We start from the raw sequence: 52,455 nt of genomic DNA, 5'->3' as shown, positions 1-52,455 counted from the left end.
GTTAGTGTTAGTGATCAAAGTATCAATTTTGATCCATGGCAAAGGTGGCAGCAAACAGTTTCAAAATGGTCTCTCGCAGGTACCACTGCTCTTGTCAGAGGTGGTACTCGCGGAATAGGCCAAGCAATCGTGGAAGAACTTGCTCCTTTGGTGCTACACCATCACAACTGTTCCAGGAATGAAACATCTCAATCAACTATTGCAAGAATGGTCTTCAAGAGGGTTCAAAGCCACGGGTTCTATCTGTGACGTATCTTCAGGAGAGGAAAGAATTCGGCTGATCAAAAAGCTATCTTTGATCTTCAATGGCAAGCTAAACATTCTGTAAACAATGTTGCACCATGCATAGGGAAGCCAGCAGTTGATTATACAGCACAAGAATCTTTTTGGCACATTTCCACCAATCCAGAACCTAGTTTCCATTTCTCCCAACTTGCTTATCCCCTTCTGAAAGCATCTGGAGCTGGAATTATGTTCATTTCATCTGTTGCAGGTATAGTAAGTCTGCAATGATGGTCAGTTTATGGAGAAACTAAAGCTGCAACAAATCACCTCACGAAGAATTTGGCTTGGGAATGGGCTAAAGATAATATTCCTTTCAATTCTGTTGCACCTTGGTTTGTCAGAACCTTAATGGTTGAATATTTGATCAATGAACCAGAGCTCTTGAAGAAGATAGAGTCGAAATCTCCGTTCAGGCGAGTTGGAGAACCAGAAGAAGTTTCATATATCCCTGGTTGCTTTCCTTTGTCTCCCTGCTGTTTCTTGCATCACTGGACAGGTTACAGCTGTTGATGGAGGATTAACTGTGATTGGTTGCAAATGGGACTAATTAACTGAAATTCACCCTTATAATCTGTGAATTTAATGTTTCGGCTGACCAATGTATTCTCTATTTTTTTCCCCCAACACGGAAAGGATGGGAATTAAGAAACGGAGAAGGGTAGAGGGATTGGAATCTGAAACCTTTAATTCCTGGCTAATGTATTCTTTCATGTGAGCTAGGGTTCTTACTATGGTCATGAAATTTCTGATTTATTTTGAGCTATGGTCTTTAATCTATAAGATTAATTTCGATCAATCGTCTGTTGCTGTTATTGCTAGTTGTGAATTTGGATTTCCTTATGAGCACAAGCAATTGGTTTCAGACTTCCAAGTGAAAATTATGTTCTAACTTGTGGTGGGCAATAGATTTCATGGAAAATAGAGTCATAAGTCTTGCCCGTTGTAATTTCTTGTTCACGAAAAGAAATAACTTTTTGTCAATAAAAAAATGGAAGAATTTTTCTTAAAGTTTATAACATTTTTTCCCTTAAAAAAAAGAGTTTTTAAAACTTTGCTGGTCAACATTTTCTTGTAGCATCCCAATTTAGGCTCGTCTTATGTTGAATTTTGTAGAAAAGATTTGAAGGAGAAATAAAAGAAACTGACGCACTAGCTTTGGATACGTTTCCTAGGGAGCATTTAGGCATTTGAAGTTACTCCCTGGGAAACCAAAACACCAAGAAAAAAACCAAAAAAGAATGCAAATTGGTTGATTCCTCCATTTAGGATTTCATGGGCTGCAAATCAAACAAGAATAAATTGGCCATTTTCACAACACAAGGGGATAAGTTGGCTAAACTAGTATATTAGGGTTACCAGACTTTATGCTAAATCATATACCTGTACTAAAAATAAAAATAGAAAATGAAACAAATGTACCACTGAAAAAAATAAATTCTAATATTAAAAATCATGTCTGTCTTAGTATGTTTTACAAATATACCTATGATAAACATTTCGTGGTAGTAAAATAGTAAAATATATATATTTTAAAAAAATGAAATGCATCTTATGAAATGGAACGGAAGAGTAATTTAGATCAATTTTTAAACAAGCTACTTCTCAAATCATGAAATATGAGTTTTAAGGTTCATAACTTTTCAAAAATTAAGGGATTCGTAAAGAATGCTCAATTTAGAATTTTTTTCATAGAGTAAATTCCACTTTGACCATGAAACGATACATGTACTTTCACTTTAGTTTTTAAATTTTAATTTTGAACACTTACCTATTTAAGTAACAAATCCATCACACTTGACTATAGCCACTAACAAAATCATCAAAACAGACTAAATATTCTATACCACTTCGAGCATCACTTTTTTTTTTTTAACCTGGAACATGTCCCGGCATGAGCCCTTTGGACCCGAGCCGGCACACCAACCCAGAGGGAATGCCGCGGCTCCATGCAATGTTTTCTCGAGCAAGTCGCAGGGTTCTTCAGGGAGCAAATTCGATCCCGGGACCTCTGTGTCCGAAGGGACCGCTGCTGCCACTGGAATTCAAGCACCAGTTGCCTATCATTCAATTAATTTTGATAATTCCACCAATGATTGTACTCAAGTAGTATAATTTAACACTTTATGGAGTAAAATGTTCAAAACTAGAGTTTAAGAACTAAAGTGAAATACATCTATAGTTTAAGGGTTCAAAGTGGAATTTATCATTTTTTCCTATAAAAAAATTAAAAATTTTAAAAATTGAAAAAAATGCGGGTTATTATCACTTTTTCCTATTAAATTATATTATTACTATCAGTTTACCCCCTAACGTTATCTTTTAGTCACTTCATCCCCATAAGTAATTCAACTCAATATGTTAAGAAATTTTGGATAAAAATACCCTTTTACTCTATAGCATTACTACATTGTTATTATCACTTTATCTCTTTAAATTATAGTGATACAATCGCTTAAATTACTAACATTATTTTCTAGACATTTTAGCTCATCGTTAATCTAACTAGTATGGTAAAATTTTTTAAATATATTTACCCTTTTATATATAATTAAATATAAAACAGTTGAAATTGTAATTCTTCCTTTTTTTTCACTTTAAGAGATCCAAAAACATAAAAATAAATAGGTTTTCTCAAATTTCTTTTTTCACACTTATTAATACTAGGAAAAGAAAAAGAGATAAGAAAGAAGAAGACAAAAAATTAGATTTTGCAAAGAAAAAAATAAAAAAAGTCTAACATTATCGTATTACTTTAAAGTTGTCGAGATTAGAATTGAAATTTGATAATAAACAGAAAAGTGAAATAATTTTAAAATAATAAAAGTATTTAATTCTTTTTTATTTATATTTGTTTAAAAAATGAATTGAGCTCTCTCTCTCTCTCTTTCTCTCTCTCCTCCTCCCCTTCCCCTTCCCCATCTTCCTATTTTTTTTGCAATATTAATAAGATTGCCAAGAAGAAAGAGATTACTTTGACCTTTTTCTTAATATTAAAAAGGAAAAGAGTCACTCTAAATTTTTTATTATTTTTATTATACAAAGAGTAGGGTACTTTCTTCTAAAGTTTTTTTAACTTACTAAGTTGGTTTAATAGTAGGATAAATTGCTTAAAAAATAACACTAGTGGGTAAATTGATAATGAAACTATAGTTTATGAGAGGGTAAAGTGATAATAATTTTAAGGGCTAAACATGTCTTTTCACTTTAATTAACAAACTCCATTAAGTTTGACCATTAGTTTTGGGGGTAAAGTGATTTAAAGGTAACGTTAAGGGAGAAATTAATCATAACACTGAACGTTAAGGAGGTAAAATGATAATAATCAAAAAAATGCTGAATACCCCAGCCTTTTATGCTGAGTGTGAAACCTACAGAGTACTGACAATCATTGGTGTGCAAGTATCTCATCGCGGGCAAAGGTCCAGCCTATAGTATAAGGGGATAATTGCAGAAACCTTCCCTAAGGTTTTTGACAATTGCATTAATCTCCTATGAGATTTTGAAAATAGCACTTACCTCCCTAGCATGAATTTGGGGTTTATAGCTAATGCAATATAGGGTGAATTTACTTACATACCCTTGGAGTTTAAGGTTGTTTGTAAACAAATTTGGGGCAAAAAAAATTAGGGCAATTAACAAGTTTAGGGTAACTAATTAAACAAGATTAAATATTATTTCTTATTTGATTAAACATTGTAAGTGTATTTACAAAATGACGCAAATTGATGCTCCGATATGGCATTATTTTGTGATTGACAGCACTTGAGAGGACAGTCCAAGTTATATATTATTTGTGTAGAAGAGAAGCAGAAACAAGAAAAATGTAGGGGAAAACAACCTCCAAACAAGGAAGAAGAAGTTCCAGTGGTTTTGGTTTATCTTACTTTATCTTAAGTATTCATAAAATGATAGGAGAAAGAAGGCAGAAATCAAGGCAAAATCTAAGGATTTTTTTGTTAAAAATTTACAGCAATCAGGAGATAATTGGTAAGTAATCCATTGTCATCTCAATTTAATTTAAAAAGTTTCTTTAGTAAAGGAGAGTTTTTGGAGTTGTTTGTACATTTTATATGCTTTAGAATCTCAAATTTCTGAACGTATGCTCATTGTTTCTTCTAGTTGTTGCTATTGCACCCTAAGTGTTTCACTAATTGTTTTCATTTTTTAATATTTTTCATTCTTTTACTAATACAGCCTTACAAGAGACAAAAAGATAACAAATGGAACAAAATTATTATCTTATTTCTGAAAAGATTTTTTTAATGGCATTTTCTCTGATATAGGCTGAATTTGCTATCAAAAAACTTAAGTTCAGGGGATGTTAGTGCTATTTTTAAAATCTCGAGGGAGGTGAATGCAACTATTACAAACCTGAAGGGAGGTTTCTGCAATTATCCCTAGTTTAAGTCTATGGGGTCGAAGGCTAGATATTTGTTATGTACAGTTCTTCTCTCTCTCTCTCTCTCTCTCTCTCTTCCAGTGCTTGGTGGTACATGTCTTATTTCAACCACAGTTTCTTACTGTCTTTGGCCCCAAAGAAAGAAAAATGGTTTCTTGCCGAGTTATTGGACTTGCCCCTTCCTTCTAGCAAAAGAATGTATATGATTGGTCTTCTGTCATCTTAGAAAAGGACTAGTCGCCCTTTGTCGGATGATTAAGAATAGGTTGGAATCATGAGCTATTGCATATTTTTGCTGCGTATTAACTAGTCAAAGTAGGTTAATTGCTCCAATTTGACTAGAATATTGTCTTATACAACCTTGCTTTGATACATATAACTTTGATTGACAATTAAATAAAATAAAGTGTTAATTAGCTGTCTTTGACTGAATTTATCTATTTGATATAATAAGGTATCGATATCTACTAATTCCTAACACAATTGTTATTATTTCTGAAAAAAAAAATTACCAAAATATTGGTCATGTTTTACATTTGAAATGTTTTAAAATGTTTGTCGTGTTACATAAGTCAGAATCATTTTTAGCCTATTGTCATTGTTGCCCATTCCTCTATTCATACACATTTCATATTCAAATTTAAAATTTTGAAATTTGGGAGGTAAAATTAAAAAAAAATTTACAAACATTATAATCAAAACACTATTTTTAAAATGTTGGATTCATGAAAAGCGACAAACATATTAATACAGAGAGGGAGTAGTTGATTGGAGATCTTAGTTAGAATGGGTTGACTTGATCTTAGTATTGATTTTTAAATGCATGGTTGAGATTGAGTAGGATCACTCCGCCCTAATCTCCAACTTTTATGCGCTTACTCTGCGGTTGGCTATGAAATGTTTCAATGAAGGATGAAAAAATTCATTTTATGAAATGTGAGGGACTATGAATCGGATTATGTAAAATTTGATTTGACAATTTTACTCTTAAAAAATTATCACATGTAAGACACGTGATGGATTCCGATTAAAAACTAGTCAGAAACCTAGATAAGGAGCAAATTTGATCAATGTGAATTTATAAAGGATATAAAATTATACTTTTAAATGTGAGGGACGAAAAAAGTTAATTTACAAAAAGAAATGAACGTTCTGAATGATTTTTCCTTTTTTTTAAGTGGAAAGTCTTGAACCCATGAGTCGATAACTTTCTATTACAGTTCATCACATCTTATCACCTAACCTAACCCTTCTCGATAAAATGGGATGTTGCATTATCTTAACAAGTTATTTGCCAAAAATCTCTATATCAAGATCAGGCTTTTGACATCTTGAGGCTCATCCCACCATCAATCATGGAAAGTACCGTAGGAAAAATTAGTTCAAGATGGTCTCTATCTGGAATGACAGCTCTGGTCACCGGTGGAACTCGAGGAATAGGGTGTGCAATCGTGGAGGAACTAGCCGGACTGGGAGCAAAAGTGCACACTTTTTCAAGAAAAGAATCAGAACTGAATGAACGGTTGCAAGGGTGGTCCTCCAAGGGATTCAAAGTCACCGGTTCGGTCTGTGATGCATCTTCAAGAGAGCAAAGAACTCAGCTCATCGGAGAGGTCTCTTCCATCTTCAATGGGAAGCTCAATATCCTCGTCAACAACGTTGGAACAGCTGTATTCAGGCAAGCTGAAGCGTTCACTGCTGAAGAGTATAATTTGATTATGTCTACAAATCTTGATTCTGGTTATCATTTCTCTCAACTCGCTTATCCGCTTCTGAAAGCATCTGGGATTGGGAACATCGTGTTCATGTCCTCAGTCGCAGGCCTGGTACATGTGCACCATTTATCTGTTTATTCAATGACAAAAGGTGCAATGAATCAACTCACCAAAAATCTGGCTTGTGAGTGGGCTAAAGATAATATTCGGGTTAATTCTGTTGCGCCATGGTTTATTAGAACCTCATTAGTTGAAGAGAAATTGAGTGACAAAGAATACGAGGAGAGGGTAGAATCAAGAACTCCGATGAGGCGAACCGGAGAACCAGAAGAAGTCTCCTCCCTGGTTGCTTTCCTTTGTCTGCCGGCTGCTTCCTATATCACCGGCCAAGTTATAGCTGTAGATGGAGGAATGACTGTCTATGGATTTGAATAGGAGAATAGCTGAGTGGACCATATACCTTATCAAGGCAAATGTTTACTTTCCAGAAAAAATTTGAAGTTCTTTGTTTTCTGTGTTTTGCCTATATGTGTACCATTTAATTCTATTTTCTGTCGGGCATGTTCTGCATCTTGTGAGCTTGGTAATTTGATAGATAAAAGCTTTGGCTGACAATACTAAGAATAGCTTTTGGTCTGATACGTCCATGGTCTTAACATCAAAAAATTCTATCCATTCTTAGGCTCTTAAGAATTGGAATCTATGGTTTCAAACTTGGATTTTATTTTTTTTAATTAAATTTTCCTATATTATTTTAGGAGAAGAAGAGGAATTTGTTCCCATTGTTGGGGAGAAGTAGCTCTAACTCCTCCATTGTCCTGGCAGACAAGACTCCAATACTTTGTTGGGACTTGGGATCACCTGTGCCCAAATTAAAGCTTTTCACTTGGGAAGCTGTTAAGAAAATTGATTTATTTCTTTTTTGATAATCATTTTGAGGATGGTTTATGAGTTGCTTCACACTACGACCTGGTGAAATTCATGTAACGTAAAAAGCACAAAATTCCAGTTTTCAATGGAAAAAACAATCATGGAAAAAGAAAGGTAGACATCATATGTGCTTTAATTAGTAATGTTGGTTGAACTAAAGACTTTCAACATATTTTTAGTGGATGAATGTTACTTTTCTTGAATTTTATGTCGTTATTTGAAAATACTTCACACTGCAGCAATTTTAGACTCCCAACTTAAGCTGGTATTCTTTATTTGAGCTCAATGTTTCGGCCCGAAGACGTGCCCATTGAAGTTCACGTATATAAAATTCGCAACACTTGTAGGAAATTGGGCCCCGGCTAGCCCAATCAACAGTCTAACTGGACCAATCAACAGTCCAAATGGATCTTCTCCGAGATGATAACTTACCTAAACAAAAAAAATGTGGAAAATAGTCATCCAGTGTCATCCAATACAATGAAACAAATCATATCTTCAAAATAATGTCTAATTTCAGAAACCTCCGTGGAGGTTTCTAACAATTGTGGTCACCTCCCATGAGGTCTTGTAAAATTACACTTATCTCCCTTGATGCAATGAAAAGATTATGATAGTTTTCATAAACTTTACAAATTATAGGTGAAAGATGAGTTTAAAAGAAGAAAAAAAGAAATCCTTTTTTTAGTAATTTTCTTTATCATAAAATTCTAATGTCATCTAAATTAATACATTATGCTTCATTCCCAATTTTTCTGACTAGATTCCTTAATCAATCTACAAAATGTTGACCAACCAATTAGGGAAGCATTTATTAAAACTAGGAGAGATCACAGTACTCGTACTCGTACTCGTACTCGCGTACGGTGGTAAATTACAAATATGCCCAGGATCAAATGATAGATATTGGCGCTGCATGGGGAAAAGGACTGAATAACATAAATGCAACTCCATGATCGGCACTTGTAGAGCGGAAAAACATTTCTCACCGGCCATGTACCAAAACCTTTCAAAGATATGCGCTCAAAAGAGAACGAGACTTTTACCCATACGGCCTGCAAAATATTTAGTTAAATGAATAAACCAACCTTGGAAATTTAACAGTTTGGCAAAAAAGCTTTGACAGGAAGAAGGGAAAGCTTCTCGTTGATAGCCGTCAAAACAAACACATGTATCAATTAATAACCTGCAGGAACGGTCCCAAAAGAATGTTTCAGCTACCGTTGTAATTCTGGACCATACAACCTTCTTCCAATAATAGCAGGATGGTTTTGAAGATCTGCCATGATCTTTGCACCTTCATTTGCAATGAAGGCATCCCACATAGAGAGCACAGTTGTTTGAAAGCAGGTTCAAATAGACAAGTTTGTCCACTTGCACGAGTAAATGTAATTACAGAGCTCCTGTATAGTTAAAATTAATGATGGTGTAAAATGGTATAAATTGATAATTTAGTTTACAAAATGAATTTATATGAGCTTCTAAAAAATTAGAATAATTGGATTATCCAACTCATTTTTTGACTTACCCATTTATACCCATCTAATTAAATGGATATAAATGGGTTGACTCACTTATACCCATTACTCATTTTACCCAACCCAAACTCGCTCAAATCACCCATTTTGCCGCCTCTAATAACAATGCAGCTGCCATGATCTCTGTAGGTGGAAGTCAGACTGGGAGATCAGCAATTGCCCTTCCAAGTGTATGCTTTTCATGATAAGCACTCCGCCGTTTAGATGCTACCTTTTGATAAAAGTGTGAAGAGTAATCAACATAGTACTAGAATTAACCCATAAATCAATAGGCAAATTAGCTAGAGATACTATTAGAATAGTCACAATTACATACTTGTGCAATATAGCAGTGGTGCAGAGTAGACCAATTGAGAATTCATACGAGTCAATTCTCAATTTCTTACTATAAAAACCGAGCACATACCTTCCTTTTACAACAAAATACGTATAGATTAAACACTAGATCTTGGTGAACTATTGCATCAGTAGCAAGATAGAGCCTTTAATGATTAATTCCACTGGATTCCATTTGCAGTCAGTCCTCCATCGACAGCTATAACCTGTCCGGTTATGTAGGAAGCGGCTGGCAGACAAAGGAAAGCAACGAGGGATGAAACCTCTTCTGGTTCTCCAGCTCGATTCATTGGGGTTCTTGCATCCATTTTCTTCAATTTTTCATCATAATCCTGCACAGATTCCGTTAATGGGGTTTTAATAGCCCCAGGTGCAAGGCAATTTACGCGAATGTTATCTTTAGCCCATTCACAAGCCAAATTCCTGGTGAGTTGATTCATTGCACCTTTTGTTGCTGCATAAACAGATGCACCTTCTACACTGACCAAGCCAGCAATAGAAGAAATGAAGACGATGTTTCCAATCCCAGTGGCTTTTAGGAGAGGATAAGCGAGTTGGGAAAAGTGGAAAGAAGATTCAAGATTTGTAGACATGATCATGTCATATTCTTCCAAGGTAAACTCTTCAGCTGGCTTCATTTTGGTTGTTCCAACGTTGTTTACAACGATGTTGAGCTTCCCATTGAAGATGGAAGAGACCTTTTCGATGAGCTGATTTCTTTGCTCTCTTGAAGATGCATCGCAGACTGAACCAGTCACTTTGAATCCCTTGGAGGACCATTCTTGCAAGCATTCATTCAGATCTGCTTCTTTTCTCGAAAAGGTGTGGACTGTGGCACCAAGTTGAGCTAGCTCCACCACAATTGCACGGCCAATTCCTCGACTTCCACCGGTAACTAGAGCTGTTTTTCCCGACAAAGACCATGCAGAATTATTTTCTCCTACCTTTGACATGGGTGGTAGTACAGTGGTAGTGATGATGCTAAAAGGTTTTTTTTTTTGTTTTGTTTTGTGGGGGGGTGTTTTGGTGCAAAGTTGATACGTGGTTGGAAAGGATCGATGACCTGAATAAACTTTTTAAGTGGACAACCTTAGCAGCAACAAAGAGCCTGTGTTTTGGGAACCAGAAAAGTTCTAAGATTCGATTGAAATGTTCTGAATTGGTTGATTGAAGACAGAAAAGTATTTCATGATTATTTGGAATGAAATTTTCTTTTCTGGTGTACAATATTGTAGGCCTAAAGTCCAAAAACAACAACTAGATAGATGGTTGAATAACATCGACTGTACAAATTCATATCATTTTCAGACAAAGAAGTGTTCAAACGGAAGTGTTAAACAACATATAATTCCCCCATCGACTTGCAAATCCCTTTAAGACCAATCAATAATTCTCTTAGATCTCTCCACTCATCGAAGATAAGTCCAGGTCCAATTCAATCGAAAAAACTTGAGAATAAGCAAAATTGGTTTCCATGCTGCCCCAGTTTCCGGACAATATTACAGAATCATCTTTTCTTTTTCTTCATCTATAACTGCATTATTCCTCTAGCGATTTGTTGATTTGTCTGTGGTATTGCAGTGGCCGTCATGATTCATGACTGTTACGTCTAATGCAGCAACGCTTCTTTATTCTTTTAGCTTTCTTTCATCTTAGTCAGTATTGCAGGCAATTTAATATCTGAAATTTCATAAATATATATATATATATTTATATATATATCATTATCATTATCATTACTATATGGGTAAAATACCCAAAAACTCCTTGTGGTTTGCTAAATGTTCAATTTAACTCCCTTTAGTTTGAAAACCTATACTATAACTCTCTGTAATTTCAACTAAATTGAAATTGGATGGAAAGCATCTAATCTAACAGTTATACATGAAATGTCAATATTGCCCTTATATAAATGAATTCCCTATGATTTGTTGAATATTCAATTTAACTCCCTCAGATTTGAAAAATTATACTAAGACTCCCTATGATTTCGACTAAATTGAAAATTGAATGGAAAGCATCTCACGTATACTAGGACAATATTGACATTTCACACACAACCGTTAGATTTGATGTTTTATGTCCAATTTTCAATTTAATCAAAATCATAGGGAGTTATAGTGTAGGTTTTCAAGTCAGAGGGAGTTAAATTGAATATTTGTCAAACCACAGGGAGTTTTTGGTATTTTACCTGTACTATATAAAAAGTATGAATCTTGGTACGAGGAAGTATAAGTGTAAGCACTTTTTTATCTTAGTTTTTGTTATCCCCAATTACCTTTTTATGTCTTTTTATTAGAATTATTTCATTTTAATGTGGCACTAATGAAAAGAAATAAAACCTCCAATTGATTACATCTTAATAGTATTGGTAATTATAATTAAAACTATTTACCTACCCTTAGACTCTATCTCCAATTATTATACATATCAAAATTTCTTAATTGAAGTATGAAAAATTTCTTATTAGTCATTAGTTGAGATTGTAAAAGAAAAATCAATGTCAAAAAATAGATATTCTCTAGAAAATGGAGAAACGTATAAGGAGAAGAGAATCCTTATTCATCTGTATATCTTTATACAAACATCACAAGCAAATTTTACAATTGTGCACTTTTTACCAAGATTCATAGTTTTTCTATAGTAATGATGAAGAATTTTTCATATTGCACCAAAAAATGATGACACCTTTATAACTGAAATAGTAGTATTAAACTAGAAATAAGAAATATAACATAGCACCATACAAACCACTATTATCATTAATAGCAACCGATCAAAACAAGAAGAACTGAAAAAAATTGAAAACTATTTATAAAATGACATAAAGTAAATAGCAAATGAATTAAAAAACTAGAATACAATTCAAATAATACCAAAGATAACTTCCAAATTATTGATATCCAAGGAAAGACAAACATTGTTATTGACAATAATATAGTAATGCTTCATTTGTATTGGTTTGAGCAAACCAAGTCCATCCACCAAATCAAAAGCCATCTCTAATGATAAAATAAGAATTATAATAAGAGTAAACTTAAAATGAGGATTGATAAAATGAAAATGATATCCAAATTGTTATTGGTTATGCTCAAAATACCCTTATTTTTCTAATGATCACATATATTTATTGCATTGAAATATTAGTGAATAATGGAAGAGGTTATGAAATGCAAAACTTTAAAATTAAGTAAATTTTATTTATGGTGACAATTGTAATTAGATAGATTTAGTGCATTCCAATAATTGATAATAATGATACCGGTTATGGATTAAAAGTCAGCAATTAAAAAATATAACATTGCAATATACAAAAAATTAATATTAAAATTGTTAATTACCCATAATTCTCATTCCAATTGCATGATTATCAGAAAAAACATTATAAAACAAAAAATATTGTACTCATATGAAAAAAGTAGACTTGTTGTTTTTGCTCCGCATTGGATTGTGCTAAAAATATGCATAAAAGAAAAGAAAAATAGAAAAACTTCAACTATCTCTATCTATCAAATTTTAATTGTCAGAATGTATAAGCCAAAAAAACTTTATGTGATGGATCATTTATACTCCATTATTGATAAAAATATAATTAATATAATACAAAGAATTCAAATTACGTATATGTTTATTTTTCTAACTTAATTATATTCTTCATTTATAAAAAATTGTAATGATTGTGGTTTTTGTGCAATAGAATCATGAATATACAATAATTTTGGTAAAACATGATATTATCAATATTTGATATGTTAGAGTTCAAATTATAAATCAAAAAGTGTTCGGTTCATAATTCCAAATTCAATCCTAAGGGAGTCAACTACATTGGGATTTTTTTTATCTCTTTTCATTTAATAAAGTTTTTAAAAGTAACTAGTTTAAAAAAATAAATAACATAAAAATGCTATGTTATGATGTTGATTATCAAAATTTCATAAAAAAAAATTTAGTATCTAAAGAATAATATATTTTAAAATATTACAATCACGTGCTTTGCACGTGAACTATTACTAATATATATATATATGGATACAAGTGTGAGAGAGGAATGAAGATTAACTTGCAGTTTCTTGGTTGTCTACGCATCCGACATCGCATGCATCTGTCGGATTCTTTGTAAGATTCTAACATTAATTCTCATCTCAAAATAAGTGTGGGGCTTTTGTTCATGTTAGTCTTACTCCAGCAGTTGACCATATGTGTTATTTCATATAATTGTGAAATTGTGCTATGAGATCAAGTTAAAGATCAATGGAAATGTAGGGTATGTCAAGTTTTTATTAGATATGAGATGATTTTTTGTTTACTCACCATATCATTAACGAGTGGCTATTTGTCTTTATTGGGTTATTCAAATTTTAGGTTATCATTCTTAAAACACAACTAGTTGGAATATTAGTAAGGTGACAATAAGATTTCATGATTAGACTTTTAACTTTGTGGCTCGACTCGAACTCAACCCACTTTTGATTTACCAGGAAAAATAACCTCACCATTCCAAATGCACAGCACAATAAATGTTGGTGATACTAAGTTAAAGCTCACCAAGGTGATTCAAATTGATTTGAGCTCAAGATTTGTGCATACTTTCATCAACAATAGAAGATTATTTCAACTTAACATGAGAATAACATCAAATACATGACATTTTTTTCAAAGGAAGATTGGATAAAGTGGACGGGTTTAACTTGAAAATGGATCCAAGATCTCATGCTAAAATGTATTGGCTTTGCTGGAATTGAGTGTTTTTCTTACAAATTGTTTTGTTTTTTTGTGGGGTGTATAATAACAAACTCCAAAAATAATTCAAAAAGCACACAATATCAAATATAACTTATAAAAATAAGAAAAATAACAAGTAACAAATTCTACCAATTTTTCTTTTTTCACCCACTATGCACCACCATCCACCACCTCTTTTCTCCTTCCTTCTTCACCGCCACCTCTCCCCTCCTCTCACCCTTTTCTTCCTCTTCCTCCCATCCATCTTCCTCCTCCCTCTACCTCTTACTAGCCTCCCTTCCTTCCTCCCTCCCCATTCACCCGTCCCTTCTCTCACCATTCCCCTCCACTCCTTTTCTCCACCCTCCACCAACCGCCTTTCCTAGCTTCACGGTGGGGGGCAGGGGAAGGGAGCAGAAGAGAGGAGAGGGGAAGAGGGTGGAGGGAGGATGGAAGGGAGGGGAGGAAAAGAGAGATGAAGAGGGAGGGGGAGGGAGAGGAGGGGGACAGAGGAGAGAGGAGAAGGGGGGGAGATAGTGGTTGCAGCGCAAAGGAGGGAAGAGGGGAGGATGATGGGTTATTTTTAACAAATTTACTGTTGCAACAAAGATATTGACATCTCATCTATTTTCACAGACCTTTCCTTACCTTTTTTCTAATTATTGTATAAATTTTAAATCATGGTTCTTTATCTTAATTATTGCTAGAAACTTAATTTGACCAGCTTTGTTGCGTCTAACTTGCATGGAAGAACGCTCATGTGATACATCAAACCTTTCTGTCCCAAGTTTAGGGCAGTTAAAGAAGTTGCCTTCACTATAATGAATTCTCACCTTTGGTTGAAATTTTTGGCATTGACAATGCGAACTTCAACAGCCTCAATATTCAGAACTGATAATAATAAAGAACGCAGGGTATGCAATCAATATAGAGACGTCCAAGGAGCTTTACAGACATTTGAAATCATTCCTTGTTAATCCTCTCCCACCGTTTAACAAGGAAATAAATGGCAGCAGCGGCAAGAATGATTGAGAGAATGCTGCAAATAGGATTGGCAGATATCGATACAGCTTAGCCTATTCTTCTTTGAGTAGTTATTGGAGCCTTGAAAGCTGATTTTGTTCCAATCTTGACACTTTAAGTTCTTTCGTTCCTTTTATATTTTTAGCAAATTGGATCATGTACTTGGGAATGTGATTTATGTTCTATAATGCGTTTCCTAATTCATGGTGTTTAATAAACATTTGGGAAGACCATTTTAACTGCTGTATTAATTATTATGCCCACCTAAAACCAAGTTCTTGACATAGATGATATGCAATCACAGTTTACTTAGTATTGTACAATTTATCATTTACACCTGATTACTGTTGCCGATTGACCTTAAGCTCATTATCAAATAGTTGCAGCCAAGACAGATGCTGCATTGTTTGTGCAAAAGGTTTCAGCAGCTAATTGATAATGGCAGTTCTCGGATGGATGTCCACCTAGCAAACGCTGTGATAGGTCAAGGCTGAAGGAAGAAGAGACTCGAGATGCAGAAAATGTCTACTATGTTCATCAAAATGAGCTTGTCATACTAAAGACAGGAAAAGAGAAAATGCCAAATTGAGCAAGAATTAAGAAAGAAATAAAACAAGCTATTTTGCAAAGAGCCACATTGAAGTTGCCACCCGTCCAGGAAGTGAAGGCATATATGTAAAAAGCCATGAATTGCAAGTTCATCCCCCTATTGAATCATGCAGTCTTGGATTTTTTTTAATCAATGATTAATCTTTTCTATACAGGTGTAAAAAGATGATTTTATACTTGAGTAAAAAAAATAATGTTTTTTTGATCAATTGGCAATTTTTACATTACTCCTACTCCTACTCTAACCTATCTAAGGAAGGCTCCAACTGGATCAAGGGGAACTAATGAGGGCTTGAGTAAAATTTAGAGTAAGTTTTTTATATACTGTCAATGGTATTTTTTTTTTATATACTAGCAGATTTAGATCATTGCTACATAATATAAATTCAAATTTAAAATTCATATCATGGATATGTGGAATATATCTAGTGTAAAAAAAAAATCAGTACACTATCAATCATAAGAAGTTAATCTTAAAAGTTATATGTCACACACCTTGACCCTCAATCATAGTGTTTCCAACATAGAATTTTAATTAAGTAGCAACTAGGGAGAAAATTAAAGACGTTTATGGAACTTGCCCTGTATGTTTCAGGGATGTTCGAAAGGCCTTTCAAACCCGGAATAACACAGGAAGAGCGTTACGATATGATCTAGTATCCTAAAGTCATGTGTTAAGGAATAACAAATGTGTTAGGGATTTTATTCATAAATTAACATTAATTTTATTCTAAGATGCTGAAGCCCATTCAGCTAATTTTTTTTGGGGGTAATTTTCTATATGTTATTCTTATCTTAGATCCCATTAAGTTTTTTGAGATTTAAGAAAATATCATTCAGATATCTTGCATTCTAAATATTTTCATTAGAATTCCTTTTGTTCCGTACAAAAAAAAAAAAAAAAAAAACTTCGAGGACAAAATTGAAAGTATATTCCGAATTGGGGGATAAATATAGATTTCGGAGCAGTTTGGAGGACCACAATGGAATTAACGCTCTAAGGGGAATGTTAGTGTTTTGGACCCGAAAAAATCAAATAAAATCACCTACTCTCAGTTTCTTTTTCTTCTTTTTTTTTTTCCTTTTCTTTTCCTGAGATGATAAAGATGCACCTATTAAACCATTTAATCTAAGCCTCTCTAGAAGAGAAAACAAAGAATTTTAGGTTTAGGCTCCCTTAAAATAATAAAACCCAACTGAGGCTTCTTTTCTACTATTACAACTTAGCCCACTAATGATCCACCACCCTCAACTGCAGGATACATCACCATTATCAAGTATAACTAACCAGTTTGCAGCTTCTTGCAATTGAATGAAATCTTTATTCCAATTGCCTTTAGTGATTTGTCAATACCATACCTTCTTCTTTCCCTTTTTTTCTCTTTTTTTTTTTAATCTTACATACATCAAATCGTTACAGTTCGTTTTTCTACAAAAGCTCTAAAATATAACAATGCAAATGTGAACGAGCCTCACTGGCTGCTCTCCCACTAGAGTGGTCATAAATTTGTCCATTACAAACTTGTTAGGCCTGCTTTTCTAGGTTAATCATCTAGGATTATGTCATTTGACAGAATTTATTTGCAAAATTCCATGCTGCTCCTGTTTTTTAGCTTCCTGTCTCTTTTTATTTATCTGTTACTTATTAACTTACTACTTCTACCCATGTTAATAAGCTGAAATGTACTGTCCCTATCCCACTTGAAGAAGCACTAAAAGAACACTAAGGTTTCAGCAGACAAAAAGCAAAAGAACTATAAGGTTTTAGCAGACAAAAAGCAAAAAATAAAAGCCAGAAGCAAAATGTACAGATACAAGACATGCAGTATAAGATCAACATTTTGACCCAAAAAGGAAAAAGAAAAGGTACAAGATCAACAACCAATAAACGGTGAAACTTTAGCTGTTGAGATTTTGAACTGTATTTTTCATTGATAATCATAGCCCCAGAAGCTTCAATTGCATCATTGACTGTAATTGCAAACTAATTGTTACTAAATGAAAATGCATCCATTCATGGTTCCTGAGCTTCAGATTAAATGACACACACGTCCAATTTGCCTTCCTTGTTGCCACACTTTTTTTAAGAAAAAAAAATAAACACTAAAAATATATTGCAACTAAATAATTTGTCACCCAATTCAATTCAATTGAAAGCAAGATATGAAAGAAGAAGGCTAAAAATGACCTAAAAATTTGAGCCATCATCCAGGCTTATCAAGAGACTGATTTCCTTCTTCTTGGGGTGCAAGTGGTTCATTAAATCTCCTAGAGGATATCCTATTAAGTAAATTCCTGAGGCTATTCTTACTCTCTTTCCTCTGCTTGAAAACATGCCCTGCATCATCCTTTTCAGGGAATGTATGATCCAAAACTAAACCTCTTTCCAACTTTCTTGAAATTGTAACAATCTCATAAGAATCCCAAAGGGATTGGCCAAAATCCCAATTACTACTTGTACTACTACTGCCATATTCATCACCTGATGATGCTTTTCTTGCAGCTTCAAGCTTGAATCTGCTAGGCTTGCCCTTGAAATTTCGCGGGTGGGCATCAAATTCAGTTGGTGATGACTTAGAGCTGCTGGAATTGGCATACCATGCTTGTGCTACTGCCTTGATGATCTCCAGATCATGTTCATTTTCACCATCATCAACACGCTGCTCTTGCTGTTGCTGCTTTTTCTTCATAGGATAGCAATTTAATTGATTTTGGAGTCAAGAAATTGGTTAGTGCTGCATGGGCCATGTTATTATCCTGGAACTATTTGAGCCTCTCATTTTGGAGCGGCAGAAATGTGGGGATGACAAACTGATCAACTGAATTTTGTCATCTTTAGGACACCCAAAGGACCAAAGATGAGTTTCTGTCAATGTGTTGTCATGAATGGACCAAAGGAATAGCATAATTGCATGTAAGACATGGATACCTTGCTTTGTCTTTTAGATTGTAGGACTATACTTTTGATGTATGAGAACATGAAAGGTCATACAAAGTACAGACAAAAGAGGGGTGGCGGAGACCCACAATGGTAGCCTAGGGTCATTAATGATGTTACAAGTTAACCTACAAATAGTAGGATGAACATTAATGCATGGTTAGATTTCCTAACCTCCAATACCTAGCTTACCAAAAAATAAAATAAAATGAATCTCTAATTCTTAGAACTCAACCTCAGTTGTTTTATCAATAGACTAAGGCCCCATTGCCTTTATAAAGGGTAGTACATAGTAGTACATCATTATTTTGTCAAATTGCAAAGAAAAAAAAATCATCAATCTTTTTTTTAAAATAATCATCAATCTTATACAATCAAAAGTTATATAGTTACAATTTTGATCTCTATAGCCACACTTAAGAAAAAACAAAATGAGTTGTCTGCACATAGTTTATTGTAGTAAATGAGCAAAATCTGTCAAAGGTTTTATTTAAGTGAGTAACATCTTAGGCTGGAATGAACACTTTCTACAATTAATTTATTCTTCAATCCTTTTTTTTTTGTCGTAAGTGAGAGGTCTTGAATCCAAAATTTCTTATTTACAACACTCTCAGCTTTTCACTCAATCCAACCCTTTTCCAATCCTATTGTGTATGATAGCTAGGACAAATTTTTGTTTTAAATCCCCCAAAATTTTCAAATCCACATTTTTATTTATTCCAACTTCGGACATAGCTCCAAAAGAAACTCTAAATAGAGAAGGACAACAGCCTCAAATGAAGACATTTCTCTATGGACATTGTTTTCATTAGTCATACCACGTAAAATTACTTTTTCTGAATTGGATTTTATAAATATTAAGCTACAAAATCTATATGCTAAAGAACTACACATAAGTAAGATTGTGTTAAAAACAGCGAGCAATGACAACATACTTTCTTTTTTAATATTTTCCAATAGAGAAGGGATGATATTTTAAATCATTGGGAGGGAAAGAAAGATTTGAATGCAGGATCAATAATGTTCTTATTATACATGCAAAAGTAAAAAATGGGTACACGATTTGTCTTCAAAATGGGAACAAAAACGAATATATTTTTGCCACAAAAACTCATACACTTCATATAAAAGTATCTCCTTATCTATTTTACCCTTAATTGTTATGCTGTTGAATTTTTTAAAATTAAATTCTTTATAACGTTTTTGGATATTTGGTCAATATAATTTTATCAATAAAAAATGGTCACAAAAAATGCCAAAAAGCGTACGCTCTTCAACTATTCTTTTTAAATCGATAACTTTGGTCAATCCTTATAATTTATTTTTCAACCTATCAAAGTTTTGAAAATTAATATTGTCCAAAATTTTCACACAAAAATAGAGCAAAACATTTTCCATCTAAGCCATTCGTTATGGTTTCTTTGATTCTACGTGTTTAAATCTTACTGGCAGCTAATATTTAAAGCTGCTATGGTTACCAGCCTTCGGTCCATGCACCCACTCACAGTACGCCCAAAACCAAAGCCTCCTTTAAATGTCTTTACCAAAGATTCTTCCCGCGCTCAAAATTTCCCTTTCCATTTCCCCATCTCAAATTTCTAGCCCTTCCTCCACTAGGGTTTATACTTCTCAGGAAAAAACCCCAGGATTCCTTCTTCGATTTCTCCAACTTTTCTCGAATTCCAATCTCCGCATGTAGAAACAAAAGATAAAACTTCAAGAAATAAAAGCAAGAAAATGAGCAGCGCCCCAATGGATATTTCAATTCCAGATGCCGCTGCTGAACTTGGGCATGACGTTGTTGATCAACAAAACGGCAACGTTCTGGAGCCACCGCTTTCTCTTCCACCGCCCCTTCCGTCTCCTCAACCTCCTCCGGCAATAGCCGACGATAAGATTCCTGTTTCAGGTTAGCATTTGTAATTCATTTAATTAGTGAAATTTTTAAACTTTTTTGGGATGTTAATTAGTTTTATTTGTTTTCATCTTTTGGCCCTGTATTTTTTCAGTTGAAGTTTGTCTGAAACCAACTAGCACGGCTCGCATTGAAGATGTTCGTGCTGCCGTTGAAAGGTACTCCTAAGTGAATTATTTCTAGTCCAGACTATTGAATTATTAAAATGTATTTGCTCCAAAGTAGGATAAATTGCAAACTTTTTTGTAACTTTTTGGGACTTTTTTTTGGGAGTTTCAGTTATAGAATTTTACTATGTATTTACTCTGATATACTGTGGCTCGAATGCTAAAAATGCATTTAAAAAGAAAAGATAATTACTTTTGAGATATTGTATTCAGGTGGATACTTGAACAAAATCCTGAAGAGTGAGTTTATGGTGGTTTTTAAGATTGAGCTGAATTTACTTCAATTTGATTTAGAAGTTATCTTTTTGTTGCTTAAATATTTCACAGGATGCTGGAACATAGGAATATGAGCTATGTTGATGGGCCCATTCCTGTGCCATTGGATGATTCATTTCTTATTGAGAATGTACAACGCATTTCAGTTTGTGACACAGGTAGGATTTAATTTTTGGGTTTTTCTTTTTTTGGGTAATGCTACTACATTCTGGGTTTAAGAAGCAGAAAAGTCAAGGGAATCTGTTTGTAAATTTCTGCTAAAAGTGGTAAAGAAATGCTGAAGGATTGGAAGGTTGTTTTGTCATTAGAACTCCTTGTCTACTCGCTATTCTAAGAGGAAGTTTTGGTACCTTTGACGATTTTTGATTTGTTGCTTGATTTCTGGTGTTCGTAGATGAATGGCTGGATAACCATGATGTTCTTTTGTTCTGGCAAGTCAAACCCGTTGTGCATGTTTTTCAGGTAATGATAATTTATTTTTAGCTTACTGGTTGCCCTTCCTCTTCTTTGGTTTTAATCATAAGTAAACTTATCGATTACTCATATTGAACAGTTTGGCTTGTAAAGAAATAATTTTTTTTTATATTCATAATTCTCGGATCCTATGCAGAATGGATGCTTTTGATGTCATCATATGATTTCTGAGTGAATGGTCCAAAAGGTCACTAAACTATTAAAAATGGCACCTTCTGGTCACCAAACTTTTTTTGTGGCCGAAAAGGTCACTAAACTCACAAAAACTCTCCAGCGGAGTCATTTTACCGAATTTCAACGGTTCCTCATCCGGTGGCATGGGCAATGTGGAGTGGAGGAATATAGTAAAGGGGCAAAAATGTCCAACAAAATATGGTAAACCTGTTTTTCCCTCAAAAGACGTGCCTTAGATCTAGAAATTCGGTGACTGCTCAGATGTGGCAAGAGTTGTAAATTAAGATGGATGAATTATCTTCGGCCGGGCATCAAGAGAGGAAACATCACAGCAGCTGAGGAGGACCTCATTATTCGACTCCAATCCCTGCTAGGCAATCGTTGGTCACTCATAGCTGCAAGATTGCCTGGTTGAACTGACAATGAAATAAAGAACCATTGGAACACTCGTCTGCTTAAGAGACTCCACAAAGGAGGAATCCAGCCCCAAAATAGAATTGATGGCCCTTAAGAAGCAGGGAAAGGGCCCTGAAGTCGAGGCCTACCGCTATAGAATTGATGGCTCGGCTGGTGCATTCCTTGAGAGTGGCATCCAAAGATCGGAGCTGTGGATCGGCTTGGCAGGCGGCTTCGTAAGCTCAGATCCGGAGGCAACATCGTTAGCTTTTTCCCCATTACTACTACTATGGTTGCTGTGACTGGAGTTGCTGCCTTCTCGTTGCGGTGGGGTGAGCGTGCTCGGTCCCTTGGTTTTGCTAAATTGACTACCCATTTGAAAACTGGATGAATCCCAACTCCGAATCAGCTGTTTTTGCGTGTCTGTGTCTGTGAAGGTGTTTGCGGAGGAGTTTACTACTGTTTTTGGGTGGGTTATTTTCTATTTTCATTTGGTTTACAGGCAGTCACAATCACCCTTTTTACCGCCGAAGAAGATGAAGTAAATCTCATTAGGTTGGAGGTTGGTCAACTTTGGGAATTAAACAATCTATTGTTCCAATAGCTTTTGGACATTTTTGCCCATATTAGAATATTCGTTCAACCCAAGTGCTTTTGTCACCGGGTGAGAAACCGTTGAAATTCGGTAAAATGACTCCGCTGGAGAGTTTTTGCGAGTTTAGTGACCTTTTCTGCCACAAAAAAAGTTTGGTGACCAGAAGGTGCCATTTTTAATAGTTTAGTGATCTTTTGGGCTATTCACTCTATGATTTCTAGGTCTTAGTGGTAGATAATCTTTTATATGCTTTTAGATTTGATTGAATTTTATAAAGCTGCATCCAAAGACCTGACTGTTGTGAAATAGATTGCTGTAACCTGCAAATGGGGAGTTTTGTTGGTTGGAAGGATTGGGTGGGTGGGAAACTGTCTCTGCATTCACTTCTCTGAAGACCGTTGTTAATCATGAATTGTGATTTCCACTTTCAGGGAGTACATTCCAACGTCTATTTGACCTTTGGCTCTCAGTTTCTTCTGGATTCAATTTTGCTCCTAAAGAACCAAAGTTTTAAGTTGGCCTCTTTGAACTAAAGCTTTATGCTATGCTGTGGGGTCAAGTCATTTGTAAATTAGATCAGTGTAACATTCAACCAATTCCAGAAGGTCAAGGGAGCAAGTTGAATATATATATAGATATATGAAGGGCTCAATTGTTACAATCTTAACAAGATAAATATTTTTAGAGGGCTCAATTTTATATTCATGTTTTAGAGGTTTGCTAAAATTAATCTTGATACTGCATGTACTTAACCATGCTGTGCATTTGGACTGTTGCTTCTTTCCAGCTAAGTGAAGAAGGACCTGGTGAAGACTTAAATGGTGATGGCCAACTTTCTAGCTTCAATGAATGGATGCTTCCTGCAAAGGAATTTGATGGCATGTGGGAAAGGTTTGCCTTTTACAGTCACATTTTTCACTATTATTATGTTGATAAGCATGGTAAACTTGACTTTTCTTATTCTACAGCTTGATATATGAATCTGGTCTCAAGCAGAGATTATTGCGTTATGCAGCAAGTGCTTTGCTTTTTACTGAAAAGGGTGTTGACCCTTTTCTTGTTTCTTGGAACCGGTAAGGAATTCTTGCTGAGCTCTTTGATGTTTATGTAATCTTGTGTTAATATTTGTGCTGAAGTGTTCGGCAAAGTTCTTGTGCAATTTAGTACTCAAGCCTTTTGAACTATTTATTTTATGGACAAAAATCTCACTAACTGATGTGTCAAATGATCACTGCAAAGTTCAAAGATTGAACTGCACAATCAAATTGTTTTAGAGTAAACCTAGTAATGTCTACTGGAATTTTAATTTACAAAGCTCAACCTGACAAATACTCAGGAATGGTAGAGGTAGATGCGCATATCGTGATGTTGCTGATTGAAGAAAGACTATAACTTCTTTGGCAAAAAAGAATGGAGAAAAATAAAACAGAGGCGACAGCAATTAACTATTTTTGAAGTACATATACCACAATATGTATTGTTACTAATCCTATCTGAGTGGTCTGCAGTATCATTCTTCTGCATGGACCTCCAGGAACAGGGAAAACATCACTCTGCAAAGCACTGGCTCAAAAACTCTCTATACGATTTAGCATCAGGTTCTGATGAGGATTCATATTGATTAATTACTATTCCTCTGCAAAAATCTCTTTTGCTCATATGATTTTACGCAACATCCATAACAGATACCCACAATGCCAGTTGGTTGAAGTAAATGCACATTCCTTATTTAGTAAATGGTTTTCTGAGAGTGGCAAGTTGGTAAGTGCAGGTTTTGCTCCTTAACTAACATTCTGTAACTTGTACTCTTGTTGCTTATGAGCGGTAATCTTGCATGTATTCAATGGTTTGCCTCAAGGTTTTGTGCTTGAACAGTTTGCTCTCTTTGTATCATTAACAAAAGCAACAGTAAGATTCAATGACTTATTTGAGGAAATTCTATAAGGCAAATAGATAATCTTTTGCTCTCTCTCTCTCTCTCTCTCTCTCTCTCTCTCTCTCTCTCATTTCCATTTGTTTGGGTTAATCTTAAGATTCATGAGGTCTACATGCTAAAACTTCGATGCTTTGAAAGAAATATGTGATAGTCTGATGTTTAGCTGAGTAACTGCCCTGAAGTGCTGCATTTATGTTCTTGGACGTGAATTCATGTTATTTTTGTGGGTGAGAATGTTGATTTTTGCACACTGTTGATTAATTTGAACTCTAGCTGAAGTTGAAGTTCCGAGACAATCCTTAAAACTTGTTCAAATGTATCCATAAAAATGAATATAAATCAATTTAACAGTTACTCATGTGCTGTATCAAGAGCATACTGCAAAAATTGGTATCCTTGTTAGTCCATTTGATTTGTAACCGCCTTTGTTTCTTTTCCTCTTTACTTAGGCAGTAAATGCTTCTATAGTCTTTCTGCAATTTTTAAATGAACCTCTTCAGGTTGATTTTGACCAGGTAATAATTTAATTCTATCTACTCATTTAGGTAGCAAAGCTATTCTCAAAAATTCAAGAAATGGTGGAAGAAGAAAACAACCTGGTATTTGTTTTGATTGGTGAGAACAATTATTACTGATATTCAATCATATGAAGCTCACACTTTTTTATCGTGTAACTAGATTCTTGTTTCTTGTAATATGGCAGATGAAGTTGAAAGCCTTGCTGCTGCAAGAAAGGCTGCATTGTCTGGTTCTGAGCCATCAGATTCTATACGGGTATTTCCTCGTTGTACATTCAAGCAGATTTTTATTTGCATACAGCAGGATAGCTATTGCAGAATATATTAAAAATTTGAATACAACTCATGATTCATAGAAGATCTCACAACTGCTTGTCAGGTCGTGAATGCGCTACTGACCCAGATGGACAAACTAAAGACCTCCCCAAATGTGATAATATTGACTACCTCCAATATAACTGCTGCTATTGGTAAGGACGTGGTATTTGGTATACTTTGGATTAGATAATTCTGTCATTCTCGTTGTTTTTGCTTCTTTTTATGCAACAACTTAATATCTTGCTCCATAATTTCGAAGCTAACACCAATCTCTGGATATTTTGTCAGCAAGCACTTCTGCTGCTGAAACATCAGCAATAGCTTGTTGCTTAGCCTTTTAGTGCCTTTAATAGATCAGTGCGTCAAGATTTGGAATTTTCTCCAACCATTTCTATGATCCTGTGTTTTGAAGTAGCAACATATACAAGAGAATATGAATTGTACTCAACCCAACGGATGATCAAAATATGTTTGAAGTTTGATAAATGGCTGTTTCTAATAATTGTTAAGCAATGAAATTTTACGTCTACTAATATCTAACTTGACAAGATGTTGCTATATTTGGCAAGGAAACACAAGTTGTGCATATCCTATTTTTCCATTTGAATTATGTTGACTTTCCATATCTTTCTTTATGTTTGTTTTCTTTTTATTTTTTGGGGTATTTCCCAGTGTCAGTGCTGGTCACTTTTGTTTCTCTTCTATTGCATCTTTTAAAGAAGCATATAATTTTATTGTAGTTGTTTTCCAGGTATTGTAAGACCAAATTTCTATTTATTAGCTAGTAAACTTGATGCAAGGACATGATTTTGATAATGATGTGCTCCATTTTGGACTGCAGATGTAGCCTTTGTTGACCGAGCTGATATTAAAGCATATGTGGGGCCTCCAACGCTTCAGGCACGCTATGAAATTCTAAGATCCAGTTTGCAGGAGCTACTACGAACTGGAATAATCTTGTCAAACCCTGACATGCAGGTATTTTTCCAGGTTTTTTTCATTCAGTAACATAAGCCTGATCCACAGCCTTGTTAACTGATACAAAAGAAAATGAAATTACTGCAGGATGGCCATAACGTCATTCTTTCAAATTTTACTGGTTTAAAAGAGAAGTTGAATTCCACGGTGCTACCAGAATCTCAATCCTCATTAAGTCTTTGTAGAAAATTGCTCGAAGCTGCAGAAGCATGTGAGGTAAGAAAAAGTTGGAAGAACATTTTCTTTTTAGTATTTGTATTTAACAATTTGCAGAGACAACGCTAGCATACAACAGTAGCCAACTCATAGGAGGAGCAGGGGCACTAGTGTTGAAGCGTATGGGAAAGAATGATGTTTAATTTGTAATTTCTTGCTTGTCGTCAGGGATTGAGTGGGAGGTCCCTCAGAAAGCTTCCATTTTTGGCACATGCAGCCCTTGCCAATCCATACAGTTGCGATCCATTCAGGTTTTTGATTACTTTGACAGAAACAGCTAGGCGAGAAAGTGCAGAGATGCCTGACTGAGATATGGGTTATGTATTAACTGCAAGGTTCTATCATTGGTGCATGAAAAGTTCAAAATAGTGGAAGACTTTTTAACTAATTTAAATGGTTGGTAACCAGCAAGGTCTCGAGCACAGGATCGTGTAGATTTCAAAGGCTAACTGAAATTTGATAATATCCCTCATGAAACCCCTATCCCTCTCCCCGTTTTGTCCATTTTGTGTAAATGAAAGAGGATCAAGAGAAGCAATTTCTTTTGACTTGACATCATACGAGAATTCTGTTGTAAGCTTACTAATTTGATATGTAACTAACGATTTAGCTGTGTCCTACAGCTAATAGTAATTGCAATCTCAGCACTTCCATTACACTGTATTCAGTCTGGAATCTTTAGATGAGATGCATAAACAGATATTAACTTGTCTGGAGCTAGGAAGATAATTATACACATGATGCTTTGATGCCAGAAGATCTGTTGTCTAAGAATTATGCACGCCTGGTCTATGCTCAAAAGCTAATACCATTGGTTGTGAATGAAATGACCTGATTTGTAAGAATTATTACACCACCCGTTAACAGGTACTATCTTTTATTGGCACAACCAAAATCTTTGCCAGCCAGAGTATGCTTGATGCATTACTAGGAATATGAATCAACTGGTAAAAACTTTCAGCGGCAAAATCACATCTTTTGTTTATAGGGTGTGTCCATGGGTTATTGTACCAACTTGACAGTTTCAGCTTCACCAAGCCAATCAAATGCTTCCATAATGAAAACGATTAGGAATCTACAGAGCAAGTTGGCAACTTTTCCAAATCCAACGCAAAATACTTTGAAGCAATCTTTTCTTTCATGGTTCTTATAGCAGGTCCCAACAATTCAGTATTAGGTAAGAGAACTTGCACATGGCAATGACAAGATGAATACCTGTTCAATGTAAGCAAACCACAAATGAACCTTGGCTCTTTGATAAGGATCCTTCATTTGGCCAGGTTTAATGAATCTATTCAACAATAATTAGTCATTCGCATATTGATTTTTCCATTATGGACAAGAATAGCGACCTTCTTGCTAACTGGATTATATTTGAGGATTTAGGGACTCTTCTACATACACAAATGTAACACTCTTGCTTCAATTGTCAGTTACCAAATGGGATCTTCCTTTGTGTCCTAGTATTTTAGGAATAGCCGCTTCAAATTCTTTATTAGTATTAAAAGGTCTACTAATACTGCTTTTCGCCACCAGTTAATAGTTGATTGAAACAAATTATTTGATTTTTTGGTTCTTTTCTTTTTTGTCAACCAACACTCTGAATTACAAAGCAATGAAGCATAACATGATAAAAGCTTCATGACAAGAAAATGATTAACAGAAATACTAATTAGATCCAACTTCTGAATAACGCAGTATACCACAACACATGCCTCAAAAGATTTAGAATAACAGAATGGATATCTGAGGGCAGCCATGAAGACCAAAAGAAAATAGAAAACCTTCAGCCATGACTTAGAGTTTGGCCAAGACAAGCTCCTCTATTTATTGCGAAAGAACTTTCAATGATAATCAATGCATAATAAAGTTTGGTACAGGATTAGGTCAGTGTGCATATGGTAGCTTTGCATATTAAAGTTGGATAACCATACATTATCAACCAAACCTATAATTATAAGTCAATAGTCTCAAGTTGAAACCGCTTCTAAGTTAGCCGCTTTCTGAAGAACCAAAAAGGCTGCTAATAGCAGAATGTTTACGGATATGATGAGGGCACTTGAAAAGCAGAACCTTGGCCTCAGAATGTCTACCCTCATTAAAGAAGGACTGGAAAACACGCTGGTAAGCTGACACAGATGGATATTGCTTGTTACTTATTGCCGTCAAACACTCCCAAGCATCATCCACAGAACCAAACTTTGAGACATACTGGATGATAGGTTCTGGATATGGTGGATAATTCTGCTTCTTCATTAGATAAAGAAGGTTCAAGGCTTCTTCAAGTCGCCTTTCTCCTAGAAGCTTTTCAATCAGATCCTTAAATGTAGCTTGCCAGGGTCTCACGTGAGCCTTGTCAATCATTTCCACGACTAATTGGTATGCTCCAACCACCCTCTTCTCTATCAGAAATCCATACACTAGAACATCTAAAAGATCAGCATCTGCATCAATGCCCTTTTCCACCATCTTTCCAAGCCATAGCAGTGCCTTGTCAACTTCATTAACTACACAAAACCCCTTTATTAGTATGGTCCAAGTCTTGATATCAGGGGTACATCCTTGTGCTTCCATCACATCTAGTACTTCACAGGCTTCTTCTAGCCTCTTAGCTTTACAAAGTCCAAAAATCAATTGGCTGTAGGTGATGTTATCTGGTTCATAACCAGCATTTCTCATGGTCTCAATGATCTTCTCTGCTTCATCAAACTTCCCAACACTAGTCAAACACCTGTGAATCCCATCATAGTCATTCTTCAATAAACAATACCCAGCATCCTCATATTTCTTCACAACTCTAAGCATCAGATCTAAGTCAGGATCCCGAGCATATGCAATGGCACGCAAAAGCAAACTGCATTCCTTCTCCAAAGGCTTAAACGGACTATCCATCATATGCTCATAGAGCTCAACTGCGTCCTTCACCATCATACTCTTCTGAAACTCCCTCATCACTTTCACATAAGTATCAATATCAATCTCATAACCAGCATCTTTCATCTCCTTAACCATACTCCAAAACTCCATAACCACCTCTCCTTTACAAAGAATCCTAAGCATCCCATTATAAGTAACACTAGTATGCTCATACCCCAAACTCTCCCCAACCCATTTGAAAAAACTCAAAGCTTTCAAAGGCAAGCCTTTTCCTCTAAGTTCCTTCAACACCCTCAAAACAAAATTCTCCGATACCGAAAGCCTCATGTCCTCCAACTCTCTCTCCAATTCACTACTCCAATCCGAATTCTTGACCACCTCAACCACCCTTTGCACAACAGTCTCCATAGCATTTTCTTGTATCATTCTCTCATAAAAATGCTTCAGAGCAGTAGCATCATTAACCAATTTCGAATTCCGAAAATCTGAGTAAATACTTGCATATGTCTCCTCATCAATATAATACCCCTTTTCTTTCATTTCTTTGATAACAACCCAAAATTCCTTCATTGCATGATTTTTAGCATAAATTCTCAGCATTAGACTATAAATAGAAGTACTTGGCCGAAACCCCTTTTCCTCAATGGCCCACTTGAAAAAGCTTGAAGCTTTTTCTGGTTCTTTACCTAATTTCATTAGAATATACAAAACAGTTTCATGGGTCAATCTTGGATTTAAACTTGATAGCTCTTTTTCTAACCCTTTAGCCCAATCCTTGGATAATAATTCATCAAAAATTGGCTCTGATTTTGTTGAAAAGAACAGTTTTCTATGATGGGATTCATGCAAAGAAGAAACTGGATAGAAAATTTTGGTGGGAAAAAATGGGGATGAGTGGTGAGGGAACCCAGTCACCTGAGTGTGGCGAGAGCGAGTCCTGAGCAGGTGAGTTGAGTGGAGCGAGTTGGCGACTCGGAGACAACTCAGGAGTCTCTTGGCTTGATGCTTCATGGTTGCTTAATATGCAGAGAATTTCTTGAAAAGGGATTTTATTGAGGGTTTAAGAGGTTGCGAAGTGGGATCGCGGTACTGGTAAGGAAGTCCCCGGACCCGGATCCAAGTGAATAGACAAGGGCTTTTTGGGAAATTAAGCTCAACGGTAAGCACATCAGTTAGACTACTTAGCAAATTTTCATAGTAATGCATTATTTCTAGTTGTGACGTGCAGATGATTTTTTTCAAGCCCCACCACAAAAGAATTTTCTTTTCTCAGACCTAATATCAAACTATTGATGTCAAACTATTGATGTCAAACTATTAATGATTTAGACAATAACTATCGATATCAAACCTTTTTTTTTTTTGTTGCAAAAAGTGGTCATTACACTCATCAATGTCAATTTTGCTCCCCCTTTTTGGTTTTACATTTTGAGTTCATCAATTGATACTTCAAGAGAGGATTTGGTTGTTTCAATGACAAAACTAAGATTTCAACCTAACATATGCCATGGGAAGAGATTACCTTGTTGGAAGGCATTCTTCATTTAAAGTTGTTGTTTCAATTGTGCTCATTTTGTCTAGTTAGCAAGGATTATAATCATATTAGTAATAGAATTAGCTCATATGCTTTAGACATAAATCAAGATGAGGAACTTTGGATTCCTTAGTATCGAAATACACTAATTGTATAGTTCTATCGAGCCCTTATTTGAAATTATAAAGCTTTTGATAATCTATAAAATCACTTATCATTTCGGAAAAAAAAAATGCCATAGGAAGAGGGTGTTTTTTACCACTTTGAGGCAATTTCCTTGCCCTCTCCACTCAAACATTTGTCACTGTAAAAAGTCAATTTTTTTTTTTTCGAATTGCAGAATTCACATCCAAAATTTCCACCTAAATCTATCCTTTATCATTTGGAGTGTTGTGTGACATCCACAATACACATTCGAATTACACAGTTCAAACACGAATTCAAATGGAAGAGGTCCGGATCAGTAACTGTACTCATGAGATGGGGATCACATTTGAAAGGAAGTTCTTGTTTTACGCTATTCTCTGTGTAATGATTCTTGTTTCAGTAACTTTCTCGGAGCTAATTGGTACAACAAACTCTCACTCAAGAACCTCAAAATTTTCATCTCTGAAAGATTAAAAAAGAAAAAACAAATGGAGCAGGTCTGGTTTTCTAGCATTTTAGCTGCCATAGACTCAGTAGTGATGAGTTTGCGGTATTGTGTAACCATAACTTTTTGCTCAAACTTTGATGGACATTCGCAAAAATTTTCTCCACTAATTGATCATTTCATTTGTATGGACCTCCCAATCAATAAAAAGTCTAAACGCGGGCTCTTTTCCAACTAAGAATTAGTAAACTGCGTCTTCCTTTCCAGCTTAGAAACATATAAATCCTATAGAATCCTCAAAATTTTCGAAGTTACATCTAACTCAAAAACTAAAGATTCGATGGAACAACTTAACCGACAAAAGAAAAAAAAAAAGAAGAAGATGTAGTTGACAGGAAAATAATCTGTTCCATGATAAATACTAAGGAATGCAGGACCCCATAACGTATTGAATCGTCTATAACTGTCCAAAACTTATTCTGAATCTTTAACATCAGAGAAGAAACTGGAAAACTCTATCCAATAAAAGTTTACAGGTCCAAAAAAATGTCCTTTGGGCCAAGCCATGACAGAGAACAGGCAAATAATTACCATAAGAATGAATGCGTATGATACATCAAGTTCAAAGAACGAGAAAGAAGTTTGAGGCCAGATTGATGTATACAGCAGAACTATTGGGTGACATTAAGAAACCAAGCAATCAAAAGGAGCTAGCAAAAGAAAAGTTAACAGAAAATAATACAGCAAATGAAGACGTATAACCAATTAACCATCGAAAAGAACCTTACTGACATATCAATACTGTAATGAAGAGTTTGGAAAGTAGATAATGCTGTAAAATTTTCATCCCCAACAGTCTGCACTTAGCCAAAGCATATCATCATAACAACTCGATGATAAGAAAATGATTAGCAGATAGACCACTTGCATATATTTCCTCAACGATGCAGTATATACAAGCTAATTATCTGAGGGCCTTATAAGACCAAAAGAAATAGCAAGCTTTAGCCGTGAGTTGAGAGTTTTTGGCCAACACAAGCCCCTAACTTGTTATTTACAAGAGAGAATTTTCAACACTAATCTACAATCGACAAAGTTCAGTAAAGACTTAGCCAGTGGTGCATATGGTGCCTCTGTAGATTACAGCTAGCTATCAACCAGTTACCTGCTAAGTCATGATCTCAAGCTGAAGCTGCTACCACGTTGCTGCTCCCAGAAGAAGAAAAAAGGACGCGAAGTGCAGGATTTTTGTGAATATATCTAGGGCACTTACAGAACAGCTCCTCAGCCTCAGAACGTCTACCCTCATTAAAGAAGGACTGAAAAACAAGTTGGCAACCCAAGACAGATACATGCTTTTTACTCTGCTTCTTACTTAGTGTCCTCAAAAACACCCAAGCACCCTCCACAGAACCAAACTTCGAGATATACTGGATGAAAGGCTCTGGATCCGGTTCATAATTCCGTTTCTGTATTAGCCGAAGAAGGTTCAAGGCTTCTTCCAGTCTCCTCTCTCCAAGAAGCTCTTCAATCAGATTCTTAAGTGTAGCATGCCGTGGTGCCACACGAGCCTTGTCAACCATTTCCACAAGAAACTGGTATCCTTCAATGACCCTCTTCTCTTTCAGAAATCCATTGACTAGAACATCCAGAAGACCAGCATCTGCATCAAAGCCTTTTTTCACCATCTTTCCAAACCATAGGAATGCCTTGTCAACTCCATCGATATCACAACAACATCTCATTACTGCGATCATCGCAGTCTCAACAACAGGAATACATCCCTGAGCTTCCATCTCATCTAGTAATTCAATGGCTTCTTCTAGCCTTCTTGCTTTACAAAGTCCAAAAATCAATTGTTTGTGGATGATACTAGATGGTTCATAACCAGCTCTGTTCATGGTCCGTATGATCTGCTCTGCTTCATCAAACTTTCCAGCACTCAACAAACAACAGTGGATCCCCTCATAGTCACTCTTCAATAAACAATACCCAGCTGCCTCATATTTCTTCACAACTCTAGACATCAGATCCAAGTCAGGATCAACAGCCGATGCAATGGCATGCAAAAGCAAACTACACTCGTTGGACAAATACTGAAATGGACTATTCATCCTATGCTCAAAAAGCTCAACAGCGTCCTTCACCATCTTCCTCATCCGAAACTCCCTCATTACTTGAACATAAGTATCAGTATCAATTACATAACCAGCGTCTTTCATCTCCTTGAACATACTCCAAAACTCCGAAATCGCCTCTTCCCTGCAAAGAAACCTAAGAATACAATTATAAGTAAAATTATCATGCTCAAACCCCAGACTCTCCCGAACCCATTTGAAAAAACTCAAAGCTTTCAAAGGCAAACCTTTTTTCCCAAGCCCCTCCAACACCCCCAAAACAAAATTCTCCTGCACTGATATGCTATTCTCTCCCAATTTTCTCTCCAATTCACCGCCCCAATCCGAGTTCTCAGCCACCAAATTCACAGCTCTCTTGATAGGAATTTCAAGAATCAATTTTTGATAAAAAAGCTTCAACTCCTTAGCATCATCAACCCTATCCAACTTAATAAGTTCCGATTCTACAACTAAAAACGTCTCCTCATCGATATACTTTCCCTTTTTTCTAACGTTTTCAAAAACAGCCCAAAACCCCTTCATATCATTACGTATAGCACACGATTGCAGCTTTAATCTATATCGTGAAGAACATGGCCTGAACCAACTTTTCCCAGCAGCTTCCGACTGGGAAAAGGAAGAATTTGCTTCTTCTCTCAGTAACTCGGTCAAAGAAATTGTCCCTCGCGCTCTTTCTGATTGTATGTCTTCTACAATCTTTTTAAGCCGGGATCTAAAAGCCGAAAAAACACTGTAATTGAAACTTCGGGTGAAAAGAAAAGGGGATAAACAGTGAGGGAACCGAGTCACCTGAGTGTGGAGCGAGCGACTTCTCAGCAGGTGAGTTGAGTGGAGCGAGTTGGCGAATCGGAGACAACTCAGGAGTCTCCTGGCTTGTTGCTTCATTGCTGCTTCCGCCGTCATTTGCAGACGTTTTCTTGAAATGGGATTTTTTTTTTTTTTTTGCGGGTTTTAGGAGTTGGAAAGCGGGTTCCTGGTACAGAACTATAGATGGCCTTTTTTGGAAAGTAGGGAAGACCCGCATCCGGATTCAAGTAAACCGATGGCCTTTTTTGGAAAATTAGGTACAGCATGCTGGTCTACGGCTTTACCCCCTTTCATAACTCACAGTTTTTTGTATGAGTGTTTCGATAAATGGACTCTGCGAAGACACTTCAAAAGCCGGCAACTTTTGAAGTGCTCCGCAGCACTTAACTACTAAACCCCCCAAACCCCCCCAAGCGATGTGGGAACTTAACCCCACAGGGTGCCCCGCTGCTAAGAGATAAAGACCCCCCAGACTCCCTGGTCTACGGCTTTACGCAGGAGAAGTTTGTGCTAATTATGTATTGTATTGTCCCCATCTGAACTTATATTTCTTGATTTGCACCCGCCACCCCTTGCCAATCTTTTCCTATGTGATCCATATAATCCAATAGTCTCAAATTTAAAGTTACTTCATCATGATGCATGTGTTCTTGAAAAAAAAAAAAAAAGGCAGCTTTGGGAATAGGTAATGACTTTCTTAATGAAATATCTTGAAGAATTATGAAAGAGAAATTGGTACAAGTTTGCAATCTTATATATATATATATGTTGATTAGTTTTATTTATTTCATTATATATATATATATATCTAATAGTTACAATATTTGAAGAGTATTCAGAGCATAAAACACTTCTTGAAATGGATACTTCTCTGACATAAATAATGCCTGAGGCAAACTTTTATACAAGTGATTTGTTATGAAGCCCTCTAGAAAAAGAAAATTCTTTACTGAAATCGACTATTTGGATAGTAACTATTATTCCCAGATTTATCATCATTTTCATAAGAACAAGTCATTACACTCACAATTGCGAATTCTTTACTTGTTCAAATGTTATCCACATGGTCAAAGATAATTGCCTTTGATTTTGAGAGCCAGTTCCACTATCTTTCATTATATAAGAGCTTCCCACATTCCAATTCACTATTCCATGAATAGTATTTTGAGGAACATTCACATTCTTCAGTTTTTGAGGAATGACAAGAAAATAATTTGTTTCAACCAACTTCTAACTGGTGAGATAAAAAAAAATGCATTAGTAGACCCCAAAATTCATATGATACAGATATTGAATCATTTGTAACTATCCAAAATTCTAAGTGTCTAATCTCAAAGAAGATAATTGGAAAACTCCATTTGGCCATCCGGGTAAAGATTCTTTGTGCCAGCCATGATAAACAAAAAGGCGAACAATTTCAAAGTATTGTACTCATACTTGTTGGACAGAGTGTGAAAGAAATTTGAGGCCAGATTAGCGCATACAGCAGGACTACTGTGTGACCATAAGAGGACGAGCAATGCAAATGAGCACTGTAAAAGAAAAGTAGGAGAACATGATACAACAAATGAAGATGTATAACCATGGAGAAGAACCTTCTAAACATGCGAATACTGAGATAAAGAGTTTGATAGTAGATAATGCTGTGAAATGTTCATCATGAAGACTCTGCACATTGCCAAATCATATCATGAAAAGAAAATGTTTTGCAGATAGAGCAAGTACATACATTTCTTGAAAGATGCATCATATACAATCGTATCCCTCCCAAGACTTAGATGTTAGATTATATATCTGAGGGTCTTTCAAGGCCAAAAGAAATAAAGGCCTTAGCCATGACTCAGGAGTTTTGGCCAAGACAAGCTCCTAGTCATTACTATTCCTCTACTCATTGCAAGAGAAAACTTTCAATACTAATCTACACTCTGCAAAGTTCAGCAAAAGAAAGGCCAGCAGTGCACATGGTACCTTTGTAATTACAACCTTATGAACATTTAGGTATCAACTAAACACGTACTTCTAAGTGATGATCTCAAGCTGAAGTTGCTTCTGGGTTGCTGCTCTATGAAGAACCAAAAAGGGTGCAAATTGCGGGACGTCTGCTAATATGATCAGGGCACTTTAAAAGAAGCTCCTTGGCCTCACAATGTCTACCCTCATTAAAGAAGGACTTGAAAACACGTTGGCAAGCCAAAAGAGATGGATACGTTTTTTTACTGAGTGCCATCAAAAATTCCCAAGCATCCTCCACGGAACCAAATTTTGAGATATACTGGACAAAAGGCTCTCGATATGGTCGATAATCCTGTTTCATCATAAGCCGAAGAAGGTTCAAGGCTTCTTCCAGTCTCCTCTCTCCAAGAAGCTCTTCAATCAGATTCCTAAATGTAGCGTGCCATGGTATCATGTGAGCCTTGCCAACCATTTCCATATCTAACTCGTATGCTCCAATGACCCTCTTTTCTTTCAGAAATCCATATACTAGAAAATCCAAAAGACCAGCATTTGCATCAAAGCCTTTTTTCACCAAAATTCCAAACCATGGAAGTGCCTTATCAACTCCATTAACATCACAATACCCTTTTGTTAGTGCGATCCAAGTCTTGATACCAGGAATGTATCCCTGTGCTTCCATCATGTCTACTACTTCACAGGCTTCTTCTAGCCTCCCCGCTTTACAAAGTCCAAAAATCAATTGTCTGTATGTCACGTCACACTGATTATAACCAGCCCTTCTCATGGTCTGGATGATCTTCTCTGCTTCATCAAACTTCCCAGCACTAGTCAAACACCTATGGATCCCCTCATAGTCACTCTTCAATAAACAATACCCGGCTGCCTCATATTTCTTCACAACTCTAAACATCAGATCCAAGTCTGGATTACTTGTCGATGAAATGACATTAAAAAGCAAGCCACACTCCCCCTCCAAATACTTAAATGGAGTATCCATCCTATACTCAAAAAGCTCAACCGCGTCCTTCACCATCTTACTCTTCTGAAACTCCAACATCACTTCAACATAAGTATCACTATCAATTACATAACCAGCATCTTTCATCTCCTCAAATATACTCCAAAACTCCATAATCGTTTCTTCCGTGCAAAGAATCCTAAGAATCCGATTATAAGTAGCATTATTATGCTCAAACCCCAAACTCTCCCCAACCCATTTAAAGAAACTCAAAGCCTTCAAAGGCAAACCTTTTCCCTTAAGCTCCTTCAATACTCCTAAAACAAAATTCTCCTGTACCCATATCCTCATTTCACCCAATTTTCTCTCCAATTCACTACCCCAATCCAAATTCTGGGCCACCATTTTAGCAACTCCTTTAATAGCATTTTGAAAAACCATGTTCTCATAAAAAAGCTGCAACTCAGTAGCATCATCATCCCTTTTCAATCTCCTAAGATCCGAATAAATATCTAAATATGTCTTCTGACCAATATAAATTCCCTTTCTTTTACATCTTCTGACAACAACCAAAAATTCCTTCATTCCATCATTTATAGCACAAAACTTCAACTGTGAATTATAACTTGATGAACATGACCTAAATCCATTTTCCTCGGCGGCCCACCTGTAAAAGAGTAAATCAAATTTTGGGTCTTCATGTAATATCCTCATAGAATCAGGCAATCCTGGATTTTCTGATAAGATTTCATTACTAAATGCTTCTGACTTCCCTGATTTGGGCAGCTTTTCAATTTGGGATCTTAAATCCAGCAAAGAAAGGGAAAGGGAACTTCGGGTAGAAAGAGAAGGGGATGAGTGGTGAGAGAACTGAGTCACCCGAGTGTGGAGACAGCGAGTTCTGGGCAGGTGAGTTGAGTGGAGCGAGTTGGCGAATCGGTGACTACTCAGGAATCTTCTGGCTTGATGCTTCATTGTAGCTTCATCTGCAGACGTTTTCTTGAAAATGCAGGGGTTTTTCTTGTGGGTTTTAGAGGTTGGAAAGTGGGCTCCCGCCACGAGTAGGGAAGACCCGCATCCGGGTCCAAGTAAACGGATCAAGGGCTTTTTGGGAAATTTTGCATATGTTTTAGGGATAATTGCAGAAACCTCCCCTGAGGTTTCTGACACTTGCACTGACCTCCCCTGAACTTACTAATCCTTTGCAAATTCAGTCCAAACGATTAAAATATTGGGCCTGTTTGGAAGGCCTGTTTTTTACCATGTTTTTATTATACTAGTTTTTTAATAACTTGTGCTACAGGAACCCCAAAAACTTATCAAAGTTTTTAACCTACACACTTAAAATATCCAAAACAAAAAAAAAACTCATTTCCCCTTTTCTTCTTCTTCCTCCCCCACCACCACCTCCGTCGCTGGCCACCATCTCTGCCGCCTCTTCCGGTCTTTTTTTTTTTTCCTTTTTTCCCTCTCCCCCTCTTCCTCCCCTACCATCCTCCCCTCTGTCTTTTTTTTTTCTCTCTGCGTCTCTCCCACTCCTCTCCCACCACCCTTCCCCTTCCCCTCTGGCCGATCTGGTCGCCAGACCAGATCGCACCGGGGGAAGGTGAGGGTGGCGGGGAAAGCGGAGGAGATAGGGAGAAGGAAAATTGCCCATAAAAAACGGAGCCAGGGGAGTGGTCATGGGAGGACCAAGCAGCCAATGGTGGTGTATCCAAATGGGACGGCGTCAAGAACAAGCAAGCCCAGAACAATATGAAGTCCATGAGAACTGGAGATCTCTGCTTTTTCTACCATTTCGGCTCTAAAGCCTGCCGTGTTGTGGGTGCTGTCTCTGTTGTCCGTGAATGGTACGCTGATGATAGCGGTGATGGTGCAGTGGATGTGAAGGCGGTTGGCGAAATGCGGAGGCCGGTGGGCTTGGGGGAAATGAAGAAAGAGAGTGGATTGCAAAGATGTGGCCTGTTCAGGCAGCAGAGGTAACGAGGAAGGGGGAGGGGGAAGGAAGAAGAAGAAAAAGAAAGGAAAGAAAAGAAAAAGGAAAGAAAGAAAAAGAAAAAGAAAGAGAAAGTGAAAGCGAAAAAGAAAGAAAGAAAAAATTTTCACTTTACAAAAACTTCTACAAAATTTTTTAAAAAACTTCTACAGTGCACTACAGTAAAGTTTTAGACAAACTCTCAAAAAACTCAGGTTCCAAACAGGCCCATTGTTTTAGAGAGTGAAATTAGAATTTTGTACCAGATTTGCCCTTTGTGCTACATGTCCAATGAATAACAAAGTACTACAAATCAATTAACAATTAATAAATTTTAAGGAGTGTAGTTTATGGGCAAATACACATTACCTATTTAAAGTACTGGCTCTTTATGGGTATTTTACTTTCAAACATTTAATTTATGATAAATATATCAATGTTTGTAAGTAAAATTCAAAAAGTGTTACAGTAACATTCTTACAAAAAGGAAATCAGTAGGTTATCTATTTAATATAAATTAAATATTTTTTAAAAAAAAGAAATAGCCCATAAAGTATTAATTCTTTATGGCTTTCATCCATTAGATGAGTAAAGTATTGGCTCTTTATAGGCATTTTATTCTTAATCATTTAATTTATATTAAATACATAAATGTTTGTAACTAAAATTGAAAAAGTATTACATTAATATATTTACGAAAGGGAAACCGGTAGGTTTTGTATTTAACAAAAATTAAACAATTGAGAGTAAATACAAATCTAGTACAAAATTCTAATTTCACTCCCTAAAACAATACTCCCCCCATTCCATTGAAAGTGTCATACTTTCCTTTTTTATTTGTCCCAAAATATATATCATATACCTAAAATGGAAAACAAAATTTCTCTTGTTTCAATTTTTACCCTTCAAGATTTCCTCATTCTTTACTTTTATTAGGGGGTCCCTTGATTTTCATTTGTTGTTAACAAAAGTTGCAAGACATTCGTGAGATACACACAAGGTTTGAAGTGATGCGTGAATATCACTCTCGTTGACAGATTGGACTTCTTGTAAGTAGCTTTGGGCCCACATGTCATTCATGTCTTCTTGACCACTAATAACCACACATTCTTGTTTCTAACAGTGATTTTGAAGTGGCAAAATCGGAAAACAAAGCTGAAACTTAGTACTGTACATAAAAAATTCAACTCCCAAAGCACGACAAAGTTTTTGGGACAGAGGGAGTATTTTAATTGTTTGGACTGAATTTGCAAAGGATTAGTAAGTTCAAGGGAGGTCAGTGCAATTTTTCAAACCACAGGGGAGGTCAGTGCAAGTATTAGAAACCTCAGGGGAGGTTTCTGCAATTATCCCTATATTTTATGCAAATGAGAAGTTTGAGCTAATTACAAACTGTACCCATCAGAAATTCTCCGTATTATTTTGTTACCCTTCATTATATATTCGGGATTGCCACCCCAACAATTTTTGCTTTTCCGATGTAATACAATTAATCCAACAATCTCAAATCGAATATTACTTCATCATGAACACATGTTGTAAAGAAACAACTGCATGTCTTCTAACTAAATTAATGAAAATCAGTTATTTGTGAATAAATACATCCTCAAGTGTACATATTTTCTACCAAAATTCACAAGAGACTGTATTGTAGTTGTCATTTTTTCCTTCTACATGTGGCGAAAACAGTTTGTTGCCTAAATTATCACATTGAGGGTATGTAACTATGCCAAGTGCAGAGCATAGAATCAATCTTTTTTTGTAGATAAAAGATGACAAAAACTTAATTAAGGAGGTCTTTTTTGTGGTTAAGTGTAGGGATCGCAACGGGGCGGGGGACCCCTCTCCCATCCCCCGCCCCGCTACCTACAAACTCCCCCCGCCCCCGCCACGTCCCGCTCCCCCCGCCCCGCCTCCGTCCTGCCCCGCTTCCCCCGCGGGGGCACCCGCGGGGTTAATAAAATTTTATTATAATTAAATTTTAATAAATAATCAAGTACTAAAATATCAACATATCATCAAGTTATTATTCATTTTAATTTTACAATTAAAACTCATAAAAACAATCAAACAAAAGTTATTTGAATACAATCCAACATTATGAAATAAATACAACTAAAATAGTTAAATTTTCACTTTTGGTACAAATACAATCACTAATTCATTATTGTGTTTATGCTTTTTTTTTTTTAGAAAAAAGTGTTATTCTATTAAGTGTAATTAGAAATTTAGTATAAATGTATTAGTAAATTTAGTATAACTAATTAATAAATTCTATTAGTAGACATGTCTAATTATTCGTATAATTGATAATATCAATTATATTACATACACTAATATACATTATATAATACATCTAACTAATAATATCATTATCATAAGTTTATAACTAATTAAATTACATATTATATATAATTATATATATAAAAAAAAATTTTGCAGGTGGCGGGGCGGGGGATGGGGCGGTATATCCCCGCCCCACCCCCCGCCCCGAGAGCTCCCCGCGGGGCGGTTGCCCCCATTGCCATCCCTAGTTAAGTGATTAAAGCTAAAAAGTTATTTCATGTTTTAATAGTTGTTTTTCTATTGTCTAGGGTTAAGGAGAAGTTTCTCTCAATATCAAAAATGAATTAGAAATAACCTATCTAATGGAATAACTTGAAGAAATAATGAAAGATAAATAGGTGAAATTTTTCAATACTGAATTTATTGATTTTTTTTGTTTTAAAACCAAACACACATTGAGTTAGTTAAATAGTTTTGGGAGCATGAACCTTTCTTGAAACTTTTCCTACTTTTGTTACATAAAAAGGAACCCTAGAACATTTTTGTTAATAAATCTTATATAGACTGACAGTATATACACTATCACGATCAAATGCACGATACATTTGCAAAATTTGGGTTTTAAATTTAAATTTGGATTATATGTCAGGCATTTAATGGTGAAAATGTATACACTGTCAGTGTATAAAAAATTAATCTTGTTTTTTTAATGAAAGTTAAAGTTTTTCTTTATTTCCTAGTTATGACTTACACATGGTTTTTTAAGCCCTCTAGAAAAAGAACATTATTTTTTGCAAATTGAAACATTTTGTTGATGATTATTTCTAAAATTCTAAAAGAAAATAGACACTATCACCATTGTAAGTTCTTCTCGTTTCTCATTTGTCTGCTCTTTTTTTTTGTTAGACGGCAACAGCTAGTTTAACCTATTCCTACTTCTACTACTACTTTATTATTAACCTGTAATGCTATTGATGTGATTGATAAAAATAAATGGTACTTAGATACGGGCTGCAGTAACCATATGTCTGGCAAGAAAGAATTATTTGTTGAACATAATGAATCTGTCAGTGGTAAAGTTAAATTTGGGAATAACATTGTTTCACCAGTTTTTGGTAAGGGAAAAAATCCTATTAGCCTGAAAAATTGGTCTACTGATTTTATTTATGATGTTTTCTATGTTCCTGGGTTGCATCATAATTTGTTTAGTATGGATTAGTTGTTTGAGAAAAAAATATGATATTTGTAACACGAATGATACTTGTACTATTTTTTATAACAATATTGGAATGATTGTCAATGTGTCAATGACTTCAAATCGCTTATTTCCACTGAATTTGAGTATTGCCAATTTTTCCTGTTTAAGTACGATGATAGATGATAGTAATTCGTTGTGGCATACACGGTTTGGTCATTTGAAGCATGAGATTATTTATACAAGATTATACAACCTATAAACCCGAGGGACTTCATTATAACCAATCAATACACACTTCTTCCTCTTGTCAGCAAGTTTCTCTCTTCATTGATTAGCCTATACTGTTTCTCATTTACCTGCTCTTTATATATATTTATATATATACACAACAGTTAGTCTAGCCTACACTATAACCAATAAATACACACTTCTCCCCCTTGTCATCAAATTTGTCACTTAATTGATTAGCCTACACTATTCTTATATATATATATATATATATATATATATATATATATATATATACACACACAACTATTAGTCTAGCCTACACTATAATAAATAAATACACACTTCTCCTCCTTGTCATCAAGTTTCTCACTTAATTGATCAGCCTACACTGTTTCTCATTTGCTTGCTCTTTATACACACACACACACAACAATAGCTTACACTATAACCAATAAATACACACTTCTCCCGCTTGTCATCAAGTTTCTCTCGTAATTGATTAGGGCAATACAATAGTTAATCTTGCTTACGCTATAACCAATAAATACACACTTCTCCCCTTGTCATCAAGTTTTCTCTCTTAATTGATCGGCCTACACTGTTTCTCATTTGCCTTCTCTTTTTTTGCATACATTAGGGGACGAGGAGAGATCTAACGGGATTTAGAGAAACTGACGGGGATTGAACCACCATCAGACTAGGGGAGGGGGTGAGATCTAACGAGATTTAAAGAAATCGACGAGGATTGAACTACCATCGGATTAGACAGGTGAACTATGCACCCATATGAATTTAAGAAAAATCACATACAATAACACGTTGATGGAAGATAAAGTTTGAACCCTTAACCTTCCGTTCCGCTAAGATTTAAAATCTTTAGTGGTGGAGGGTCATTGGTTCATTTGTCTACTCAAGTACAACAATTTATCATGTAGGACAAAACGGATTTGACTGTTGCAATGAGCATTGCCAGAATCTCTCGGCTTTTAGTTTTCACATTTCCAAATGAAAGATCAATTAAAGGTTTGAAGAGCATTCCATGATTTCCACATATAAAATCTTACCAAGAATTTGGCCTTAGTTAGAGAATTGTAGTTATTTACTTCGAAAGAAAATTCTAACACGTCAAAATTTGAGAACATGTTGAGCTGTAAATTTACCAACAAAAGAAGACAATCTAACTAAACAAGAAAACTTTCTGAAAATTCCAAACTAAACCTAACTCCCAATGTAAGACCCCGTAATTTCACTTGTCTTTATAACTCTTATGTGAACTCACTTACATTTGAGCCAAGAGAGTGAATTTTGTTAAGAAAAGTTTCATATTCTCAAGTTGTTAGAAAATCAAAAATTTTCGCAGGAGGCTCTGCGCAGCTTTGGGAAATTGGCTATAACTTCATATAGGAAGGTCGGAATTGAGTTCCGTTTGTTGCGTTTGAAACTAGACTCATAGAGCTTCCTACGGTAGAAAATTCAGAGTTTGATTCGATCTCTATAAATTCTAGAAAATTGGCAAAGTTGACTAAAAATTCTGCCCCTGCACAAGTAACAATAGGAATGTTGTAGTAGCTTATGGCTCAATTTGGACCAACTTATGAATTGAATCTCTTTGAGGTGTCTTCTAAAGATTATTAGTATTTGAAATCTAGTTTTTAACAGGCCAAGTTGTATGAATGTTTGACATTTATAACTCAAGTTATGATTTTTCTAAAGGGATGGCATAAGCTAGGATTTTTTTGTGCATACTAGGGTTTTTGGTGTGTTTTGGTGCATTTTGGTAGTGTGATCACTTGATGAGGTGTGTGTACTAAATTTGATGGATAAGAATAAGTATTAGATAAGAAAAATGTGTGATTAGAAGTGATAATAATAAGCTAGTGAACCATAAGTAAAAACACAAGTACGGGCGAGTTAGGAAAAAACAGCTTCAACCGACATGCGCTGTTTGTTACCGGTTAAGTACACCATTTGACCAATACTTTCTTACCCTAATCTCTTTGTTTTAGTTGAGCTGCTTTGAAGTATTTTGGTGTGTAAAAGCTTTGTATCTGGATTTGAGCATCAATGTATATATTAAGTTGAAGTGGATGTGTTATTTATTTTCTATGGATGTACATTATTTTTCTTGAGCTATGAGTGAGTGAGTCCTGACAAGAGTTAGGCAGGTGACCCGCGGAACCCTGGGGTACGCCCTAGGGGGAGGTGGGGCTGTCACACCCAATTCATTCTATTCTTCTTCACTTTCCTTCAACCGGTGACACATCTCAAACATCCAAGATAATGGTGTGTTTGGATAAAAGCTTATTTGACAAATTTTTTAGAATAATTATTGTAGCACTTTTTTGTGATATTATATATATATATATATATATATATATATGAGATAAAAAGGTGATTAAAAAATGTATTTACAATGCAATTCAAAATAATATTCCAAATGATTAATGAGATATGCAAGCACACTTTCTTAGCCCTCCATAGATGACAAATGGAGCACTTATAATATGTAATTTGTATAATAAATTCATTTTTTATATATAAAATCACTTCACTCGTATCACTTTTAAGTAAGCCAAATCCCCTATGAAACATAGCATAAGCCAAATCCCCTATGAAACATAGCATCAATGCAAGAAGGCATTGTATCAAGTATCAACTCACTTCACACTATCAGACACTCCACTCGTATGTAGGACTATTAACGAGTTTAATCAAATTGAAAATTTTATTGTTCAATCTTGTTTAATTATTTTATCAAGTTTGAAATTCTATTTAAATCTGACTTGTTTAACTATCCTCCATCGAACTCAAATGTGTTTTTATCGAGTCAAATTCAAATCTAGCTCGAGTAACTTAAGTTTTTTACTTATAAATTTCAATTTTATACTAATTAAATCAAGCTTGAACATTTATTAGATGCAAAGTGCTATTTAAGTTTAGTTTAATTAGTTAATGAACTAAATTTGAACAAATTGTTATCAAGTCAAACTTGAATCGAGTACTGAATAGCTTAAATAACTTAACTGAGTCTTTTAGTCCTACTTGCATCTGGACCTAAACAACGTACTACTTCATGGGCCTCTCTCCGAACCCATTGAAGTCTAGAGAGGCATCATTTATCAGATTCTCTACACTAAAATCATGGATTATCCACAGAAGAAAAACAAAAAAGCAAATCTGACCGATGGAGATCCGGGTTCCGCTTTGATTGTCGTTCACGCGACGTCTTTTATCCTTTTCAATCCCATCCACAGCCAAAAGTTACTGGTCACACCACACTTTATATACAAAAGCGTGCGATATAGTTACAATTTGCTTCCTTTGTGGAGGTTTCTATCCCACATCGGTACGGGGGGTTTGGGGTTTGGGTATTTAAGGTCTGGGGGAAACTTCAAAAGTTGCCGGCTTTTGAAGTTCAACTTTTGAAGTTCTCTCCCAGAGTAACTTTACTTATCAAAAGTCTGAGTTTCTCAGAAAAGACAAAAAGACAGAAACCTATTAGTGGGTGTTTGGGGGGTCGTTATCTCTTAGCAGCAGGGCATCCCTTTGTGGAGGTTTCTATCCCACATCGGTTCGGGGGGGTTTGGGGTTTGGGTATTTAAGGTCTGGGGGAAACTTCAAAAGTTGCCGGTTTTTGAAGTTCTCTCCCAGAGTAACTTTACTTATCAAAAGTCTGAGTTTCTCAGAAAAAAAAAAAAAAATAGTTACAATTTGCTTCGAGTACACGTGGCAACATCTCATTTGGTTTGAGGCGGAAGGGTCCGACTATGGGATGTAATGCAACTAGTGGTCCTTCGCCCAGAAACGGACAAACTGGCCGTTCGATTGAAGGAAAGTGGAGAAGGTCCTTCTTTTGCTGGTGGGGAACTTGTATGATTGACATCGTGGGCCCAATATATTACTTCATTTAGGATTTAACAATTCCCATCCTTGTAGTAAATTCTTTTTTCTCAACAAAACGAATTTGGGCAATGTAACCCTAGGTTTTGTTTTACTTTGTGGGGTTATTTGGGCAGGAGGAGAATCATTTTATGAATCTTTTTGTTTGTTCTCATTAGGGTTTATAACGTTCGAGTTGACTATTACCACCAATGAGTGTTTAAATAGCTAATTTTGAAAAATTCATTTTGTGATAGTAAATATATTTTTCAATTATTTGTTAACTGCTGTTTTATCTCACATGCATTATATTAAAAATTAAGTACGTACTTTTCTAGTTCATTATGGAGCAGGCATCCAAAAAAATTGCTATCCGTCCAATATCACATTGGTTAACATGCCCTAACCAAAAAAAAAAAAAAAAAGGTTTTCCTTGGCTCCTTTAGTGTAATAAAGGATGTTAATTAAAGACCAATTGGCGAGAAGTGTGTAGTCATCTTACTTTAATTGCTATTTTGTGTTGGAAATTTAATTTGGGAACCCTGATATGGATTGTTAAGGATGACAGGAAAAATGAATTATTTGTATTTCCAGGTGATCGAAGGAGTCATAACCGATGACAATTCTCAATGATTGCCCCCAAAAAAAAAAGTTGTACATGATTAATCAATAATTGTGTACACCATGACAGCTCTTGGTTTGTCTTGCATTTGTATTTTCAATAAGAAGGCTATACGTACAATAATGAATCAGTTTTGTCCACTCGGAATAATTAGAATATTGATCTTCATGAAATTACCTATTTATATGCAAAATTGAAATCATTTTCAACTTTGATATTGCTTTGATTACTCAATACTCTTTCGATGTTTTTGGCCCCTAATGGCTGACCTTGATTTGATACGAAGAATATACTGTTTACATTTTTTTTGGGGCTTGTTAAGTATACTGACATTCTTGGTTCTTGACATCATATGTCTGTAAAGCCGACATCTAACTTGGCTACATGCCAGCCTATATCAAAATCTGACCACTTTTAAATTAGAAAGCAGTAGGGAAGAGGATGAAGATAAACCTATATCAATTAGAAAGCAGTAGGGAAGAGGATGAAGGTAAACAAAATCACAGCTAGTATAAAAGAGTGCTAGTTAGTTATTAACTTATTATTTACTCATTCCACATAATTAATTCAGTGGTTACAAACTTACAATAAGATCATACAATGATTACAGCTAATCACAAATTGGATTTTGAGAGGGGAATATGAAGTTCAACACCCAAAGCCACAGAATAAAATTGGTACCATAACAACATGGTACATTTTTTACTTCTTCCTAAAGTACCTTAAAGAACATCATCTCCGATTTATCCCAAGAATAGATGTTGAAGACCAAGAACATGCTTAAGCTCTTATAAAAAATCAAACGTACTTGAAAAACAAATCAAAATTCACTATCTAGCTACCTTTATGCACATTTCTTCCATGTGCATGGAATATCATAGCCTAAATTATAAGACCATGTAGACTCTAATTAAGGTCCAAAGCCTAAAATTAAGTACAAAAGAAGTCAAAGATTAATAGCTCAAAGTTTGTCCAATGCAACATTTCCTTTATGCAAAGCTGTCCAATATTTCTTCTACTCCTTTGCAAGAAAGACTTTAAAAGGAAGCAAAAAAGAGCCAAAATTTTCAAACATCAAATACACAAAGACCCTTTTTAGAGAACATACTTTAAAAAAGAGCCCCAGCTTTAGGGCACCAACCAAGCAAGCTAGCCTTTTATACTTAGCAAGGAAAAAGAAATGCGTCCCCAAAAAAACCCACATAAACCGTCCCCCCACCTTTCTTTCACTGTCTTGTGGAAAAGTAACTAGTGCCTTAAAGGGAGTCCCAGATGCATGCGGGAATATAAGATAAATATATCTACAGTATGCGTGCTCTGCAATTTTACAAGTGCCCTAGCCCACAACCCCCCTACAGTCTTGTTTATAAATGCAGTGTCCATTTTGTAACCGACTTCAGATAAGTATTGGTTGATTTCCTTATTCAGAACAGTGGTTACAGCACAAAATATGAGGATATTCAATGGTTCCAGGTTCCAAGTCCAGCATATTCACCAGGGTTACTTGGAAAAATTTGGAAGCTATTGTAGCCTTCTTCTTCTGATGGATCAAATTTGAAGAGAAGAACAGCCATGATACTCCTGTGAGTTTCTTTAATGGGGAATCAAGCGCTCCTGGTCCGATTTCAGATATACTACTATAAATAATTGCATTGTTTTCTTCCTTGTAATTTTTTCCCTTTGAGTTTATGCAATAGGGTGTTATCTTGTTCTTGATCTTCTGTTTTTCCATTGACTAGGTTAGTTTCAAGGTTTCAGATTTGTAACTTGAAGAATTATAGTAGCTGTTTTGATGAGGAAATAAATAGTTTATTATGGAGTTAATGTATGAGACTGATATACTGCAGTTTGGAATGTATAACATCTCTTGAACAGCTTTCCTGGGACATAGATTCATGTCTTGTATCCGATTGAGTTCGTTTTGATTTTGTTCAATACTGCTTGAAACCAATAATAGCATCTAAATGCCTGCAGCCAGGTCTCTCCTTTCTTCACTGGTGATTGTAGATTGCAAAACTTTCCCCACTTGAGCATTCTAAAATTCAAGCATCAGCATTTTTGAAATCTGAGCAGTAGATATTTCCTTTCTGTTTTTTTTTTCTCTCTACATTTCTTTTCGCTTTTCATGTGCGATGTATATGCTGAATGTGAACTTGAAGCTTAATTTGTAGAGCTTTTCTTTGACTCTTTAAAAGCTAAACTGATCGTGTTTTTGTGCTAAGATTTCCCCTTGATTTTCCAGGAGAATCATTTTGCGCATGCTCATTTTACACAACACGTAATGGAGAATTAAGTAGCAAACATGCTTAACTAGATTCAGATAAACAGTGAGAGTATGATCACTTAAACAAGCTTGCTTAGAAGGCATTTTTACTTTCTTCAGTGGAGAAAATGATACTTTTTTTTTACTCTATTTGACCATGATTGCAAGCAGAAGCTCTACATTTTCCTGCTTTCAACTATTTGTCCTATATATCTGTCTGTTTGTATCCTCATGATTGTTGCATAAAAACTACAATTGCAAGGGACAATTTCTTCCCAAGTGTAAGGAATTGCAGTGACCAGTAGCCATTAGGTTCAATAATATCGTAATCATGGTCAGAGCAGACTTTGCTGAAAATCTTCACCAGCCATGGTGGAAATTCTTTTCCATCTATATCAACACAAAAGCTCAAAGAAAAGCTACTACCATAAAATAATATGCTAGTGTAGGCCATCACATTTGGCAAGGGGCATATACAGTAGGACTGATGTGTTGTTTACTCATACCAAGAACTACACATATTAGAAAGGATTGCAATTCGTTGAAAGGCTCGAAGCAATTCACACCCAAGAAAAGTAACAAATTTGACTTTCATACTAATGTGAACGGTGGAAAGAAAAATGTCTCAGGAATTCAAAAATGTAAGAAAAAGTGACTAGCTAATGTTACACTAAAGTGTACTTTCTTGATGAGTAATTGAATTAGACTAGAAAAGAGAACTATCATTCATCATGTACTGATCAATAAGTTATAAACTACTTCAAATCTTTGTTTTCGAGAGGGATAATAAATCAAACTCCCATGGAAGAGATGTCACTGAAAGGCTTTCATAAAAATTCTCGCAGACTCGAGAATGAAGGTCCCGTGTTATATATGTCAGATCATGAATTAATAACTATATCCACAATATACATATATATATACACAGAGAGAGATAGAGAGAGTAAATGAAGTTATCAAATTGGTTAGCATATGATATATGGTGTAATTAGATCATTTGTCTTCTATAATTGTCAAAAGGGGCTGAAGAAGCTAAACCTACGATCCTGAAATATGTCGTAACAACATTTATGTGCTGAAGGTGGATGTGGTAAACATGTGGCTTGGACGTTTTAAATTTTAGTTCTCTTCACCTTGGCTTACTTTTAGTCAGTTATAGAATTAATTAGAGATCTAACAAAAAACTTTATGTCGAATAGCTGTGCTTGATTCCTCTGTCCATTGATGCCCTTTTTGCTTTTATGTTTTTGTGTCAAAAAAAGCTTGAGAAAAAAAAGTATTTTTGTTTGAAAAGCCAGTTGACCAGAGTAATTTACTGCCTACTGAAGTTTAAGCAGTTTCGAGTTTCAAGTTTCAACCTGCTGGATATTCTCTGGTAGCCACAAACTTGGGAAATCTTTTTTCTGATTGCAATCAACTTTTCTGATTTCTCTCCTCTTTATTCTGTCTAAAGGTTAATGATCAGAATTAATTAACGAAAGTGGTTCTTTGACCTATTTTTTGGAAGAGGTTGTTTAGTACTTCTAGGGGCATTGTTACCCCACCAAAATTATTCAATTCCATATGCAAAAGCTAACATGATTCTTCATGTTTTCCTGCACTAGAAAGGTAAGAACCCCACATGGAGTAAATTTTTGTAAGGTAAATAATTTCCATGTATAAGTGGTTACAATGAAAATAAAAACAAGTATGTGATTCTGCTACTGTAGAATTTGGTGGCATATAAAACTATGAAAACCCTTACTTTCTGAAGCGTATTCTCCATATTCAAGCTAGGTACGAATTTAGATTTTCTTTTAAAGTTTTTTTTTTTTTTTAGTGTAAGCAGGAGGACTCGAACCCGAGACCTCTTGTATACACTTCCTCCCCCTACCATCCAACCCAACCCTCCCCCAGATTTTCTTTTAAAGTTATTTGACTTATTTGTACTAGATTGCATTATCAAGGTCTAAGGGAATTTCATTTTCAGTTCCTGTTTTACGAACTATACAATATGTTCTTGTCATATATCCATTTCTTCCAAACATAAAAGGGTTATGGATCGTTTAGCTGAGATTCGACGAAAAGACACACCATTTATTATTTGTATTTCAATTCAAGCAAGGTGATAGGTTAGCCAGAAGTTTTAGAACAAGATTTTTCTAAGAAATAAATTTTGAGAACCTCAATTTGCAAGATGGATTTTGTTTTGGTGCTCATCAATTATATACTACGACAAATGCACATTATAAACACCAGCATAGGCTTTGATTGACTTTGATGCGTGGCTTGAGAATGCAAATTTGACGATTGGAAACAATTAGTATTAATTAAAAAGGAAGCCCAGAATGCCAATTCTCCTGAAAACTTTAAATTATTGAGAGTTTTCCAAAAGGAAAAATGGGGCAAATATGGCAGCAAAAGAATAAACAAAACTGAATTAATTTTGCTTTGCACCCTTCAACTGCAGTGAAATTTTCAATTTGATTCTTAAATTTCAAAGCGGAATATTTTTAGTTCTTAAAGTAGATATTATGTCGCACTTTAACCTCTAAAATATAAAATTTGTCCCACTTTAGTTTCTAAAGTATAGAATTCATCTCACTTTATTCTCTAAATTAAAAAAATTCATTCACCTTAAGTATTAAATTTCTCCCACTTCCATTAAAGATTTTACTTAAGCGGAACAAGTTTCATATTTC

At 35.4% G+C, this 52,455-nt stretch overlaps 7 protein-coding genes across 11 annotated transcripts; 2 read left to right on the top strand and 5 right to left on the bottom strand.

Annotated features, from left to right (window-relative positions):
- Positions 1-5,922: 5,922 nt before the first annotated feature.
- LOC113742249 (tropinone reductase homolog At5g06060-like) lies at positions 5,923-6,969 on the top strand. The gene has a single exon (XM_027270046.2). The coding sequence runs from the start codon at positions 6,040-6,042 to the stop codon at positions 6,832-6,834; it is 795 nt and encodes a 264-aa protein (XP_027125847.1). The 5' UTR covers positions 5,923-6,039; the 3' UTR covers positions 6,835-6,969.
- Positions 6,970-9,136: 2,167 nt separating this feature from the next.
- On the bottom strand, positions 9,137-10,328 carry LOC113742248 (tropinone reductase homolog At5g06060-like). Its single transcript, XM_027270045.2, has one exon. It carries the CDS (start codon positions 10,154-10,156, stop codon positions 9,359-9,361), a length of 798 nt encoding a protein of 265 aa, XP_027125846.1. The 5' UTR covers positions 10,157-10,328; the 3' UTR covers positions 9,137-9,358.
- Positions 10,329-17,463: 7,135 nt separating this feature from the next.
- On the bottom strand, positions 17,464-18,393 carry LOC113742250 (uncharacterized). The gene has a single exon (XM_027270047.2). It carries the CDS (start codon positions 18,245-18,247, stop codon positions 17,762-17,764), a length of 486 nt encoding a protein of 161 aa, XP_027125848.1. The 5' UTR covers positions 18,248-18,393; the 3' UTR covers positions 17,464-17,761.
- A 1,620-nt stretch (positions 18,394-20,013) lies between these two features.
- Positions 20,014-27,121, top strand: LOC113742245 (pachytene checkpoint protein 2 homolog). The gene is made up of 14 exons (XM_027270042.2): positions 20,014-20,404; positions 20,505-20,568; positions 20,905-21,011; positions 21,248-21,315; positions 23,280-23,383; positions 23,461-23,565; positions 24,001-24,090; positions 24,178-24,253; positions 24,974-25,043; positions 25,132-25,202; positions 25,326-25,416; positions 26,106-26,242; positions 26,330-26,458; positions 26,627-27,121. The coding sequence occupies exons 1-14, from the start codon at positions 20,233-20,235 to the stop codon at positions 26,765-26,767; spliced, it is 1,425 nt and encodes a 474-aa protein (XP_027125843.1). The 5' UTR covers positions 20,014-20,232; the 3' UTR covers positions 26,768-27,121.
- Positions 27,122-28,234: 1,113 nt separating this feature from the next.
- LOC113742244 (pentatricopeptide repeat-containing protein At3g48250, chloroplastic-like) lies at positions 28,235-30,464 on the bottom strand. The gene has a single exon (XM_027270041.2). It carries the CDS (start codon positions 30,344-30,346, stop codon positions 28,451-28,453), a length of 1,896 nt encoding a protein of 631 aa, XP_027125842.1. The 5' UTR covers positions 30,347-30,464; the 3' UTR covers positions 28,235-28,450.
- A 1,891-nt stretch (positions 30,465-32,355) lies between these two features.
- Positions 32,356-34,684, bottom strand: LOC113742246 (pentatricopeptide repeat-containing protein At3g48250, chloroplastic-like). Of its 5 annotated transcripts, none has more exons than XM_072047576.1 (2): positions 34,389-34,684; positions 32,356-34,311 (listed from the first exon to the last, which is right to left on the bottom strand). In XM_072047576.1, exon 2 carries the CDS (start codon positions 34,119-34,121, stop codon positions 32,643-32,645), a length of 1,479 nt encoding a protein of 492 aa, XP_071903677.1. In that variant the 5' UTR covers positions 34,122-34,311; positions 34,389-34,684; the 3' UTR covers positions 32,356-32,642. The 5 variants fall into 5 exon arrangements, with proteins under 5 accessions (XP_071903677.1, XP_027125844.1, XP_027125845.1 ...); XM_027270043.2 differs by having other exon boundaries at positions 32,356-33,735; XM_027270044.2 differs by having other exon boundaries at positions 32,356-33,723.
- A 1,784-nt stretch (positions 34,685-36,468) lies between these two features.
- Positions 36,469-38,295, bottom strand: LOC113740729 (pentatricopeptide repeat-containing protein At3g48250, chloroplastic-like). Its single transcript, XM_027268260.2, has one exon. The coding sequence runs from the start codon at positions 38,293-38,295 to the stop codon at positions 36,469-36,471; it is 1,827 nt and encodes a 608-aa protein (XP_027124061.2).
- Positions 38,296-52,455: the final 14,160 nt, after the last annotated feature.

This window comes from Coffea arabica, chromosome 4e (assembly GCF_036785885.1).
Source record: "Coffea arabica cultivar ET-39 chromosome 4e, Coffea Arabica ET-39 HiFi, whole genome shotgun sequence".
In the NCBI taxonomy this organism is placed as follows: domain Eukaryota; kingdom Viridiplantae; phylum Streptophyta; class Magnoliopsida; order Gentianales; family Rubiaceae; genus Coffea; species Coffea arabica.
Note: the sequence above shows the minus strand (reverse complement) of the source record. Positions and strands in the feature narration are given on the sequence as shown.

Bases quoted from the DNA above. Each gene is read 5' to 3' on its own strand.
- LOC113742249 (XM_027270046.2), top strand. From the start codon at position 6,040: ATGGAAAGTACCGTAGGAAAAATTAGTTCAAGATGGTCTCTATCTGGA.
- LOC113742248 (XM_027270045.2), bottom strand. From the start codon at position 10,156: ATGTCAAAGGTAGGAGAAAATAATTCTGCATGGTCTTTGTCGGGAAAA.
- LOC113742250 (XM_027270047.2), bottom strand. From the start codon at position 18,247: ATGAAGAAAAAGCAGCAACAGCAAGAGCAGCGTGTTGATGATGGTGAA.
- LOC113742245 (XM_027270042.2), top strand. From the start codon at position 20,233: ATGAGCAGCGCCCCAATGGATATTTCAATTCCAGATGCCGCTGCTGAA. The intron at 20,569-20,904 runs GTACTCCTAAGT...AATATTTCACAG, and splicing joins GTTCGTGCTGCCGTTGAAAG to GATGCTGGAACATAGGAATA. The intron at 26,459-26,626 runs GTAAGAAAAAGT...GCTTGTCGTCAG, and splicing joins AAGCTGCAGAAGCATGTGAG to GGATTGAGTGGGAGGTCCCT.
- LOC113742244 (XM_027270041.2), bottom strand. From the start codon at position 30,346: ATGAAGCATCAAGCCAAGAGACTCCTGAGTTGTCTCCGAGTCGCCAAC.
- LOC113742246 (XM_072047576.1), bottom strand. From the start codon at position 34,121: ATGAAGGGGTTTTGGGCTGTTTTTGAAAACGTTAGAAAAAAGGGAAAG.
- LOC113740729 (XM_027268260.2), bottom strand. From the start codon at position 38,295: ATGAAGCATCAAGCCAGAAGATTCCTGAGTAGTCACCGATTCGCCAAC.